The following is a 63,843-nucleotide window of genomic DNA, read 5'->3' on the forward strand; positions in this document are numbered from 1 at the left end:
CTTACTACCTGGTACAACGCCCCCTCATGGGAGAATCTTCCCTTTGTCCCAAACAGAAACCATGAATGCCTACATTAAGGAGGAGCTTGATAAGGGGTTCATTCGCCCATCCACATCACCTGCATCCGCCGGCTTCTTCTTCGTCAAGAAAGATGGTACTCTCCGCCCATGCATTGATTACCGAGGTTTGAATGACATCACTGTGAAATACAGATATCCTTTGCCTCTAGTCCCAGCTGCCCTGGAGCAATTACGCTCAGCCAAGTATTTCACCAAGCTTGATCTTTGCAGTGCTTACAACCTCATATGCATAAGGCAGGGCGACAAATGGAAGACCGGGCTCTCGACGACCACCGGGCACTACGAATACCGGGTGATGCCTGGCAAACAGTCCTTCTGTGTTTCAAGCATTCATCAACAAGGTATTACGGGACATATTGAATCAATAGGTCATTGTATATATTGACGACATTCTTGTATACTCAGAGACACTCGAAGATCACCATAACCACGTACGAGCTGTCCTTCAGAGGCTAATCAAAAACCAGCTGTACGCTAAGTTGTCTAAATGCGAATTTCACCAGACGTGCACTTCCTTCCTGGGGTACATAATTAGTGCAGATGGAGTCGTTATGGATGACAGCAAGGTAACTGCAGTGTTGAATTGGCCCAGACTCAGAACTGTAAAAGAGATGCACCGTTTCCTGGGATTTGCGAACTTTTACAGAAGATTCATACGTAACTTCAGTTCAGTAGCTGCACCACTCACCTCTCTGGTTAAGTCAAATAATCTGAAGCTCAAATGGAACCCAGATGCAGAACGAGCATTCACCCTCCTGAAAACCCGATTCTCCTCAGCACCAATTCTCTGTCACCCTGATCCTAAACTCCCCTTCACCCTGGAGATTGATGCTTCCAATACAGGCATTGGCGCTGTACTATTACAGAAGCAAGCCACAATGAACAAGCTCCATCCTTGTGCATTCTTTTCCAGAAAGTTAAACTCAGCTGAAAGAAATTACGACGTAGGCAACAGAGAACTTTTGGCCATGAAATCAGCGATGGAGGCACTGGCTAGAAGGAGCATTACACATTTTCTCTGTCATAAAAGACCATAAGAACCTCGAATATATCCGTTCAGCTAAGAGACTAAACCTCCGAAAAGCAAGATGGGCTCTATTCTTTACTCGCTTCCGTTTCACTGTGACATACATTCCCGGACCCAAGAACATCAAAGCAGACGCACTTTCCCGTCTATCTGAAGAGGATCCCAAAATCGAAGATGACCAACCTATTATACCCGACTCTATGATTCTGGCACCCATCTCTTGGGATATTGATGCTGAAATTGCCCAATCCGCAGCTGAACATCCCTCTCCTCCTACCTGTCCAGCTAATAAGTTATTTGTCCCATCACCACTCAGGAGCAGATTAATGGATGCGATCCATACCAACCCCACTTCCGGTCACTCAGTCATCGCAGGCACCCTTGATCTCATTCGTAACCACTACTGGTGGCCCAAAATAAGAAAGGACGTCATTAACCTTGTGAAGAACTGTGCTCCCTGTAACATGAACAAACACTCCCGTCACAGTCCAGTCGGCCTTCTACAGCCTCTTGAGGTTCCCCGTTGCCCCTGGTCACACATAGCCATCGATTTTATTACTGATCTTCCCCTATCTATGGGTCACACTACCATACTCACCGTCATAGACCGCTTCTCCAAGGCTTGCAGGCTGATCCCCATACCGAAACTTCCCACAGCACTGGAAACCACTGAGCTCTTATGCAACCAAGTTTTCCGATTCTATGGGCTACCAGAGAATATCGTGTCTGACAGAGGTCCCCAATTTACTTCAAGAGTATGGTCTGCTTTCTTCAAAAACCTCGAGATTAACATCAGTCTAACTTCTGGATATCATCCCCAGTCCAATGGCCAGGTGGAGCGGCTAAATCAGGAAATCGGACGATTCTTAAGAATCTACTGTCATCAGCATCAAACCAGTTGGAGTCGTTTTCTGATGTGGGCCGAATATGCCCAAAAGTCTCTTAGAAAAGCAGCTACTGGCCTAACACCGTTCCAAGTCATTCTAGGCTTTCAACTGCCCCTGTTCCCATGGTCTGGCGAACCATCCGAACTCCCTGCCATTGATCATTGGTTTCAACAGTGTGAGACAACCTGGAACGCAGCCCATACACATCTCTTCCATGCAGTCCGAAGATTTAAAGAACAGGCTGATCGTCACCGCCGTCCCAGTCCCACTTGCACTCCTGGTCAATGGGTTTGGCTTTCTACCAAGAACCTTCGCCTTAGACTCCCATGCAAGAAGCTCAGTCCCAGGTATGTTGGTCCTTTAACTATTGATCGACAAATTACACACGTTTCCTACAGACTTAACCTGCCAAATCACTATCGCATCTCTCCTACCTTCCATGCATCACTGCTCAAGCCAGCTACTGGACCAGCCGAGGTGGATAAGGAGGTGGCAGCCGGTGATCAGGGTCCCCCACCAATCATCATCGATGGAGAGGAGGCGTACCAGATCAATGAGATCCTGAGGTCCAGACGCCGGGGGGGACATCTACAATACCTGATCGACTGGGAGGGGTACGGCCCGGAAGAACAAACATGTATCAACCACAAGGACATTCTTGACCCAACTCTGCTAAGTGAGTTTCATCGTCTACACCCGGAAATGCCGGCCTCTCGTCCCTGTGGTAGACCCCGGCGTCGTGGCGCCCTTCACTTCAGGAGCCGTTCGCAGGAGGAGGGCTCTGTCACCGACTCCGTCCTAGTCATTCCCCTCGCTGGCCAGCAGAGGTCATCATCACCGGACTATTGACATTACGTCATCCACTTACACTGATTGCAGACACACCTGACACGCATCCAGCAATCACTTTCCACACACATATAAGCAGCACACACATACTGCTTCATTGCGAAGTCTTGTTTTGCCCCGGCTAACACTACTGAGCGTTCTCATCCTTGCCTGCCTTCCCGTTGTGATCCTGCTTCGTTTACTGATCCAGTCTTGCCTGCCGCCTGCCTTGTACTTCAGCCTGAATCCCGACTTTGATCCTAGCCGCCTGCCTTTGAACTCTAGCCTGCTTACCAACTCTGATACTAGCCGCCTGCCTTTGACCCATGCCTGCTTACTCATCCTGTGTTTACCTGCCGCCAGCCAAACGACTACATACTACTGTGTTTGATGTGAGTTTGCACACGCACAACATCTGTGTGCTACTGTTTATTAAACTGTGTTTAATAAAAATACTGCAAATGGATCCCTCTGTGTCAGCCACCTCTTTACACAATTATTACAGGAATAGATAAAAGTATAGCAAGATTGAAAATATTAATAATAATAGTAAATAAATAAATAAATAAAAAGAATAAAATAATAATAATAGTAAATAAATAAACTTTAAAAAATAATTAAAATAAATAATTATCTACAGTACATGATAATACAAATCAATATTCTGTTACATTTATAGTGGTCTTTTACATAAATATCAAACTAAACTATTTTGGTGATCACAGTTAAACCTGTTTGCACAGATTTATTTATATAAATCAGTTAAAGGAGAGAGTCTTCCTTCTTTCAAAATATATGATCATAGGTTGCCATGTCATAGGTTGCCATTTTTGGACAGATCCCTTCATTAAATACTTAATTTTCTCTAATTTCAAATATAAAATCAGATCACACATCCACATTGAAACTTTATGTGAAGCTGCTGATTTCCACTCAAGTAGAATTCTTCTCCTTGCTAACAAAGTAGCGAAGGCGAATACATTTTTTTCCTTGTTTGTCAACAATATATTGTGTTCTGGTACCCCAAAGATAGCTAACTCAACACTAGGTATTATCTCTAAATTAAAGGCGTCATTTAATGTTTTAAATATTTGTGTCCAATAGTCACTTAACTTTTAACAAGCCCAGAACATATGGAAAAAGTCTGCCTTTTTACTTCTAGATCGATCACACACTTCATCAATAGAAGGATATATTTTCTAGAGTATACATTTTGTGTAGTAGGATCGATGAATAATTCTAAATTGTTTGATATTGAGGCGAGCGCAGGAAGTGGAGCCATTTTCTCTACTCAGAGCCTCTTCCTATATTTCATCAGGAATTTCAGTTCCATGTGTACATAGTTTAGGTGATAAATTAAGAAAGAAAGAAAGAAAGAAAGAAAGAAAGAAAGAAAGAAAGAAAGAAAGAAAGAAAGAAAAAGAAAAGGGTTGACTGGGTGCCACAATATGACAAAAAAGTACACAATTGAATTGTAACTGATAAGCAACAAATTAATATGATCTGTTTATTTTTGATGATATACAAAACAAATATGAGTGTATTAATTTTCTTGTTTCTTATAATGTCCTTAAATCATTAATGTAACTTCCATTTTTAATAATGGAATTTTTTTGTATTTTATAATTCAATTTATTTCTACAATTTTGTGAATCCGATGTTTGATTGTTTTGTGAACATGGAAGACCCTATTTGTATGTAAATTTGGAAACTGCAATGAAAAAATAAATGAAAAAAGAAAAGAAAATTATCTAGTAAAATATTATTCACTGTCATCATGGCAAAGATAAAATAACTCAGTTATTAGCAATTTGTTATTAAAATAAAATTTTCTTAAATCCTCTCACTCATTTGCCCAATTTTTAATTGAAATTAATTCCTTACTTAAAGCTATATGTTTGTCTAACAACAAAATTGTCCAAGTTAATGGAAACTTATGAAAATATTATGCTTCCAGTAAGTTAGTCTTTTATGCTTTCTGTTTTTATATTTCATTTTGTACTTCCCTTTTCTTTATTTTGTTCTAATTTTTTCCTTTTTATTTCTTACTTATTGTTCTTTTTACAGGCGACGTGGTGATACTGTCCCCTCACAGCAAAAGATTGCTGGTTCGAGCCTTGGCTGGGTCAGTTGCCGTTTCTGTGTGGAGTTTGCATGTTCTCCTCACATTCGCGTGTGTTTTCTCCGGGTGCTCTGGTTTCTCCCAGAAGTTCAAAGACAGGTGGTACAGATGAATTGGGTGAGCCAGGGATGTCAAACTCAAATCCTGAAGGGCCGCAGCCCTTCACAGTTTAGCTCCAACCCTACTTAAACACACCTGAGCAAACTAATTGAGTCCTTCTGACTTGTTTGAAACCTACAGGTAAGTGTGTTGGAGCAGGGTTGGAACTAAACTGTGCAGGGCTGCGGCCCTCTGGGGTAAGCTATAGTCCATAGTGTATGTGTGTGAACGAGTGTGAATGGATGTTTCCCAGCGATGGAAGGGCATCCGCTGCGTAAAAAAAATGTGCTGGATATTGCTGAAGGTTGGCGTTTTGTTCTGCTGTGGTGACCCCGGATTAATAAAGGGACTAAGCCGAAAATAAAATGAATGAATGAAAGTTCTTTTTACTTTGTGACTGCATTTAGCCTGTATCTTGCAGATTACTTCCATATTGTAATTTTTTTTCGTTTCTAAATAAAAGTATATACATATACTAGTATATAATAGTAGCTATGCTGAATTGAGAATTATTAGCCCCCCTTTGAATTAGTTTTTCCTTTTTAAATATTTGTAAATAGTTATTATAAATGAGTCATTAAAACTATGTTTAGAAATGTGTTGAAAAAAAAATCTTCTCCGTTAAACAGAATTTGGGTGAAAATATATACAGGGGGGTTAATAATTCTGACTTCAACTGTATATTGATAGATAGATAGATAGATAGATAGATAGATAGATAGATAGATAGATAGATAGATAGATAGATAGATAGATAGATAGATAGATAGATAGATCTACATTTTAATTTTAGCTAACAACAACTTTAAAAGCTAAGGGGGGGGGGTACTACCCAATCCCAGGAATGATGCACATGTATTTTATTTACAAAGACAACGCAGAAAAGTTGCCGCGCACCAGAACAGAAGCAGCAGCCGAATACAGTCACGTGGGGGGCGTGTCTTCTCAAGTGCAGGGAAGCGGGCCCGTGTCACGTGACGGGGGAAATAGGGAGGCTCTTGTGTTTACATCAATGCATTCAACAGCGGCCGCTGCAGACCGTCTACTCATCAATGTTTTGCTTTCATTTCTTTGAAAACGAGTTCGCTAATCGGCACACACGGTAGTTCCGACCCCGTCCGAGCACAACACCGCTGCGTGAAATAGAAAGCGCGCGCCTGCTGCAGCTGTGGTCTGTTGTGTATTAAATTACTGGCGTCATGGACGAGCTCGCGGTGGAAGTGCGAGGAGCGAGTGGAGCTTTCTACAAGGTGGGCTTCACTTTTCATCATTTACAAGCCGTCCGTTTGTGTCTTGGTCACTGAATAAGGAAAATGGGGTTTGGAAATGCGCTTGAGCCCGTCGTGAACGCAGTTCACAATGTAGGATGGTGCAGTAGGCCTGATCTGCCTATAACACAAGGCCTCTTCGACGGTGTGTTTGAATGATCAGGCTTTAAATATTTATCGCAATAATCTGACATTATACATGTTGTTAATGGTTATCAGCAGTGTTGGCAGAAGGATCTGTCTGCGAGCTGGTTCAATTCTGGTTGAGTCTATCTGTGATTCAATGAATGCTCCGCTTTTGGGCGATAATTTATATTAATGTGTAACATCTGTATAGTTTTGATACATTTAAAGCATAACTTGTTGTCAGTATAAAAGTAAATGTTTATATAGTATAACATATACGTTTCCTATAATAGTATTGATCTCTTCAGTTTGAGTGCTGCGAAATATGTACGTTCATTTAAAAGTCCCTATATTGTTTACTATGTTACTTTGAATTTTTATCGAAACTAGCTTGCAGATTTGACTTGAAAACAACATTAACACTAATTCACTGTGAACAATTTTGTACTTTAATGGTCATTTGCTGCTAATATGATTTCCCTATTTAGAATTTGCAAAGAATACTTTTCTGAAATTTTATTATTAAGGAGAAAGTCTGATTATCCGAATATAAAACTAACTTTACCTCTATCAATTTAGGACTATGAACTGCTATTAAAAATTGTAGAACTGTTCGTAAATAATTTTTTATTCATGTTCAAAGACAACCAGAGGGGAAAAAAAACATTGAAATAAATAAGTATACAAAGTCTAAATTGCAAAATATACATATCTATACTTGTATGCATAGAATGCATTTTAAATTAGACACTACTTTTGAATTTAATGTTACTTTAAATGTTTCCAAAAAGAAAAAGTGCAAAATAAAATGTCAAAGTTGTACAGAAATGTTTCATCTTCATTTAGTATATCTGACATAATTATGTACCAATCAAACAACAAAACATTTCTGATTATTCTAGTTTATTATCAAGTGATGATGCCTTATAATATTTAAAATTATAATCCTCTTGCTGACAAATAGTTAACCTTGTGGCTTCAATGATAGTGGTGATGTATAAAATATTTTAACTTAAATATATGTCCACAAATGATTCTTGCTCTTAATGTGTCATTATTATTATTATTATTAATATTATTATTATATAAGCCTACCCAATTTACCTATATCGCATGTCTTTGGACTGTGGGGGAAACCGGAGCACCCAGAGGAAACCCACGCGAATGCTTGGAGAACATGCAAACTCCACACCAAAATGCCAACTGAGCCGAGATTCGAACCAGCGACCTTCTAGCTGTGAGGCGTCAGCACTACCTACTGCGCCACTGCGTCACCCTATTATTATTAGTAGAAGTAGTATTTATATTTACTATTATTGTCACATTTTAGTGAACAGATTCTGTACACCACAATGTAGTGAAAAATGGGGATGTATATTTTATCTATCTGATTAACTTATTTATTTGTTTGATTTTTGTTTGTTATTATTGAATAGTTTGTATTATTTTGATAACAGTTTTTTCTGGTCACATTCCACTCTGTTATTTTTAATCTTTATCTAGAAATTGACTTGTCTGTATTTATGTACCGCTAAAAAATATAATGCAACAGTCAACTGAATTATTGTTTAAGAATGAATGTTAGAGTTCTGTAGATATAAACAGTCAGCACTGAATCATATGCTCCCATGATGCCCAGTAAATGCTGTCCAGCTTTTGAGGTAATAATACTTTATTATTTTTTGCAGGCTTATATTAAGGATGTTCATGAGAGTACTGTCACAGTGGCTTTTGAGAACAAGTAAGTACTTCGCAAACTCTTAATTTATTTATTTTCCTTTGTATTGCGATATAAATTTTCATATTTAGAAATTCAGTATAAATTTAGATGCCTTAATTCTCTTCTTATTTCATCTCAATTGTTTATTCAATTAATGAGTCTAGATATTCTAATATAAAAAAATGAACAGTGAGCATCACTTTATAAATGTTGAATTAAATGAATGAAGAGCTACAGACTCATTATTATTATTATTATTACTATTATTGTTATTATTATTGTTACTATTATTGTTATTATTATTGTTATTATTATTAAGCTCTTTTTATTTTATGTACACATTAATGCATTAAAACAAAACTCACTTCAATTTCAGATGCATACAATGAGTAGTCTAAATGTGTAATATATAAGAATATTGCATAGCGGACGTTGAATTGACCATGTTTATTTATATATTTTACACTTGCTCAGCCCTAATATAAAGGTAAAATATATTCCCATATTTTATCACTATGCAGTTGGCAGCCAGAACGACAGATTTCTTTCCAGGATGTTCGGTTTCCACCTCCAACCGGTTTTCAGAAAGAAATAAATGAGAGCGATGAAGTGGAGGTATGTGATAGCTTCTTTAATCCTTTACCAAATGTTAAACAAATGCGCTGAAGTTTTAAACCTTTCTCTTCCGCAGGTGTACTCTAGGGCTAATGATAAGGAACCCTGTGGATGGTGGCTTGCCAAAGTTCGCATGGTGAAAGGAGAAGTAAGTGATTTAAACATTATTCACTTTAACAGAAGGACAAAATTGCATTATTACACTGGTAAAAAACAAAAAAACAAAAAAAAGGGTTTTACACAATTCATGAACACACAAATTATTAAGTTCTCTCTCTCTCTCTCTCTCTCTCTCTCTCTCTCTCTTTCTTCTCTTATTTTTGGCAAATTAAAGTGGATTGAACATGAAACAATTAAGTTGTCCCAAAACAAATCTCAAAAATTGTGTTGTTTAAGCTATTTTTAAATAATTAGTTTAAACAAGCAATTTTTTGAGTGTTCACTGTAAAAATGAAGGCTTCGACACTTATCAACATTTATTCATGTTTTGCCAATACAAATCGATTAAGGTAACTCTCTCTCTTTTTGGCAAATTTAAGTTGATTGAACATAAAAGAATTAAGTTGTCCCAAAACAAATCTCAATAATTATTATTTTTTTGTTTATTTAGCTTGTTTTAAATAAGTTTGAACAAGCCAGTTTTTTTTTCGTGTAGTAGATTAAAACATTAAACATTACATTGATTCAAATTTGTTTTATGCTTGCATGAAGTTGTATGTAAATTTATGTATTTGCTAATTATTTGTGTTCACTTTCCTGCTCTTTTAGTTTTACGTTATAGAATATGCAGCCTGTGATGCCACCCTAAATGAAATCGTCACATTAGAGAGGCTACGACCTGTGAACCCCAACAAAGCAGCAACAAAGAACACCTTTCTCAAAACCAGACTAGATGTTCCTGAAGACTTGAGACAGATGTAAGTTGGTAGCTTTTTCATTATTTTAGTGGGGATTCCTGCAGCATTGGACAATACATTGAGAAATCCAGTCATAAAAAAATCATTAACTAATGCAGGATGTCATGGAGTTTGGCCAATTTTGGATAAATAAATCAAAAGCAGAGTTTTAAACTTAATCAAACTACAAAGCAGAATAGTGTATGTGAATATTAAACTGCAATGACAAAATGTGAACTTCTCTCCAGAGCTGCTTTAAAAATCCTTTATGATAATTTTTATGGTTTAATCCAGGACCACAAAACCATAAAAGTCATAAATGTCTTTTTTTTTTTTAACTGTGATTTTATATATCTTCTTAAAGCCAAATAAGTAAACTTTTCATTGATGTGTAATTTTTTAGGTTAAGACAATATTTAGCCCAGATACAACTAATTGAAACCTGGAATCTGAGGGTTCAAAAATATCTAAATATTGAAAAAAAATGAGTTTAAACGATTGTTTAATTAATTGTTTTTAAATACCTGTTAATAGTTCAAAAGAAAAAAAAACTTTTTTCTTATTTATTTAATGTAGGAAATTTGAAAAAAAAAATCATTATTTGATTTTTTTACCTTAAATATTATATATTAAAAATATAACTTTTTAAAATATTTTATTAAGGTTTTGTACGATATTCTAAAAATGTGAAAATTGCGATATTTTATTTTTTCAATAAATATTACAATATGAATGCAGTTTTACAAAATGGTTTAAACAACTTTTTTTTTTTTTTTTTTTTTGAGTAGTCTAACAGTATTCTGGTATGTATTCTCTATTCTTAATCATTTATTAACCATACGAAAACAATTAAATACAATGAATCTTTGTTTTACCTTCAAACATGATACTTTTTTGTGCCCAGATGTTTAAAACTCTCTTTAAATGCTCAGTCACAGGCCTTAAAACACATGATTATTATAAACCTTCACTCTATTATGATTAAACTTAGCAGTGACTTTACAAATAAGATGTGTTCTGTAGCTCCTGGCAAACTATATTTCAGACTAAGCATTGCATATCTTGCGCTGTGATTATTGTGAATTCGCACATGGCGATATCAATGCTGAAACAATATATTGTACAGCCCTATTTTGCATGAAAAAAAATAAAGAATTTTGATCCATGCAATTTATTTTTGGCTATTGCTAAAAATATAACTTCAACTTAACATTGGTTTTCTGGTTCAGGGTCTCATATAGAGACTTTATATCATGTACACACAAACTTACAGTTACAAACAAATGTTAGGCTTAATCTACTTTTTATGGTGCTTTTGTTTTCATTGTAGTTGAAAACAATTTGAATGATGTAGGTCAAAAGGTAAAAATAGAACTCAAAAAAGATTGATATTACAAATGTTCAGTTCAATATAATAGGTAATTATTGATAATTAAATATTTATTTATGGGATAATTATTCAATGCTTCTTTCATTTTTAATGGTAACAGGAGTAACAGAATTTATTTTATTTCTATTTCTTTTTTTATTGTTTAACTACTAAAAACATTTTAATGGAGTCCACAAAAAAATAAAAATGCCAATGTAAAACAATATTTTGAAAAAGTTTTCTGAAAAATGTGCCTTTAGTAACTTATTCTTTTCCTGTTTGTTTGTTTCTTTAGGTGTGCAAAAGACTCAGCACATAAAGATTTTAAAAAAGCAATTGGAGCGTTTAATGTCACTTACGACTCTGAAGAAAAGCAGTTGGTTATTTTGGTAATTTGCAATGTTTTACAACACACTTTTGATGTGCTTTTTTATTTTCTCTCAGGTTTTTAAGTTTCATTGTCTCCTCTCTATTCTAGTCTGTTAATGAGGTTACAGCAAAGCGAATATCCATGTTGAGTGACATGCACTTTAGGAGTCTGCGCACAAAGCTGGCGCTGATACTGAGGAATGAGGAAGCAACCAGACAGCTGGAGGTACGGCTATGGATGTTTAGTGTCAAGTTAAATCCACTCCTTTACAACTGGTTAGCAAAAATCTAAAGCTAATACTCTAAAAACTGTTTTCATTGCTTTTTAAGGGGTCTTAGAAAGTCTAAAAAAGTAATTATTAAAATGTAAGTCATAGACAAAACGGTAAGAATCCTAAATTATTTAACAAAAATTTAACTGAAAAATCATATTTAACTTTGAATATATCTTTGTGGGAATTTGATTTATTTCTATTCTTTATATTTGTAATACCTCTAATACTCTTATAAATATGATTTAAGAGCAATTTAGATTTAAAATGTTTTAAATAAATTTAGAATGAAAAATGTAGTTTTTATTTCACTACAATTTGCTGTATTAAGACTACAAATGATGTTCAGTAGGTCTTTTATTTAATTAATAATGGTGTTCAAAAGGTCTTTAAAAGACTTCAGTATAACTTGATGAAACCTGCAGAAACCCAGTAGTTTAATGAAATATACAGTGGAAGTCAATATTATTAGCCTTGTGAATATTTGTTGTATACTTCTGTGAATATTTGTTTATTTTTTAAATATTTCACAAGTGATGCTTTACAGAGCAATAAAATTTTCGGGGTATTTCCAATAAAAACATTTTTGTTCTGGAGAAAATTTGTTTTATTTTTGCCTGGAATAAATACAGTTTTTATTTTCTTAAAACATTTTAATGTCAATATTCGTAGCCCTTATTATTATTAGTACAAAATGTTAAACAATGGCTTGTCTAGTTAACCCAATTAATGTAGCTGAGTCTTTAAATTACGCTTTAAGCTGAATACTTAATACTTTAATATCTTCAAAAATATCCTGTAAAGCACTGTCATTATGGCAAAGATGAAACAAATTGGTCATTATAAATCAGTTATTAAAACTATTGTTTTTAGAAATGTTAATCTTCTCTCCATTAAACAAAACTTGGGAAATAAATATTAAGAATAAAAATGTAACAGTTGGGCTAATAATTCTACGTTAAAAATTTATTTTATATATATATATATATATATATATATATATATATATATATATATATATATATATATATATATATATATATATATATATATATATATATAATTTTTTTTTTAATGTAAACTTATTCATTTCTGAAAAGAGTGATGGTGTAATATCATAAATTCAGTCATTAATTTTTTTACATTTAGTATGTCTTGCAGTGTGTCACTGGTGGTGGAGATGGTCTAAATTTAACAGGTGTAAAAGGGTATTACGTGCATATGCTCAGCTGTGATGGCCCATACTCCTGCTCCTGCATAATATGATACCCTGTTGATATACAGAGCTATATTTACAGATGCATCGACTCCATATAGGTATTGTTTGAGCCGTTTAAATATGTTTCTCTGTAACTCTGTGCTAACACTTTTTAATTGCAACTTGTTGTGGGGTTTAAAAAAAAAGAAAATTAATCAAATTATATAGAATACATACTTAAAAAAAAAAGCAGACTATGTGCTATACAGAAGTATGCTATATGATATGATATGATATGCTATGTTGTGAGCTCTATATGCAGCACAAGTTTCATAATAAAAACAACATTTTGTATGTTTATGTATTTCATAAATTAAGACAGCGGTTCCTAACATTGGGGCCCAGCCCACAAGGGGGCTTTAGCGTGCTCTGTGGGGGGTTGTGTCATAAAAAAAACAATAATAAATTAGTATTGGACAATTGAGGGAATGTTCATGTTGCCTTGGTTCATTTTATCCACCTAGCTGACCAAAAAATGGACAAATTTGTACAGAGTCTCACTGATTTGCCTTCAGTAGCTAATAGTAATGACCCAAGCATACTGGACCCAGGTGAGGAAGCTCCAAACATTTTGGGTCACAGCATTAGCAATACTGGAAACAGGAAATACCAAGATAATTACCCGAGCTTCGGTTTTATTCCATTTTCTCAGGCAAAGAGATATAAAAGAGTTGCTTTTATATTTTACATCAGGCTATTATTTGTGCCTAGCATATCTAGTTATAGCAATAAACATACTGTTTGCTTGAAAACAAACATTTTTGTCATACCTACTGCAAACTAATATGAGCGATAATATCATTAAATGTGAAGGTGGGCCTTACAATATTTTCTGGGGGAATAGTGGGTCTCAGGTTTGGGAACCACTGAATTAAGAGATGAGTGGTAGTGCTGTAATTAAGTTAAATCAAATGTTGTTTTACTGCTCCTATTTTAACATTACCATTGCATTATACCAGTATTTTTTTCCTAATTTGGGTAACACTTTATTTGTCATAATCACAGAATCATTATTAAATTATTGTCATTTTATGTTTGATGAAATTGTTGGAATGTACCACAATTTGAAACACCAAATACACCAATTAAAAAGTGTACTTTATTGTTGCAGGATTTTGAATAGCTTATTTAGTTACTAATTTTATAAAGCTATTCAGATCACTGTATGGAAATGTCAGCGATTTACATGATCCTTCAGATATAATTGTAAAATGCTAATTTACTACTTAAACATCTGTTATCATTATTATTATTATTATATATTTTTTATTATTACTATAATTGTTATTATTAACTTTATCGATTTTGTTTTAAAAATTTAAATCAACAGCCTTTATTGGGAATATAAATGTTTTTTATCACCACGTTTAATTGACTTAAAGCATATTTTATTAATATTAAATATATTTATTTTGAAACAATATTCAAAAATTTTTAATTAAATAATTATTACTGAATCAAGTAATTGGATTTATGATGCTAAAAAAATCTGCTTTGAAATCACCGGAATAGGTAAATTTCTGTTCAAGTTCTGTTTCATGTTTTATTCTAAAACAGTTTAATAATCAGTTCTAATAGTTAACTAATTTTAAAATAGTAAATAAGGATTTAAGCTATAATATTACATTAAATCATGTTGTTATGCTTCTAAAAGACCTGTTCTTTGAGTTAAAAATTATAATGATGGACATCATTCAGTTATCACCACATATTTTAAGCTCATAGTTAAAAATTTTTTGTTTGCGTTAATATGTTTAATATGTGTGTGGATGTTTCCCAGAGATGGGTTGCAGCTGGAAGGGCATCTGCTGTGTAAAAACTTGCTGGAAAAGTTGGCGGTTCGTTCCGCTGTGGTGACCCCAGATTAATAAAGGGACTAAGCCGACAAGAAAATGAATGAATGAATGAATTAATTAATTTGCAAATTAATGCAAATGATGCAGTGCTGGATTTTTTTACTAAAAATACTAAAAAGACTGTTTGTTTGCCTGGTGCTTCTTTACTCAAGGTATTTCATCTCACTTGTGTATCAGGCTGTGTAGCAATGTGGAGACTGATTTGTAGATATCCATATATGCAAAGTATTTCACATTATAGACTCTAGTTGATTCCATATCAAAGGGTTCATTTTTTTTGTTCATTTGGTATAAAAGACTAGGATAATATTCTCTATAACAATAAATTATTTTTTTCACATATTATTCATTATTGCAGCACCTTTGTTTTTAAGCAAAAAGTGCTCTGATTTAGCCGCATTTCCACTGTTGGGCCAGTGCGAGTCAGGGGTTTTATCGGGCCGGGCCAATCACCCGGGAGGTTGCGCAGTGAGGCCAAAATCATGTCGCGTTTCCACTGTCGGGCTAGTAGCTCGCAGCGCGTCATGCAAACCCCACCCCCAGAATGTCGCCCGAATTAAACGTCACACAACCAGCCCTCTTCAGCGGGAATTAGGCTGATAAAGCTCACCATCACACCATCACGAAACCAATCAAATGAAGACAACCAAAACAAACAAATGACATGTTACTGTACAGCAGTACAGTATATGTCTATACGCACATGCCTGTGTGTTCTCATTCATCATATTCATTTACTCGCCGACCAACTGTTGGCATCTTGCATCGAGTGGTCACGCCACTAACGGAGGGATGACCCAGCGCATCATCCATAATATAAAACCACAGAAATTCTCTTTTAATAACTCGGTATGAAATGTATTTTATAACATCCTCGTTTTGATAGATGCCGTCAAACATTCAGCCCAAATGCTCGGGATAGACCTGAAATGTATTTATTTTTTCCTAGGTTTATGACACCTAATGTAATTCCCCTTTATTTGTTGAGGTTGCATTATTTTGTGATTTTTAAGTAAAGGAAGGTGTTAAGTGTTTCAGCACATAAGAGCAAGTAATAAAATATAGCCTTTATTTTGTTGCGCTCAGCAGCTTTTCACTAATAAAGTTCTTCATGTATTTAAAATTTCATTTTTAAATTTCACCGCGTCATATAAAAACATAAACACTTGTCTGAGGACACATAACACATTTTGTATTTGCAATATTCCCCAATCCGTTTGTAAAGTGGCTCTGGAAAAAAGGTAGCCTAGTTTCTGCTTTCACTCACCCAAAAAATGCTGTTTGCAGGTTTTAAACAACATCATCGTATCTAAATACTTTATAATTAATATTTTAAACCTTCTCCAGTGTTAATTGTTTTTTGTGTATTATCTCCAAAATAATTAAAGAAAGAAGCCACTCACGGCATCAGGCTGTCAAGCAAGCGCTCTTTTGCTCGGTCTCACATTCACATACAGGCATTTAACGAGCATGTATCATGCACACGTATCTTTTAAACTTGACAAAACTGGCTGCTGTGTCTTTAATATGGTGTAAAGATTATGCGTTATTAAAACATCAAGGAGGACACAGCAAAGAATGTCACATAATTATTTTATGCAACATCCTTATTTATTATTTTTTTATTTGTTTGCCGCATGTACTCATGTGCGATTATAAAACTAGTGTAATGAAGGCAAGCTATCTTTACCAGACTCTGGCAAAGTCCGCCTCTCCTTTCACTCCGCCCCGAAGCCCCGGCTGGCCCTCTTTGGCCCAAGGTATTCGGCGGGCTCAAAAAGGCTGGCCGCTGGCCCCGAGTAAGCCCCGCTTTGGCCCGATTAGGCCCCGGAAGTGACAATGGAAATGCGACTGGCCTTGGCTTGCCCTGGCTCGCTTGCTTTAGGCGCGATAGTTTTAACGTGGCTAGTGTGTCTTACTTTCTGCTCTTAAATTTCTCTCTAATTAAAATACTCCTGTGATTATCTTTTCTTTGCATTTCCTACATCAATAGTATTGCTGAGCAAAGTTGAGTTTTTGGTCTTATTTATGGTCTGCTGAAAGTACTTTCTTAATTTTAATAAGTTGACTTTTAGAATTTAATGGATGAAATATGAGTAGAAGAACACCTTATTGTACCCAGATTTTAAAAACACCTCACTAATTGTTTTCAGTGTAACATGGGTTACTCTCATAATTCATGCAAAGCATCATGGGTTGTTATAAAATTTTAAAAGCAACTTCAAAAGCAGTTAAAACAAAGTAAAACATTATGCTCATATTTATTATTTCAAATCAATGCAGGTACTCAAGATAAACAATTTGCACACAAGACATTCATTTTCTAGATTGTGTTCTATAAAAGCCTACTGCAGCTGTCTCTATTAGATTGTGTAAATCCTTTTGAAAGAAGACCATAAGCATTTACAGCTTAGCAGATATCATAAAAGCACAAAAGACACACTTTATACACTAAAGAAAAAGAAAACCGTTGCAAACCTATTGTATGTATGACCTTCTCAAGCACAACAAATGTATATTGAAAACCAAAGCATACTCTATATAGATCTAAACCTAGAGATTAACAAAAGTTGAATATCAGAATATTAAAAACAGGTAAGATTCAAAATCTTGTTATATCTTCATCAGAGTTCTCGGCAGCTGGCCTCAAGGTTTCATGAACAGTTTGTGGTGCGGGACGATCTCATGGGATTGGCCATTGGCACCCATGGAGCAAACATCCAGCAAGCCAGAAAGATTTCTGGAGTTACAACCATTGATCTCGATGAAGAGACATGCACGTTTCACATCTATGGAGAGGTAAGCACTTTATCTGTGACTTTCTGCTTTACATAAATAGGACTGCAATCAGAATATGTAAGCCTGATTACGCACATCTGAGATTTTTGCGATCCTGTTTGAACTCCAGGACCAGGAGGCTGTACGGAAGGCCCGAAGCTACCTGGAATTTTCAGAAGATGTTATCAAAGTTCCTAGGAATTTAGTCGGTGAGGACAGATAAAATGAACAGCCTTCTCCTTCACATACTAGACCTGATGGTTAATAGGATTCGTTAAATTACTTTCTACAGGAAAAGTCATTGGCAAGAGTGGGAAGCTGATTCAAGAGGTTGTGGATAAATCGGGTGTTGTCAGAGTACGAGTGGAACCTGAAAATGACAAAAAGCCTTCTCCGTTAGAGGAGGTCAGTGAGTGGGTGGCTGAGTACAGAATTGCTGTATTTATGGATAGCAAAAGTGATGATGCTTAGAAAATGCATTAATTTATAGTAATTGGTGGGGACTGTGTTACAGCCAACTAATCAATTTTCTTAGCATTTTATTTTTGAGTATATTCCAATGGTGTCTACATGCAATTTAGGAAATAGGGAAGCAAAAATGAAGCTTTGTTTGTGTATGTAAAATGGTCTAATATACAATATCTCTTAACTGCAGGGTATGGTGCCATTTGTGTTTGTGGGAACAAAGGAGAGCATTTCTAATGCACGTATTCTGCTGGACTACCATCTGAACTATTTAAAGGTAAGAACCACTTTAGGTTGCCATGTTGAATGTTGTAAATATTAAAACTTTTTTCATTTCTAACTTCTATCATAAGAATGTTTTTGTCCCTTAAAAAAGGTTTATTTATTTATTTAAAAAAGCGTTCATTCTATTCTAATTTCTGATGTATAAATCGTACATTAAAAATCAATTGTGTTCCAAGGTCACAATATGAAAATTTTGTGTACAGACTACTTAGGTGATTATTTTTATTTTTTATTTTTTGAAGATGTTTTTTTTTTTTTTTTTTTTTTAGATGATTTATAAACAAAAAAAAAATAAATAAATAAATAAAAATAAATGAAAAAAAAGTCTATTGTACAATGCACTGATATTATGTAGTTTCAAAATACAATATATTAACAATTTAATATAGAAAAAGCCAGCGTGGGTGTCTAATATACAGCATATGGGCCCTTATATGCGTCATTACTCATATAGCAAGTTATATCTCTCCAGCCCTTCGTTTGGCATGCTTTTCATGGACAGGCCCCTATGACAAACTAATTGAATAGCCCTGAAATAGAGGATGAAACACACTTCCTTCTGTTTTGCCCCAAACACACCACGACTAGAGAAATATTCCCCCCCCCCCAATTTCAGCAGTGATCAATACATTTTTTGCTTTAAATGACTCAGAAAAACTTTACCATGTACTCGGACAGGAGGAATTGACATCTGGACTAGCTGCAAAATATGTATACACGCTACACACCATAAGAAATGGTTAATGTAAGTTCATGTATCTTATTTAAATAATTTAAACTTTTTATTTTTATTATTATTATTATTATTATTATTGTTATATTTATCAAATGTATTGTTTTTTGTCATTATATCTTATCTGTATTATTATTATAATAATAATAATAATTAGACAGAGCGCATATGAGCTAAATGACGTCAGTAAATAACCGGTTATGATTATTACTGAACCGATACCGAATTGTCCACGTCTACATCGTGGTGCATCGAAAAAACAATTAATTTTGACACGCCCTATATATATATATATATATATATATATATATATATATATATATATATATATATATATATATATATATATATATATATATATATATATATATATATTTGTGACCTATTTATATTTTCGAGCTGTAAAGATGAACTGTGCTGTGTTCACTGCCCTACAGTATGTGCTTCACGTCCATAAATGGTGAAGACTAGCTTTTTAGTAGCATAAAATGGCAAATTACTGTAGTAAAACCTGAATTAACCTGCATTTTAAAGTGTAATGACACCCCCCACTTTCGGTTAAGGTCTACCTCAGAATTTTTTCAAAAGATGCATCATAATGGGCGTGGAGCTCCGCGAGCAAAGGCCAGAAGTGGGTATGGAGAAGGAGGGGAGCGAACGACTGTTGTCAGCATTAGCCCTGTTGGTAATCTAGAGGATTTAGGCAAACACAGCAGCACGGCGATGTGTCTAAATGTGAACAAACTCCTGATAAAAGACAACGTTCTCCAATTCTCATACTGCGCTCCCAACAAAAAAATGCTTGCTGCACACAAACAGCTTTGCTGTATTAGCCCTGACAGGATCGCGGAGAAAAACATGCAACAAACCCCGTGGATCATGGAAACAAACACATACGACCCTTCATGAACGTCTAAATACTGTGTGTCGTGGGTCCGTGTCTCACAGCTTGGCACTGGCAGGTCTGCCTTGCCTTGAAAAGCACATGCAGTCATGAATAATTAAGAATCTACTGATCTAATATATATTTGCTTGTCATCGATGCAGTACATACTTCATAATTACGTTACATGTAAAATACTACTGTAAGTACTATAGTGTTTAAAAGCATACTATAGAATAGATAATTACTTGAATTAAACTGATTATATTGTTGCTGGTGTATGACAACTGTAGTTATAAACAAATTATTTAATAGGCTTCAGTTTTCTACACTATAATCACAATTCACCAGTTTAAACTACCGTTACAGCATTTATTACAGTTTGTCAGTTTACTATGCTACAGTATTCTGTAGCATTCATGAACAGAGTTGTACACATTATACTATGTGGTTCAAAAAAAATGTTTATTATAAAGTAATACAGTTAGTTTTTTTTCCCCCAATAGGATATCTCTCACACGTCCCACAATAACAGATGAAAGCATACAAAAGCGTAGACACATAGTCTACATTATTATTTATTTATTTTTAAGGGGTAAACAGTGCTCCACAATAACAACCATCTAGTTTTGTTGCAAGGGTTGCATTTCTTTTGTTGTTCTGTCGATGAACTTGCCATTAAACATTCACCGCTGTTGTGCATCTCAATGTTAATGCTACAATTGTTAATTCTGCCTAAACGCCAGTAAAGACTTTGAATATTGCAAAACAAGACCGATTTTTCTTTGCAACAATTACATGGCAGGGTTTGTTAATTATATTCTACTGGATCTGTATAAGCATGGTGGTGTTTGTTTCTGATTTTTATATAACACATTAACATATTTATACACATAGCTAGGCCTGTTTATAATCTTTATTATTGCTGTCAAATGAATTATCGCATTCAAAAAAGTTTGTACACATGGATGTATTGAAAAAATGTTTATTATATGCCAGCTTTTCTTCTGTTTTTCAGCCAGTTTCTTGAACTTCCGCCCCTTTATGAGTTAAAGCTTTTATAAGTCTATAAAAGCCATTTCTAATTTTGGCCAATTTAAACAGTTATAAACAACATAAAACAGAAATATTTTGATGTTCTGCCTCCCATCTGAATTTCGAGCGTCATCAATGATGTCATGTTAAAGCAACCTATAACAGCATAGTATTAAATTGCTTCACAGAATGCGCTGAAACACTTTTTTTTGCCAGCAGTGTTAATTTTGACAGCAAATTCTGATTTAGTCTTAGTGTTTGGAATAATACACCATTTAGTTTTAGTCCTATTTTAGTCATCTGAAATCTTTTAGTCTTAGTCTAGTTTAGTTGACTAAATATCATAAGAGTTTTAGTCTTAGTTTTGTTTTAGTAGACCAAATATTAGCAGATTTTTCTCCATAATTCACGTAATTGTAAGTATAATACAATATATGGAAGCATATATAGAATAAAGGCACATATCTAATTGTTGTAATAAAAACATTTTATTACATGTCAAAAACAAAAAAAATAACCATAAGACCTGCTCTCCCTGAACAATATACATGCTCCCTGAAAAAGATATGCATTGTCCCTGAATTATATGAAACGCATATGACATTCTTTCAAGATAAACTACAGCATTATTGAAATAGATAACCAATGAACTTCCTGTCTTCTACAGTCTTTGCAAAATCAAAAGCATAAAGAAATATAAAGTGCAATTCTCAAAAATTAAAATAACTGGTTGTAATGCCACTGCACAAGGTATCTAAATACAAAAAATAAAAATCACTACTGTAAATGTCCATGTACCTCAAGAGAAGTTAAATAACTTCTAAGACACAATGCCTTGCTACTCTGTAAAATCAACAAGATTTTGAACAGAACAAATTAGTGCAATTCTTAAATGTAGAACAAAAGATGTACTTTACTGCAATGCCACACAATGCCAAAAGAAATAGTCCTTAAAGTTCAAGTAAATAAAAACTCCTCTCTGCTCTCTCAGCAGTGAAAATACAGGTAAATCCCATTAAACAAACAAACAAACAAAAAAAAATGTATGTTAGCATCATTTTCTTCATTAGCGGTTACTGTCCTGTGTAAATTGTATACTACTACAGGAAATGTTGCAATAGTGAATACAATATTTCTATTTGTTTCTGTTCATCTTAAGGAAAGCACTTCGCTCCAATGTGACCCTTCCTCTGTTGCGCCGTCCTCTTGTGAGGTCACCTGTGATGCTAAATACCCTCTCTGCAAAAGCTTGAGAAGCGGGCATAGCTAACAAGTCTAATGCAAAAGGTTTTAAACTGTGGTAAACACTGTCACACTTTCCCAGCCAGAAGTCTGTTCCTGTGTCCTCAGTGATGGGATGGGAGAGTTTTTCCTTGTACTTGATAATCTGCTGCCTGATGCTGCTTGTGGAGGTTTTCTGTTTAGGCCTTATGGTGCGGCATTTTGAGAGAAACCTAAACACCGGCTGCTTTGAGGATGGCGCTGTTTCTGGTTCCTCAATAACCTCCTCTTCATCATTTTCAGACTGGCCCTCCTGTTTTGTGCATTTGACTACATAGTCTTCTGCCTGCTTTAGCAGTTCCTGGATATTTCAATTAGCCACATCAACATTAACAATGATTTCACAGACAGTTGGGTTAACAAAGCAGGCAGCTGCTGCAAGTGGTGAAAACTTTTCATCAGTTGTATCCAAGATGCCAGCAAAACGCTGGTTCAGATTTGATCTCATCTTATCTGCAAGAGTAGCGAGGTCTCTGTACCGAGTGTTCACTGCAAAGTCAGTTAGGTGGGTCAGCAGATCAAAGAGGGCAGGAACCACTAGACACATAGATGTGGTGTCACTCTGAAGAGTTTTAGTGTGTTCTGCAAAAGGCAGCAATAGGTTACGCAATGAGGAAAGCTTTTGCCACTCACTAGTAAGCAAACTGTCCCATCCCATGTCATTTGAGATTTGACAGACTGCATCTTTGACTTTGAGGAGTCGTGTGATCATGTTAAATGTGCTTGACCAGCGTGTGGGGCAGTCATTTACAACAATAACACCATATTGGTCCAATAACTTCTGTGTTGCAACAGAGGACTTGCGAAAGAGCTTCACCACAAACCTGGCTTTATCGAGAACTCTTTTGACAGTTGTTTCTTTTCGCAACATGTGGACCACCAGTTGTATGGTATGCACAACACATGGTGTCCAGTCCAATTCCATGTCGACATGAAGATACCTAACAATAAAAAAAAAAGAGAATCAAATAAGTCTAATCCTAATAAAGTGGCTGGTGTGCATATGTGTATACTGTATATATCTAGTGTGTGGCAGGGAGTAATAATTTATGTGATGATTGACTCTCAGGAAAAAGAATAAAGTAAATATGGCTTACCGCTGGTCATCGATTTCAGAGTCACTTTCGATCATGGACCCAGGGGAGTCGTCCTCAGAGCTGGTTTCTTCTGCTGTGGTGTTTTTAACGGCTGCCACCATGTTACTCCCATTGTCAGTTATTACCATCAGGATCTTCTCCTTTGGTATGGTCCACTCTTGCATGCATTTGTCCACACATGCCTTAATAGCCTCTGCAGTGTGTGGGTGACCTACTTGTTGAAGGGCCAACAATATGTGTTCAGGTTTACTTTTTTCAACACAAAAGTAGCATGCACTTAGAGCAAGGAATGAGGCTGTCAATCCTTTTTTTTGTCCACAAGTCAAGGCCAATGGATACTTTCTGGGCAGTAGCCAGACTCTCTCTGAACTTATGTCTTTCATGTTTATACTGTGTTTCAATTAAATTGCTAATTTTAGTTTTCTTTGGAACTGTTAGTCTCCCATCTACCATCCTCATCATTAGCACATTGTCCTCATACTCAATTGTTGTGAGTGGTAAACCTGTCCGTCCAATCCATCTAGCTATGGCCTGCTCCTTGGTCTGTTGTTCCTTTGATTCAGTCTTGTACTTTGAAGACCTTAGGAAATCTGAGATGGCCTGCTGCTGTGTTGTAATAGTAGCAACACTAGCTTTATTTCCACCTGGCCCACGGTCATCAGACATCTTCTGTATCTATGGGGATATATAAATGATATACAAAGTTGTGATATTTTCTTCTTTCTTGCCATATAACACACACACACACACACACACACACCTTTTGTTGAGTCATATATAACACCACAACATCTATTATAATAGTGCACATATTTATAATAATTAATTCAGCGAGACAATTCGTTTAATCAATACTATTCAAAGTTAATTTCCTTTGGCTTCAATTTTATTCCAAGTTTAGCAGAATCACGGTGGTTTATCTTAACCTTAACCTTAACGTTAGAGTTTATGCTTGCCTTGGTATGTATTTCTGGATGAGCTGTCTGTAAATGTCGCTTCAAGTTGGTGGTGTTTTTCCCAGCGATTTTTACTCCACATGGTTTACAGACACTCTTGTTGTCCTTGTTGTCATATGTTAAGTTTTACCAGATGTTAATTCTTCGTTTTCGTCCTAGACCAAGCTCTGACATTTCTGTCTGTCTGTTCATGAGACACTGCCCTCGGACCGAGTGAACAAAACTTTAGCGTGTTGCTAACAAGAAAAGTCAACTTAAATTAACTAAAGCTTTGTAATCAAGTATAATGTGTAACTAAATATAATGTATAACAAACGTTCTCATAACTTGAAAACCACGGCTTTTGAAAATGGCTTTGCCAAGGTCAACCTGCCCTCAAAAGATTCGCTCTGATTGGATTTCCCCACAAAAGGGTAGTTCTTATTGGATCTCTTCTCCATTCGTCCCGCCCCAACATTTTCCTCTCGTTTTTATTCGTTGACTAAAGTGTCAGTTAAATTTCGTCATCGTATCTGACTTTTTATTTAGTTTTCGTCTGTAAAAAATGTTCGTTGACGAATATTTTTCGTCATAGTCTTCGTCAACAAAATTAACACTGTTTGCCAGTCATGGTTTATATTTTCAATCTATATATTATTAAGAAAAGTTACAGAATAACACAAAGCTGTTTTTTAGCATATAATTTATGTTTGTTCAGTGTTTTACTTTGGTTAGTACCACATTTTCTTCAGAAAATGTAAATGTAGAGATATGTTCCAATTTTATGTTTACAACATGGGTCTCAAACTTAATTCCTGAAGGGCTGCAGCTCTGCACAGTTTTGCTCTAACCCTATTAAACACAGCTGATCCAAATAATCAAGGTGTTTAAGTTGTATCAGCTGTGTTTGATCAGGGTTGAAGCAAACCTGTGCAGAGCTGCAGCCCTCCAGGAATTGAGTTTGAGACCAATGGTTTACAGGGTTTTGTTAATGCTCCTTACAAAGCAGAAATTGTTAATTATACAATAATTATACAAGTTCATATTTCCTTGTATTGTTCAGGAGGTAGATCAGCTACGAATGGAGAGACTGCAGATCGATGAGCAGCTTAGACAGATCGGTGGAGGACCCAGAGCTTTGCCGGGACGACCCGAGAAAGAAAAGTCTTTCATGGCTGATAATGGAATGGGACCCTCGCGAGGTGGAGGCAAACCTTTTGGTCGAGGAGGACGAGGAAGACGAGGCCCAACGCTGGCTTCAGGTAGAAATGGCCTCAAATTAATATTATAGCTTTTTTTATTATTTAATTGTTTATTTTGCTAGGACAGTGTACATTAATTAACATCAATAAACCAGAATTAAAAATGCCAAAATGCCACTTTATATCTGTTGTCCCTGGAAAGATGGTAAAATTGTATCCCTAAAAACAATATGAAAATTATACAATTAACAAGCAATTAAGGAGCAATAAAATGGATATAGTTTTACAAATTATGATAAATGTCAATTGTATATAGAGACAAAACAAACTAAAATACCAACAATATGTAAAGGAGACAAGAATTGTACACATACATAAACATACAATTCATCAAGATGGCAGACACAAGTTTAACCCGCAATGCGATACAGTCCTGATATTTTGCCCCTGAAAATACTTTTATTACTTGGTTCTCTGGATAACATGATTCTGTTTAGACCATTACAACATTCTGAGGTTAGGTTGTTAAGAACATCTCTGATAACAGCTAAGTAAACTAAAAACACAAGACTCTAATCATGCTTTGAGGGTGCTATAAATTATCTTGATAGTTAATGAAAATATACACTCACTGTATATATACAGATATGCATTCATGAATGTATGTATGTATGTACAGCTTAGGTTTTATTCTGAAAAAGAAAATGCTCAATAAACATTTTTCCTTGCACATTCATGCGTAAAAACAGTTTAGAGTTTATTTAATAATATTATGGCATAATAATATCAATTAATACAAGTCAGTAAACCGTTTTTCTGGTCTTATTATTATTATTTTTATCGTCAGGGTGTCCACGGGGTCTTAAAAAGTATGAAAGTTAATAAATCAATTATGAGAAAATTAAAGCCCTAAAAAGGTATTAAAAAGTCTAAATTACGTTTTAATAATTAAAATTTTTGTTCAAGCGTTGTCCGTAGTGTTTGACTCCAAAAACCCACAAATATATTTATTTTCCTTCTAATGTTAACAATGGCGTGCTTGATCCACGCGATTGGTTTGGGCCGGGGCGCTTCTGGCCAAGCTCCTCCGTCTGGGTGATGTCACGTAATTTGCATTAAAACGAGAGATGGTGATGTGACGCTCTCTACATGTAGCAAAACCATAGAGTGAAACAGACGGCAAAATGAGAAAATGTTAGTTTGTGTACTTCTAAATAGAAAAAGATGAGTTTAAACAGTGGCTGAAGCCTGTCGCTGGAAAATAACCGCATAATTTATTCTTTCAAGGTTTGTTTTTCTTGAGCTTATTTGACTTTGTTGCATAATTGTGCACCATTGATTTATGTAACTACAACTGTTTATTAACAACTTTTTATTAAGTTAAAAGTTTAGATTGAAACTTGATTAGAAAAAATAAGACTTTCTTCATAAGAAAAAATATTATCAGACATACTGTGATAAATTCCTTGCTCTGTCAATTACAGAAATAAAGAAATAAAATTCACAGGACTGCTAATAATTTTTACCAAGCACTAATATTGATACTTCGTGCCACACTATCAATTTTCTGTATAAATGTATTGTCCTATCCCTAATGATACATTTTAATCAGTTCTATTTTATTTATTTTTGTCTCAGGCACCAACTCCGAGGCATCTAATGCATCTGAGACTGAATCAGACCACAGAGATGAGCTCAGTGACTGGTCTCTAGCCCCCACAGATGAGGAGTCTATGGGTTATCCCAAAAGGGCCCCTGATGGACGCAAAAGGGGTGGGGGGCCCCGTGGTCGTGGGGGTAGAGGAAGAGGAGGATACAAAAGTAAGTTTCTAAAGCTGTTACCTCTATAAAGGCAATTTACAATGTTTCTCACCATATTTACATGTGTGTGTGTGTAATGGAATTATTAGCCCTTTTATTTGAAATTTTTTTTTTTATATTTTATATAAAATTTTAAGGTCAATATTATTAGCCCCCTTAGGTTTTTTTTTCTCGATTGGCTACAAAACAATGTTATCCTATTTGATAATTGCCTAATTAGCCTAACTTTATTACTGAATACTAGTATCTTCCTAAATAACTAATATAGTATTATCTACTGTAATTTATGGCAAAGACAAAATAAATGAGTTATTAGAAATTAGTTATATACACTTATGTTTAAAATGTGTAACAAATAATAAATATTGTCATGTAATGAATATCTCTGTTAAAAACATACTTGTATATAATTAAATATTTGAAAAAAAGATTTAAAAATGAACAGGAGGGCTAATCTTTTTATTATTGATTTATTTATTTATTTATTTTTCAACTGTATATGTTTGTTAATGTCAAGAGTTCTACATAAATTAGCCTGTTTTCTTAATAGTATTTGTTTTTCTCTCTTATTAGCTGAGGACATGCACTGGAATGATTCCCGCTCCCGTAGTTCCAGAGACTCCAAGCTACGACCCCAGGAAGAGTCACTGCAGGTCTCACAAAATCTTTACTATTCTATTTGTATATTTTGTGAATGAATAAAAATATGTATTTTTAAATATACCTTAGTAGTCAATAGCTGTCGTCTAAATGTAGTCAAAGTACAGGACATGTAATTTTTTAGACTGATAGTTTAAAAATGCATAATTTATTTATCTGTATAAATTAAATTCTACTCTTCCTGTCACTATATGGAAACGTTGCAGGACATTAAATAATTCTCAGAATAATAGTCTAAATAATAAATAATCATGCAAAATAATCATAACAAATATATTTTTTTAATCATTTAGAACAGCTATGTTGTTGCATACAACAAATCAAAAGTTTACAGGTAATTTCAAGTGTATCAAATATTCAGAAATTGAAAGCGAACCAGAAAAATGTTAAATAAAATGTTTGTGTTGTATAGTTTGTACAAAAACATGACAAACAAAAAAAATTTCTTTAATTTTCTTTATATTTTCTTTTTTATTAAGGGGTGATTTTCTTTTTTCAAATAATCTTGCTTATTATTGTCATACTTAAAAAAGTGCCAACATAGTTAAAATTAAGGCCGTTTTGTCTGTAAAAAAAGCTCTGCAGAACTTTTTTTTTAAGTATTATTTATTTATTTTTGCTTAAATTTGACCTCAATGGACTGAACAGCAGAAATGAACCAGGAAATATTTAGGAAATACCATTATTATTGCCCCTTAATAAATTATTATATTTTTGATTGGCTGTTGTTCAGTGACTTATCTAATAAACTTGCCGAGTTCTTATTAAGCTAGTTAAGCCTTTACATTGCACTTTAAGGTGAATACTAGTGTCTTGCAAAATAATTGTATAATATGATGTACTGTCACCTCGACAAAGGACAAAATAAATGAGTTAATATCAGGCACCAAAAAGTCAATGTTGTAATTGCAACCTAATGCCTGATTCACACAGACCTTCTGCATCAATGCTTGACGGAGGGTGTGTTGGAATTTGAAACTGATGCGATCATCATGAAACTAGCATCAGCCAATGAAATTAGTTCGCAATCGGCTATTGTTTGACCTGAAGAATTTGCATAAACCAATTTGAATGGCTGATGCTTTCATTTGCGCTTAAAGTTAAGAAATTCTCAACTTCCTTCTCTTTCCCGTTCCAAAATCAGTTCGGCAATGCTTGACGTCAAGCTGGATGATATGTAATATTTATTGACTACTATTTGACAACACTATTGTCAGTAACAAAAAAAAAATTGTTATGAAGGCTATAGTTTTGATAAAATGTGTTCCTTTTTATTAAAATTGGTTTCTTTTTTTAAAATATCAGCTTTGATTATCATAATTTGTTTTGTTTACAGAGTTTGAAGTTTACTGTATCATTATTATTCACACCTTAAAGATGTTGATCTTTAACACTTATGTTTATTTTAATATAAAGATATCAGATATTTTGTTTAAACACTTGTTTTTGACTATCAAATCTATTTGCCTTAGTAATGTTGGTAAATTAAAGTAGTTAACAAGAAATTATAATATTCCTAAATGTATTATTAAAAGATATTCAATAATTATCGATATCGAATGATATGAAACATGATATCATGATATTTGTTTTTTTGCAAAATCGGCCAGTCCTAGCTTTACCTCACTAATTCAAAGTGAATGGAAAGCATTGACGCCCCATGTGAATGGGGCATAACTGTTATAACATACTTTTAAAATGCTCTGTTTTTAATGTTATCAGACAATGATTTTTAGGTGTTTAAATGAATGTTGTTTTTATATTAGAATTGTTTTTAAATGTGAACCCTGCGAAAGTACCGTTTACTTAAAGAGCCCATATTATACATGAAATAGGGTCATATCTTGGTTGTAAGGGTCTCCAACAACAGTCTAATATGCATGCAAGGTCAAAAAACACTTTCATGGTCTTATAATATGCATTTATTTTTATCTAATTATCCCAGCGACTCCCGTATGAATCGTCCAGTGATTCATTTGTTCCCAAACCCCTCCTTAGCGCGAAGCTAATCTGCGCTGATTGGACCGATGACAGTCTGTCGCGATTGGTCGACTGCCTTCAGTCAGAGAGCGAAATGGCCAATAGCCAATCAGCAATATAAAAGTAATCACAGTTCATACACGCTCGATAGTGTAGGCGTGGATTTTAGCTGCCACACACACACAAAAACACACACACACACCTCCGGACGACAACGCTCCTGCTTCCGCCCGCACCCGCCAGGTTTTAGCCTAAGAACCCGCTCCGTTTTCTGCCCGCCGCGCCCGATCCCGCTAGAGCGGGGGACCAAAAATCACCCAGCTATACAGTCCAGACAGCCAAGCTGTCTGTATAAACACAGCACCAAGCACAAAAAGCTCGTTTGCAGTCTCTCTCTCTCTCTCTCTCTCTCTCTCTCTCTCTCTCTCTCTCTCTCTCTCTCTCTCTCTCTCTCTCTCTCTCTCTCTCTCTCTCTCTCTCTCTCTCTCTCTCTCTCTCTCTCTCTCTCTCTCTCTCATACGCGCGCGTGCGCACTAACAAGCACGAAGCAGACACATCTTTCTCATTCGCATAGCAATATCCGTGATATTGCTAGACAGCCCGCTCCCGTCCCAAATTAAACCCGTTACCGACCGCTCCCCGCGATTTATTCGGAAATTTATTCCCATTAGCTGGATACTTCACTTCACTTAGAGCTGTGTTACACACTACATGGAGGGGAATTTTCAAAAACCCATAATATGGGCTCTTTAATCTTAAAAACCTCTTTTAGATTTTCATCATATTTTATGTATTATTTATTGTAAAGTTTACTTAATGTTATAAACTTTTTTATTATAGAAAAGTGTTTTTTCTTAAATGTTTGTTAATTTCATTGGGTTTTTTTCTGCCATTAAATAGCCCGAGAAGCTGAAATGGCTATAAAATTAAAAGTTCCCTCATATCAATTATTTGTTAACTATTATGTTTAAAGATGTTTGAAACTTGAAACACTTTTCTTCTGCGTAGTCCCTGATTTATTAGTGTAAAACATATGCCAGGGTAGTTGGCGATTCATTCTGCTGTGGCGACCCCTGAATAAAACCTCTCTTTGTTAAATAGCATTTCAAGAGTTCACACTTAGATACTGTTTGACAACTTGTTAGCAAGTTAGCAGGTTTGGCATGCTGTCCCGGGAGAGAACCCTGAGCTCGGAGATGGTTGAGCCCAGGGTTCCCGCCAGGTCCATAAAGCATGTGAGGGGAGTACGAGGTCAGGTGTTCTCGAGAGCTCCCCTCGGCAAAAGAGGAAAGGAGGAGAAGGGGTGGATGGGGGGTTTCTTCGGAAAACGAAGATAAGGGTGTACATTTTAGCTAGGTTATTTATAGTGGGTTTGGATCGTTCCGATTGGCTAGCTAATGAGCTTAGATGAGTGGCCGGCTGCAGTCAATCATATCACGTGCTCCTCTCGAAATTAGTTTATGAAACTTCATTTCAAGAGTTCACACTTAGATACTGTTTGACAACTTGTTAGCAAGTTAGCAGGTTTGGCATGCTGTCCCGGGAGAGAACCCTGAGCTCGGAGATAGTTGAGCCCAGGGTTCCCGCCAGGTCCATAAAGCATGTGAGGGGAGTACGAGGTCAGGTGTTCTCGAGAGCTCCCCAAATGCATGAGACTCGGGACAGCAGCCGTGTATTCGAAGAAACTCCCCGAAAGGCTTGAAATGCTATATCCGGCTGCTGGATATAGTGGTTGAAAGTGAAGGGGCTCCGATGGGAGCCAAGGGGGATACGGGCTCTTACGGGAGCCCGTGCCGAGTTGGCGTGGGCTATAAATACTCCAGCTGGATTAGAAACTAAGGGAAACCCCAGCGGGGGTCAGAGCTGTGGGATGGACGGGGATCCAGTTGGAGTCAAATGATGAGGAGTGAAAAGTGAGGACTCCAGCTGGATGAGGGGGTTACTAGGGCTGTGGGGGGGTCAGGGGCTCCTAAGGAGTAATTGCTCGAGGAACACTACTTGCGGAGATAGAGCTGTGAGGTGACAGCACTATATATAAATATATATGTATATGCGATATATAGATATATATATATATAATGGGGAAAACTAAGGCCTTGGGGGGGCGATTTTACTTGACTCCAGTGGGAGTCTAGCTCTTTTGGGCTCTCCAGCGGGAGATAGAGCTGCAAGTGCCATCTCCAGCTAGGGACGGGAACGATGGAGGGCGGGTGGAGGCCCCAGCTGAAGGGTGAGTGGCGGTTGGGCGATGACCCCTGCGGGGGTCGAATGCTCGGGAGCAACTCTTGCTTAAGTTAGAGCTTGAGGGTGACAGCACTATATATAAATATATATGTATATGTGATATATAGATATATATATATATATAATGGGGAAAAACTAAGGCCTTGGGGGGGCGATTTTACTTGACTCCAGCGGGAGTCTAGCTCTTTTGGGCTCTCCAGCGGGAGATAGAGCTGCAAGTGCCATCTCCAGCTAGGGACGGGAACGATGGAGGGCGGGTGGAGGCCCCAGCTGAAGGGTGAGTGGCGTTTGGGCGATGACCCCTGCGGGGGTCGAATGCTCGTGAGCAACTCTTGCGAGTGTTAGAGCTTGAAGGTGACAGCACTATATATAAGTATATATTTATATGCGTGGGTGCATATTGATATATAGATATATAAATAAATTTAAAAAATAAAAGATAAATGTGAAAAATTAATAAGAAATAAAGAAAAATAAGGTCTAGGGCCGGGGAGGGTCAGTGACTCGTGCTCGTGTCACAGCTCAGGGTTGGGTGAGCTAATTTTGGCCAACTCCAGTAGGAGTCGGGAGAGATGATGGGGAGATGGAGACTTCTACTGGAGGGTGACGGGCGGAATAGGTGCTCTGGGAGTGTTCCAGCGGGAACTGAGCATGAGGGTGGCGGCACTATATATAAATTTATATTTATATGCGTGGGTGCATATGAATATACATTTATATAAAACAAATCGAACAGAGAAAATAAATAAAATAAGACTATATTATATAGCATTATAAGAAATGATATATAATATATAAAAGCTAGGGCTGGGGCAAGACTAATATGATTCCTGCCGGAATCAAAGCTCTGTGTAACGTTGTACGGGTTCAGAGCCAAGGGGCGGGGTCCTACAGAAGTCCTAGAATGGGGTGGGGGCAGTGGAGACTTCTGTGGCAGCGGCCTGGGGGGGCGGAGTGGCAGAAGGGGGCTTGGGCAGGAGGAACGTCTGCTGTAGTAAGGTGAGTGTCTAGGTAGAGAAGCTGAGTGCAACTCAAGCTGGAAGAAGGGAAACCGTTAGGAGGCTGGGTCGTGCCTGCTCCTTTACATAATTGGGTAGCTCTTCCGCCCCTGGGGAGCTGGCATGGCTGGGTCTTGACTTGTCCCTGGATTATGCCTGTGCCCTTGGCCGCTGGGATTGGCATTTCTGCTAGTGAGGGTCCTCTGGGCTTCCTTAAGATGGCTGTGGCTCAGCCTAATGTACGATTTAAAGGCGTCGGAAGACCATCTTCCAAGTGTTTGTATGTGTTGTTGCGTTAACCCTTTGTGTGCAGCTGTAGTGGCGGCTCCGATTCTGAATGAATGGCTGGAGTATGATTCTGATGGGAAGCCTGAATGATGTAGGGTAGCTTTGAGGTGTTTTTGGAACCAAAAGCGTGTCACTGGGTTGTGTGTGTCGTCTATGAACAGGGGGGCTAAGGGACTGTTGCTTAGTGATTTCCTATAGTGTATATAAGCTAGGAGTGTTTGGAAGGGGCTTGTGGAGGAGGGAATGTTAAATATGTAGATGCAATGTCCTTTTCTTGATTGATCTGTTTTGCTTTGTTTGATGAGGAAAGAAATTGTCTCCTCATCAATCAGGGTCAGATCAGCTATAGTGGGGTGAATAGAAGGATCAAATTTTGATGTTACTGTAAATTCAGAACATCTGAGAAATCCGAAAAAGGCAAGAATAAACATTGCATCTAGTGTGCGGTCTGTTTGAAAAGATGTGTAGCCTTTCCTGAGCGTGGAAATGCATTTGGAGAGTATGTTATGTGTGATGGGCAATCTGGCATCTGGGGTGGGGGGGCGTGCTTTCTGTATGCCTTTAATAAGAAGGCTGACTTGAGAGTTGGCAATGGATTCAGAAATGGAGCCGTACATGAGTTTGTGAAAAAACTGAATACCACTTAAATAGCTCTTAATGGAGTTTGCCTGCATGTTTTTATGAAAATGAAGGTATGTAATAAATGAGCTTATTGTAAGTAGGGAGAAATCTGGGAATATGGTGTTGTATGTGAAATGAAAGTGTTTGAATGTTTTCCATGCAGTGAGATATGCTTGTAAGGTCCTTGGAGCCACAGCCTGCAGAATGAGGGATATGGATGTTTGGTGCAGCTCATGCATTGGATGATTTATTGGAATATCATCTCTGAATAAGGAGGGATGGGAGTCGGGTGCTGCTCTGCCTCCGGCGCTAGTTGTCTGAATCTCTGGAAAAGAAAGCGAGAAAGAGCGTCAGCAATTTGGTTATGAAAACCGGGCACATGTATAGCAGTTATGATAAATTGTTTTTTGGATGCGGTCCAAATAAGGCGACGGAGAAGCGGCATTAAAGCGGGAGAGTGAGAGCGCCCTCTGTTAATGCAGTGCACAACGGCTTCGTTGTCACAGTGAATGAGAATGCTAGAGGCAGACCATTCGTCTCCCCATAATAAGGCAGCGGCTACTATGGGGTATAATTCGAATAAAGCAGACGAATATTGAGGTAGAGGAGTTTCCAGCATTTGAGAGGGCCAATCAGAGGCGAACCAGCGGCCTTGGTAGAAACCACCGAATCCTACCGAGGGAGCTGCGTCCGTGTATAGCTGGATGTCTACGGGGGATGCAATTAGATCGCTATACAGGAATGAGCAGCCGTTCCAGCACTTAAGGAAGGAAATCCACAGGCTGAGTTCATTGCGGCAGGGGTCGGATAACGTTATGTTAGCTTCTAAGCTGTGGACGGAAGCTGCAAGTTGTAGGAGGTGAGTGATAAACGGGCGTCCCTGAGGAATGATACGCATGGCGAAATTAAGATGTCCTAATATTGATAGCAGTTCGCGTTTAGAACATTCATGTTTCTCCAAAAATATGGAAGATAGAGAAATGATTCGATCAATTTTCTCTTTGGGCAGCGAAGCTTCAAATTTTTGGGAGTCCAAATTAATGCCTAGAAATTCTAAGCGAGTGCTGGGTCCAGCGGTTTTTTCTTCTGCAAGGGGGATACCCAGCCTAGCGAAAACTGCTTTAGTAGTCGCTAGGTGTTGAGCAGGTGGGGTATGGGGGGAGAGATGATGAGGAAATCATCAAGGAGGTGGACTACGTGCGGGATTCCGTAATTATTAGCGAGGATCCAACATATAGCTTCTGAAAGCATGTTGAAAATTTTGGGGCTGCTTCTGCAGCCGAACGTAAGACGGACTGCGAAATAAAATTGGGATTTCCAATTGATGCCAAAGAGGTGCCAGAAATCAGGGTGTAACGGCATAATTTTAAAAGCTGACGTAATGTCAACTTTAGCGAGCCAAGCGTTACGGCCGACGAGTTTAATTAGAGAAATTGCTTGGTCTATGTCATGGTAGTTCAATGAGAATTCATCGGGTGAAATTAAACTATTAATGCTTGAAAAGGCAGAATTATGAGGAGAAGACAGGTCGATTATTAGTCGTTTTTTCCCAGAAAATTTTCTGGTTGCTACGCCGATTGGACTAATCCGATAGGTGCTAAACGGGGGGGCAAGAAAGGGACCGATCATAAATTTATTATCGATCTCTTTCTTGATTAGATGATCCACCACATCTGGTTCGGCGTTAGCGGATTGGAGATTAGGACATGCGAGGTTATAGGAAGGAAGGGTCGAAACACCAGGGTGGAATCCATTAGATAGACCTGAAATGAGAAATTCAGAAAAATTAGGATCAGGGTGCAAGCATAATTCAGAATACAGATTAGAAATATCAACAGGAGTCGACAAGTAATTTCTATGTTTTTTATTTGCTTTTAGTACTTGGCAGACGACATGAGCGTGTGCGCCGCCGCAGTAGCTACAAGTGTGCAGGAATTTGCACGGGTGGCGAAAGCATCTAGCGATATTAAAGCTTTGACAGATTTGAGAAGGAGGGTTTTGAGAGGAGGGAGGAGGAAGTAGAGAGGGGATAGTGGAAGTAGAAGGGCGAGGTACGTAGCTGGTGGATTTTGGGGTTTGTAGTTCTTTATCGGCGGAGGGAATTACGAAGGGACAGGAAGTGGTCGGGTGAAGGTTAGAGCGGCAGACCGCGCAGGATAGATTGCGACATCCTAAGAATACTCTGTTGTGGAGATCAGTGTCCAAAGCCCCCCAATAAGTACACTGATTCCACTGAGTGACGCGAATTGCGCATTTAGCTGAGAATAATTTATGATATGTGTAGAAATGTGTTCCCCCATAGGAGAGCAGATGGTTTCTGTGTATCGTGCGAAGGCTACGTGAAATTCGGCAATGGAGAGTGTGCGAGTTTGTGAACTGACTGGTGGTTTAAGGGTAATAGTGAATTCGCCGCAATCCACCTGTCGCTCTGCCGAGGGAGGTGCTATGGGTGAAAGGAGTGTTGAAAGGTCTGTGTCGGCACCTGATAGGATGAGGTTTCTGATGGCATTGGAGATCGGGGGTGGTTCCAGGACTGGAGCATTTGCGGAATGGGAAGGGGTGTGGCGGTGCTTAGAGTGAAGGGGGGCCGTGCGGAAGAGATGTTAGTACGAAGAGTAGACTGTTGGGGAGGGTTAGTAATGACAGTGGGTGCTTGGTGGAGGGATGTAGAGGGGAAAAAGGAGGTAGTAGAAGAGGGGAAATTAGTAGGAAGAGGAACGGCGTTATGGATCGTAGGAAAAGTTTGAGTGGGAAAAAACTGAGTTGAAGAATGGGGAAGGTTAGAAGGGAGAATAGAATGAGGAGGGTTGAGAGAGGGAGAGATGTCTGGAAGAGCAGGAATGGAGTTTCCGCTGGAAAGTGGAGCTGGAGGCCAGAGAAGGGGAGTGGGAAGTCCTGGAGTGGCGTGATTTTCCTGTGTATTGTCTGTGTTTTGAAAGGTAATGGTAACGGGTGCAGACTGTCCAGTAGCTTGAGGTAGCTTTTTATTTGTTTTCCTGGTTGCTTTCTTGGGTGGTCCAGGGTGGTTAGTTGCTTGCTGTGCAGAAGTCGGTTGAGGATAGGGGGTGTGCCGGGATCGAGTTGGTCTGCTGTCCTGAGGGGGAGGAGTTGGTGAAGGGATGGTTTCGTAGAGTTTCAACAGTTCAGCTTTGTTGCAGCGGTTGGGGATGGATATACCGGCGTTTGTAATGGTCTGACGGAGTTCGGCGACTGTCATTTTATTTGAGATGAGGGATGAGGATCTTGCAGATGCGTATGATGAAGATGGAGAAGGTAAGTTGCGGTTTGGGGTTATGGGGGATGGAGACTGTGTACGGCGATGGGTCCTTGAAACTGTAGAGCGGATGGGTCTTCTGCCTCTTACGGGAGCTTCGGTGTTTGTTTGGTTTCCGGTTGGGGCTTGTTGTCCTTTTGCTGGTGTTCCTAGGGGAGCGGGTGTATTGTCTCTTTCCATGATGTTGTTGTTTAGTTGATGATGGCGTGTCCGTTGAATTTTTGAGTTTTGTTGTTGCTGTCGTTGTTGATTTGTAGTAGGTTGAAGTTAATGTCGCAGGCGATGGTATGGTAGATGAAGATTTGAGGATTTGAAGAGGAGCTGTGTCCGTCCTTCTGTGCTTCTTCGGAAAACGAAGATAGGGGTGTACATTTTAGCTAGGTTATTTATAGTGGGTTTGGATCGTTCCGATTGGCTAGCTAATGAGCTTAGATGAGTGGCCGGCTGCAGTCAATCATATCACGTGCTCCTCTCGAAATTAGTTTATGAAACTTCATTTAGGCAAAATTTGAAAAAGAATCAATTTCACAGGAGAGATGGAAAGTTTGGGTAACATTTTATTTTGATGGTCCATTTGAGTATTAGACTGTCTGCTTAATATCTGTTGTTACTGCTGCTAAACAGACATTTATCTGACTATAAGAAACTTTGCAAGTATATGTCAACTTACACTAACCCTAATCCAAACCTACCATTCTACTTATAATCTATTGAGAATGTGTAGGCATGTAGATGCAATGCAACTTAAATTCAACAAACAGACCATTAAAATAAAGTTTGACCAAATTTTGCCTTCTACTGTGTATAACCCATGTGATCTGATGGATTTGCAGATCCGCATCGACAGCAATAACGAGAGGAGCATCCACACCAGCCGAAGCTCTCAAGCTATGGCAGGAGACAGCGGAGGGAACCGGCAGAGACCCATAAAGGAACGCGTGATGAAGAAAGAAAAGCAGGACGGCTCCGACAGCCAGGCCGTAGTGAACGGCGTTTCGTAGAGAATAACAAGCCCCCCTTCCCCTCATTCTCCCACTCAGCTCCACCAATCCAGATGCTTCTTCATTAGAGACACATTAGGCCAAAGAGAACCAGGTCAGTAGGGCTGTCGCAAGACATGACATAAAGCACACTTTGTAATTGTTAGCGGGGTTAAAAGACGAGGTCTCTTGGTGTACGGTGTGTTGAATTTGGTAGTCTTCACGGATTAGAGAGACCGGTCTCTAAATCTCAACTGAAGCTACAGGTTTTCTAATTGACTTTCTAAATAACTACCTAAAGAAGCTGTGGATAAAATGTCTCTCATAAATGGAATAAAAACAAAAAAAAGAGCTTTTCCAAGAAATTGGTTTTTAAAGTTTGTTTTCCACAATGTCCAAAAAAAAGGGAAAGAAACGCATTGGAGGATGAACTCAAGCTCTCGACGCCCAAGTTTATGCCACATCTCATGGCATACATTGTTTTTACACGCTTTGGTGTCCATGGTTTCTCGAGCCCATTCTGATGTGAGATCTTAACCACATCATTAGCAAAAAAATACAAAAAAAATACAAAAAAAATTTAAAAAACGAAGAGAAAAAAAAAGTAAAAAATAAAAAAAATGCTCCTGTCTGGATCTGTGCCTTTAACTAGTGTGGATAGTATCATAATTTGGATGTTTAAATCAGGGAAGAAGGCGTGAACAACACCTGTCACCTGAGCAGAGTTTGTTGCAATCTCAGCCGACAACTTTAAAAACAAACAAAAAAAGGTGTTTCTTTTTTTTTCTCTGTGCTGCATGTATTTCACAAACATTTTGTATGTCTGAAAAGCAGGATTGGAAATCTATTTTGCCATAGCTGAGTTGTGAGTAGTAAAGGTATTAGCCTAACTAAACTAGTCAACTGTGGAAGTCATTGATTGTAACTAACCACCCGAGTTGAATATCAATGCTAATTCAACAATGAAAGCATTAATGAAGATTAATTTGATGTAAAGCATATCTTTGCATTTTAGAACAATTGTTTTTTGTTTTCAATAGAGGTAGCAAAGCAGTTTCCTTTAAACAAAATGTCTTTTGTTTTTTACTTGTTTTACCTCCATCATGATATAAAGGTGAATTTGCTCAGATGTTTTCTCACAAACAGGGTGGAAATGCTCTATTTTGTTTCATTTTTTTTTTTTGTTCATGCTGGCCACAGTAAACTGCCATCTTTCCTGCTGTATTTTTCAGCATCAGGTGTGAAGCACTTATATCAGATTATATCTGTAACATTGTCTTTGTCCTAACAATGGCTCATCATAGACTGAAAATGTTGAACTGTGGGATTGCATACTGTATATTATTACATCATCCGTTAAGAGATTGTTGCTGTTCTTTTTAGATTGAACTTTAAATGTGCACTTATCATGTTTGTGTTACTCTGCAAGTACTTTATAATCTATAAACCTATAATAAACTAGAATGTGATAAGACTTCTTCAGCAGGTGAATCACATGTATGCTGTCAACATAACTAAACTGAAGTTTAGATCTCTTCGCTAATTTTGAGTCTACTGTACTTTTGCAGCTTCGAGAGGGACGAGATTTGGGGGAAACACAACGTTAACTTTGATATGAGGAGAACAAAATGTCTATCTTATCCGATTAGTGCTTGTGCATTAAACTTTAGTTTACAATTTTGAGAAGACGCAAAGCTGTTCTAAACCCACGATTCTTTTGAAACCTACTGTGACGGTAAACATGGTAGTTTTTTTGACTGTACAGCAAGAAAGCCAGTCAGTTGTATCCTCTTTGCTCCTTTTTCTTAACAACTCTTTTTCATTTTATGCTCGCTAGTCAAATATCCAGCTCTACCTGTAAAGCTTACACCAGTTTCAAAGTGATTTTGCCTTGATCAGTGTCCTGTGAAAACCAAACGGAAGGGGTTACGTTTCACGCGAAATGCAAAAAAAACCTGTGACTGGCAGAGGATTTGCAGCTCTGTGGGATGGGAATGATAAACCACTCGAACGGGGCGTCCTGGCTGCATCCGGCCCCCTTTTAAAATTTAGCCTTTATTTGGAAGTAAGGTGTTAAAATGGTTTACTCTCAGTATTTTTAAAAAAACTTGCACATCTACGGTGTGCAGTAAACTGGCAAGATGGCAGAGTTCACCAGTCTGTTAAAAAAAAAAAAAAAAAAAAAACTTTGAAGTGTTGCCAAACAGACTGTTTTCTAGTTATTTATTTTTTGGAATGTATATGAAAAATGACAAATTGTAAAACCATCTCTTGCACACATCGTTAGGCTATTGTGATTTGAATAAAGAGCTGAAAAGGAATAAAAACAAACAAAAAACATGAAATACTGTAGATACTGAACCGAGGTAGACTGACCTTGTATGTTACTGCACTTTGGGTAATAATTTCTTTGTACATAATAGCAGAACAGACTGGGTTTTATGTTGACATTGTTTGGTTATAGTGCAATATATTTTGTATGCAAGCAGTTTCAATAAATAAAGGTTGATCTTCCTCTGCAATCTAAAGTGTTTTTATTCCTTCCGGGGATTGGACGTTTTACATTCCATATGTCGTCATAAAACTGGCCGTCATTAAACGTGACAGAATATCTTGATTAGGCGGCAGATTCCTCAACGCGTTAAATGTTATTGTTGCTCGTTGTGTGGTATGGTTAATGTTTTCTTTTTCACCGCTTGGTGGAGCTGTGACACAGACCAACTCCCGCACCACAATGACAGCAGGACTGTTTTTTCTTACTAATGAGTGCTGGCTGAACATCAGCATTTTAATAGGGTGAAAGCAGGTGAGTTGGGACACTTTCTGACATTGAGTTGTTTTACCTGAATATATATAGCAGCTGCACATTCTGCTGTGTTCTGCTGTGAAAAACAGTTCACTTGTTTTATTTCAGAAGGAAAGGAATTATTAATAATAATAATAATAATAATAAAATAATCTGCTAATGGGGTAAGCAAAATAATCTTATCTCAAAGGGAAAAAACAAGATTATTTTGCTTACCCCATTAGCAGCTTGTTTTGAGGGAAAAAAAAACTCACTTAATATTTAGTGTTAGGATAATTACAAAATTTTCTTATTTGAATTGTTTTTTATTTTGTTCTGTGAAATACCTTATACTTTTAAACATAAGAGTTTTTTAAAATCCCTACTCAAATTATGATTTTTATTAATTATGATTTTTTTGTTGTTGTTGTTGTTGTTGTTTGTTTTGTATAATTAATGTAGCCTTCATTTTTGGATTGATGCAGTCAAAGTTACTGTTTGACAGTTAAGTCTGAATGTCGGATAATTAAAGGGGTAGTTCACCCAAAGCTGAAAACTCTGTCAGCATATACTCATCCTCCGCTTGTATCAAACCTGTTTGACTTCCTTTCTTTGATGAACACATAAGGATATTCTGAAGAAAGCAGGAAGCTCACTTTATTTTGATGGTCCGTTTGTTGAATTAAGGTACATTCCATCTACATGCCAAGTTGCCAACTAATGCTCATTAGATTATAAATAGGCTGTTGGGTTAGGATTAGGGTTGGGATTAGGCAGGGTTAGTGTAAATTGACGTACTAGCTAAGTTTCCTATTGTCAGTTAGGCCGTACTCACACTAGGTACAGTTGCCTCGAACCGGGCCAAGGCATGCTTGTCCCCCCTCCCGTCTCCCTCGACGGCCCGCGCTCACACTATATTGGGCCTTGGCATGCTTACGTCATCGCTGCTGCTCTGTTCAGTCAGAAGCTCTCTCTATGGCAAGCCTTTTTAGCATTTAAATCTTTGTTCTGACTCCATAAATATATTTAGAGATATCTCTAATTATATTTTGACTAGTCATAATTATAATTCCACTACTCAGAATGACAATTAGAGATATCTGCATTTGCAATTGTACTAGTACGAAATCAGATTGGAGATATCTGCAAATATATTATGACTAGTCATATTCCTCCATTGACTTCCATTGAAAAATATTTGCAGATATCTCTAAATGAGTTTTGATTAGTCACAATTGTAATTAGAGATATCTCTGAGTTTTTACTAGTCATAATACATTTGGAGATATCTTTAATTCGTCATATTTAGAGATATTTACAAATAAATTTGAAGATATCTCTAATTAATTTACTAATAGTCGAATTACAGTTGTAGATATCTTGAATTGGATTTTTGACTAGTCAAAATTCATTTGGAGATATATCTAATTACAATTGTGACTAGTCAAAACTCGTTTAGAGATATCTGCAAATATTTTTCAATGGAGGAATATGACTAGTCAGTCATAATATATTTGCAGATATCTCCAATCTGACTAGTCGAATTATAATTATGACTAGTCAAAATATAATTAGAGATATCTCTAAATATATTTATGGATAGTCAGAACATGGTTTAAATGCTAAAACGGCTTGCCATACGCTCTCATCCAGCAGCACAGTGGAGATTTCTCTAGTTTTATCCTTTCAGTCGTTTGTTTTGCATTGACATGTAGTCAAATATTTCGCCAAACAGTCCTTAGGGATGCGGTGACACGCAGTCAGATATGTCACCGGACAGATCCGCCACTTTTGGCACTCATAAACAATCATAAAGCCCTCGTGCTGCAGGAATAAGGAGGTCTGCTGAAGGCGCGCAGCTGACGTGCAGTGAGGAGTTTGCGTCTTTAATAAACTACGGCAGTTTGCGATCACTGAACAGTAAGAATGATTAATAAATCCATATGAAACAACCCCTTAAAAGTCACGTATCGCTTTTAGTTTCGGGCTTTGTCGCGTTTTGCACTCACACACAAGCATACAGCGCCAAAGCCCAAGTGATCTGCGCTCAGGCACACCTCTTGCAACCGGACCAGGGCCGGCCAAGTGAACCGTGCTTGAGCCCGATTCAGCGCACTCGCACTTCTCAAACGATCCGGGAAACGGGCCTGGGCACGGTACGGATGGCATAGTGTGAGTAGGCCCTTAAATATCTATTGATGAAGCAGTATCAACAGCTTTTAAGCAGACAGTCTACTAATACTCAAACGAACCATCAAAGGTGTTACCAGAAGGAAACCTGTAACCATTGACTTCCAAAGTAGTTGTATTTCTTAATATGCAAGTCAATGATTACAGGTTTCAGGTTTTTTCAGAATATCTTGCTTTGTACTTTTCATTCATACTGTTTCATTGGATTTGCACAAGAGCTGACAGAAATTTAGCTGATCTTCCTTCTTTTTTTTTTTTTGCAGGAGGAAAGGGCCAATTATTTCCGACCGCAAACAAAGTCTGTTTTTACACTGAAATTCATGCCATCATGCACCTGACGGATCCACCAGACTGACCTAGTTTCCTCTACACTAACAACCACACTGAAGCATAAACAGTGACCAGGGGCCTCGCGTATCAACGTCCCGTACACACCAAAACTTTGCGTATGCCAGATTTCACACTCACGTTTGGATTTACTAATGATGAAATTAACGTGAGAATGTGCGTTGGTCTGCGCCAACTTCATGTCTGGCGTACGTGTTTTGTGTGTGTTTGTTTTATTTCCATTGGCGACTCCTAGAGGCAATTATGTTAAATTGTACACTATATCGCACTAACACATGTACCAATATACCAATTATGTGATTTAGAACAGCATTTGCAAATGTATACAACCCTTAGTCTATGGCAGGCATGACCAACCGTGTTCCTGGAGATCGACCTGCAGATTTCAGTTGCCACCTATATCAGACACACCTGCCTGTAATTATCAAGTGCTGTTCAGGTCCTAATTAATTGGTTCAGGTGTGTTTGATCAGGGTTGGAGCTGTTTTTTTTTTACTGTCTGGAGCCAGCACCTAAGCTTCTCACTCATCATAGCAGACATGCTGCTGATAATGTGATAATAAAAGTGATTTGGTTTGATCAACTTTGTAGGAAGGTCGATCTCCAGGAACAGGGTTGAGCACCACTGCTCTATGGCAATGGCAGTGTTGGCCTTATTAGAGGACATTGTCAATGGTTGAATCTGAAGGGAACGCATTCTTTAAGGATCACGGGAATTTTCTGGCCCACAAAGATGACTGGCTTATTAGCCGTTTCGGATTTCCAAGAGGTATTCTCTTGAAGCTCTGTGCTGAGTTTTGTCCAAATTTGCAAAGACAGACCGTAAGGAGGCTCTAAGGTGACAGGGTGCGAGAGGAGTGCTTGGTGAGTGATGTATTTAAAGATATTATTCCAACTAAGTTTTTTTATTTTTTATTTTGAGTATAATAATTTAACTGCATCAGGAGACCACGATTTATCCTTTAAAGACATGGCTGTTAACCCCTCTCAACAACCCACAAACTGACCAAGAGCAGAGATACAATGATGCCCATTTTCGCACTCCGTCAGTTGTAGAGAGGGCGATTGGGCAGCTGAAATGCTGGTGGCGCTGACTTGTTAAGAGCCAAGGGGTGCTGCTATACCACTCTAACAAAGTGTTCCTTTAATACATCTTTGTCTCCCACAGACACAGATACTACTCCAGACAGTAAAGTGTCGCCCACAATTAAGGCAACTCTATCCTCAAAGGGTGTTAGTTCCCCTGTTCCCCCGCCTGTTCGGTCTACACTTTGACAGTGCGCTGCTGTTCTCCTAACCTGTACATCGGACCATTTGTTTATTTTTAATTTGTTCACAGTGCAATGTTCAGACCCCACTGCGTTAACCGCGTCAGTTAAACTGTCCCTCTCTATTTTTTTTCTTTTGTTATTAATTCCGGAGGACAAACTTGCAAATAACCGTTTTTCTCCAGTCTACCACTGATAGCACCTCCAATTCACATTCTGTGAAGTTTCTCTTCTTGCTTGCTTTTGCCATTTTTTTTATTATTATTATTATTATTATTTTTTTTTTTTTTTGGTTTTGCCAAAGTGGAGTCATTACCATATTTATATGGGGGAGGAGGCATAAAGGTTTTTTTTATATATATTTTAGTATGAATTTAACGCAAGTCTTTGTACATGAGGCCCCTGGGGTGTATCTCTGTTTTTTTTTTTTTTTTTTCTCTATCTCTCTGGCACGCATTTTATTTGTCATGACATTTATTTTTGCAATATTCCCAAAGCATTTTAACTATGCATAACATATGTAATATGTTGACATTATCAAAGTAATAAACTAAAAACAATGATGAGAAATGAATGACAGAAAAAAGAAACAAAAAAGACAGTAACCAGAATGTTAATGGTTATGCAGCAAAACTATTTAAATAATTTTAAAAAGGGCAAATTAGTTCAGTGGAATAATCCTTTATGATGTGGACAGTGTACACATATTTTAAGGTTGGTTTAGCTGTGATGTCAATGATCTTTCATGGTATGACTTCCACAGTATTGTCAAATCACTGTCCAATGAATAACCAGGAGTGAATGAATACATAAAGACAAAGAATAATAGATCTAAAAAATAATGAAGTAAACGGGTATGTTTATGCTTAAAACAAAATAATACTAGAAAAATAAAGACTGTACACAAACTTTATGGTGGCTTGAGAAAGCTTCGTCTGAAAGTTTGGAGTTTTAAAGATTAAATAATGGATGTAGTTTTTAAGATGCTTGATAGTTGGCAGAGACAGAGCACTACATATATGTTAGCATGTTTCTAGTATAAATTGGGATGTTTCTTGCTAGGCAGTTAATAGGGGTTCTGTATGGTTGCTAAGGTGTTGCTAAGTGGTTGCTAGGGTGTTCTGATTGGTTGGTGGGCTTTTGCTAAGGCATTGCTAGGCAGTTGCTAGGATTTTCTGAGTGGTTGCTAAGCCATTGCTAGATTAAGTAATAATTACATATTAGAGTATATCTTATATAATAAGAAAATAATAGATTTGTAATATAATGAAGTAAACAGTTACATGTATATGCTTAACACAAATTATTACAATTCATAATAAAATAATATTAAATAATACATACATATTTGGAAAAATGTTTTGATTTGTATTGTATATAAAAGTTACATTTTAATAATAAATATTTAATATAAATATTAAATATAAATAATAATTCTGCAAAAGCATAACTAATGTTTTAATACATACATTAAATCATAATACTAATGTCTCTCTCTCTCTCTCTCTCTCTCTCTCGCTCGCTCTCATCTAAGCTAGTTCATATTAAGCAGCACTCAAAAACCTGTTTCCCCTTCTGTCTCTCTTTCTCTTTTCTCTGTGCGGTCATTAATAAATGCATGGGAAATTAATGACAACACTTAAAATCATGCCTGCAGTACTGTTTAATTAGTATGTAATGACAGGAGCTGTACATCTATCACAGCTTTGCCCCAGTCAAATGCTTTATTTAAAAAAAAAAAAAAAAGAAAGTGTACTCCAATAATCCAGCATGTTAACAAACAGCATGGTGCAGTGTGTATATTAGGAATGATATGGGATGTTTTGCAGTATGTCATCTTTGTTTGTTTCTTAATAAACAAATCTACACTCAATCAGGTTTACAAATCTATCACTGTACTCTAATAATAAAAGTCTAATAAATAAAACCCACTATGTTTTATAAGAATAATACAGGGAACTTTAAAGAGGTGTTCATAAAAAAAATATAAATAATACAGCATATTTATTTAGTGTACATGCAGTAAGAAAGGGACTTGTTTCTGTATTCATTTTCTGAGCAAAACAAAACGCCTGAAATTAATGAATCTTTTTTTATTATTTATTTATTTAAAAGAAGACACAGAGAATGTAATGTTATTAAAAAGTGGGGGTTACAGCTGAATGAGGTTTTAGGCTGAGCTGCGAAAAGGGGTGGGAATAAACAAAATTATGCATTAAAAAAAGCGAGCGATTGCTCCATGTTTTAAATTTCTGCCCAGAGAGGTCATGTTTTGATCCTTGGTTGGTCTCACGCAGTCAAGTGATGCGATTTTCGCAGGTCAGAGTTCACCAAGCTTGAACTTTGCACCGCAGCAAACTGCGAAACTTAACGCATGACCCTGCGTTTCCGGTCTGACGCATTCGCGTGCGTATGAATGGAAGTCTATAGGAGGAAAAGGCCAGTGTGACCGCAGCTTTACAGTGATTTTACTGTCCAGCATATTTTTACGCAGTGGATGCCCTTCCAGCCGCAACCCCTCTCTGGGAAACTGATTGACTAATATGTACTAATCTGTTGTTCGATTAAACAGCTACTTGGTTATCCCATAGCAGGCCCGTAGCCAGCCTGTTATAGGGGTCTTTTTCTCAAAATGTGGACTTTTTTTTGCAGTTATTCAACTCATTTACAATGTTTGAGATTTAAATACTGTATCTTAGTGACATTTAAAGCACTATTTTTGCTGGATTAGCCTGTTTGGTTGTCATCATAATGACACATTTAATGTACCAAATATTTCCTAAATAATTAGAATAAAGTAAAATAAACAAATACTTACTTTTAAAACACACATTTATTAGATCATAAATCATTAGAAAAAGCAGGAATCTGTTGAAGTTTTAAATTAAAACTGTAGCCTATTGTAGCTTTAGCCTACAAACCGGCCAGAACATTTAACTGTCCTCAATCAGAATTTAGCTACTTGTGTAATAAAACATTAAAACATAATAAAAATAAATGAGCTTCACAATTTTTCTAGCCTCTCTTGTAAAAAAAGTATATTTGATTGAAAATTCATGGATAACAAAAATAGCCAAATTAGTTTTCAAATTAATTTTAATATAGGATTCTGCTTGGTCCTAAAGCCTTTTTCAATGGATTACACTATTTATGATGGCACAGCAGTCAAAAGATAAATGAGCTTTTGTATGGGATGAATTCTGGACATTTGTGATTAAGGGGTGGGTTTTTCCAACCACCCGAACCCCCCTGGCTATGGGACTGCATAGTTACCATGAATAAGATTCAAAATGGGATAATTTTGACACTTGCCTCTACTTTTTCAGGTTGAAGCTGGAATTCATGTACATGCAGCAATGTCTCGTTTCTCTACCCAGTATCCCTCAATAGCGCTGCCGTTGTCATTGGGTTCTAACCAGGTAACACACATGCTGCTTGTCGTTGACATCTTGGAGTAAAATCAGACTTTGAGAAACAGAACAGAACAGAAGTTTAAACAGAACTTGAGGCCGGGTGACCTAATCGGATAAACTCACTACACAGACAGCATGACCGTCCTTCTCGGAACCGTAGATGGCGGTAACTCACACGTCTCCCTCGTCAGCCATCATTCAACACAGGCGCATGGCCTTGTGCGCCCTAAACGAAAGTGGGAGACGCGTCTCTATAGCAACCTCTTGCGACACAACCTTTCCAATTTGGCGCCTAGCAATATTTGCAAACAAAACAAATGAATCATTTTTATTATCATTTGACAGTAACGGAGGAATGCTGCGAAATGTGGCGAAGAGTACTGATTTTTCTTTAATTTACTTGAGTAAGAGTAACAGTACACATATTTAAATGTACTCAAAGTACACGTTACCCAATAATTTTACTCGAGTAAATGTAACTAATTAAATGTAGCTTGTTACTACCCACCTCTGTTAAAATGAATTGTGGAGGTAATAAGTTGAAATGGAACTCAAGCCCCGCCCATTTGTTGAACGCACAGACTCGGGAAAAGTGAAACCCCCGGCCACATACACTGTAGCAGATCCCAGTTGAATAATGTCACATAGATGCTCTGCTCCGAAGTGTGGGGGAAAGTTAGAGTTATTTTCTTTACCCAAAGATCAGGCTATGAAGAGTCGGTGGTTAAAGTTCATTTTTGCAAAAATACCTCAGCATTATAGCCCCAGTCTTGTGCTGAGTTACTGTCATTCTTCTGACGAGTGCTTCAGCAATCTACATGCTTACTACAGGGCATTCGTTGGCCATTTGTTAAAGGAAGGATCAGAAAAGACTATTGATGAACTTTACAATACACAATTCAAGGATCAGTTCCTTCCTCCATTTTACAAGTGTGAGCAACTTAAGTGTGATTGAAATGGTTGCCTTTTTGTTTTCTCTAGCTTGTAAATTATGTATTTAATTGTGTTTTATTACTTGTAACCGCTGCACGCTGCTTGTACTGTATCTGTTTTTTATAATTATATAACTCTTTATAATTATATTCACTAAAGCCATGTTGAAAAACATGTCACATGCCACTTTGTATACAGGTTTAAATTCCTTTGTGAGCTCGCGATCCACTGCTGTTTGTCGTTGCCATGGCCACCATCAGTTGTTACTACACATGTGCAGGAGTCAGGTTTCAAAATAGTTTAGCTTTTGCCACTGTGTGAATTATTCCTGAATGTGTGTCATAGTTATGAATAGCTTAATTACCTGCATTGCTTTAATGCACTCCTGCATTGGGCTCACACATACACTTTGCACTCTGACTACTTCCACAATGTTGCTTAGCCGTGGTGTGCATTTCTCTCGGTTTCACACTAAACACAGTCGACCAATCGCAGTAGACCAGGGGTCATCGGACCAGTCAGGTCAGCAGGTTTTTGGGAGCAAATTAATTGCTGAACAAATCATATGGGAGTCATTAGGATAATTAGGCAAAAATAAATGCATATTATAAAACGTTGAAAGTGTTTTTTGACCTTGCATGCATATCAGACTGTTGTTGAAGAACCCAAAACCAAAATATGACCTTTTTTAATGCATAATAGGGGCTTTTTAATGTGTATCCTGTCACTTATGCTGTGCAAAAACCGCACCAAGTTAAATACATGCAATGTGTGTGTAAAGTTCTTACTGTAGTATTACTCACAAATGTTACGTGAGATCTGGTTCCTTGTCTGTCATTGTGCTGTTTATCTGATGCAGCCGAGGCGGAGATTGAGTCACACTCTGACAGGCACGTGGAATTAGATCTATTTTATCAAAATATAAGGGTGATAAAATGCTTCCGTCTTTTGTGTCTCCATATTGTGTCTGTAAAGTTTCAGCTCAAAACACCCACCAAATTATTTGTTATACTTTTTAGAATGTTAGGATTTTTTCTTTAAACACCTTGTAGCTTTTTTTGTGCCCTGTGTCTTTAATGCTGGTTATCCCTGCCCACTGTCCCTACATGCCTGTCAGAGTGTGCCTCTGTCTCCACCTCGGCAAACATGAAGAAAGCAGATCTCATGTAACGTTTGTGAGAAATACTACATTAAGAACTTTACCAATGATTATTTGATGTATTCGTTGTGGAGTTAATTCAAGCCTTTCTGCGATGAATCACACACAATGTTGTTAAAAATTTCATACACCCTTACCACAGACACACACACACACACACACAATGCACAAGTTTAACTTTGCACTGTATTTGCACAGCAAATGGGACTAACTACACATTAATATCCACTGCTGTATAAATATCCTTTAATATACAAAATAAACCAGATTTAGCATCCACAGACCAGGATTGAATTGTCTTTTATAATTGTACTAACACGCGGTTGTTGTGATAAAGTAAGGCTGAAATAATCGTTTTAAGAACTTTTTCAATTTGTAAAACTCATTCTTGATCACATTTGATGTTGATTAATGATCACAGCAAGCTCAATAGGGGCCTCATGTATTAACGCTTTGTACGCACAAAAACTTTGCATATGTCAGATTTCAGCTGTATGGGACGAGATCATCCGCATGTCTAGCAGGGATATAGGGTTTCTATACCATGCAGTTGATCAGCCAAACATTAAAGCTCAATTTGCAGCGATTGCCGGTTTCCCAATGTATTCGGAGCGATCGACTGCATGCACATTGCTACAAAGGCGCCATCTGAAGACGAATATGCATATGTGAATCGGAAACGTTTCCATTCAATGAATGTGCAAATAATATGTGATGCCCAAATGCGCTTGACATAATACATAGATTTATAAATGATTCCTACTTTTCTTCCTCGAGATGAGTAGGCAAAATCTGATGTGTAGTGGGCGAAAAAACGAGTTTGTCAGACGCTGGATTTGAACCGAGTTCATGATCGAATGTTTCAAAACATGTTTCCATGCGCTTTGAGCTATGCCACTTACGTTAATGTTTGCCGCTCTCTTTAGTTGTGTTGTCTCTGTCAATCAAACAGTGATGGGTGAGAATCACTCAACTAGCTCATTCCAATGAGGTGGAGGAGGTTTGCAAATCGAGCGATCATGTGGCCAATGCCATCCTAAACCAATCAAGTGTTTTCAGAGAGAGTGCTGAAAGACTTAAGCCTGTTTCACACTGCAAGCGTGAGCAGAGTGTTTTTTTTTTTTTGGTCCATGTTAACAGATTAGAGCTTTCATACTGCACGGAGAAGCAGTGCGTCATTTAAGTAGTGCGACAGTTTCGCCGCTGTGTCTATTTTTGCCGGTGCAATGATATTGACAATGACCAAAAACGCATTGAATGAGCAATTTTCCCTAATAACTGCATCGATAATATCTACAGATTTGTATATATTCATTCAAACGAACTTAAATGATTAAAATGACAACAAATATTTAGTTGGGTCTGAACTACAACACTTTAAAATTTAAAACAATTTTAAACAAGCCTTAAACTAGTGGGGTTTTGAAATCAATAAATGCAAATAATGGTGATAACCGTGAAACCGTGATTTTTTTCTTAGACTATAATCATACAGCCAAAATTTATAATCGTTGCATCCCTATTAGTCACAAATATTGTTTAACAAACGTGAAACTTTTTTAATCGGGTCGATATGAGTGTATGTAAATCCATAAACAAACTGTTGTGATACAATTCATATGCAGCGATAAAACAACAGCAATGATGTTGTTATTTTGGCTCAGTTTTAACTTACTTCTATACGTGGAAACGCTAGGCTACTTGCGGAACCCCTGTTCTCTGAGAACAGAGCGAGGTATCTCACTATGGGAAACGCCTCAGGCGTGACAGACTGTGGAAGCACCAATTACACCACGTCCGTCTGAGGATGAACAAATCACAGCTTGCGATTAGGAGCCCACCCTCTCCTTTATAATCCACTGGGATTCCCCGAATCGGCATTCGAAGCACGCTCTTCTCGAGTGTAATGCGTGAAGGGAAGTCTGGTGAGATACCTCGCTCTGTTTTCAGAGAACCGGGGTTATGCAAGTAACCTAGCGTTCTCTTTCAAACATTCGCTCTGTATCTCACTATGGGAAGGATATATACCACTCCCGTAACACATGCTTTCCGAAGCCCCCGGACAGAATCGGTAGAAAGACAACCTTTCAAGCTTATAAGGGACACACATTAAGAACCGTGTGAGCCAATGAAGGCGCGGTGACGTCAAGGCGGTAAAACCTGATAAATGTATGCGGGGAAGACCAACTTGACGCTTTACAAATATCTCTTACCGAAATCCCTCTGAACAAAGCCCATGAGGTAGCGATACCTCTTGAAGAATGAGCTCTTAAACCCTCTGGGGAACGAAGACCCCTAGATGTATAGGCCAGTTCGATCGCCTCCACTATCCAGTGCGAGAGCCGTTGAGATGAAACAGCCTCACCATTACGGCGAGTGGCCCATGACACAAATAACTGATCGCTTCTCCTAAACGATCGCGTCCTGTTCACGTAGAGGCGTAATGCCCGTACGGGACACAAAGTGTGTAACTTTCTTTCCTCCGCTGACAAATGCGGAGGGGGGTGAAAGGCATGCAACTCAATAGCAGAACAGTTATAAGCAGAATCACTGACCTTGGGAACGAATGCCGGGTTTGGTAGCAGTGTAACCCTGTCCTCATCCCGGCTAAAATCCATGCACGCTTGATGCACCGACAAAGCATGCAGCTCGCTCACTCGCTTAGCTGAGACTAGAGCGAGTAGTAAGGCCGTCTTCAGTGATATGAGCTTAATAGGAATATCCTCCAGAGGTTCGAATGGGGCTCGAGTTAAAGCGTCCAGAACGAGAGACAGATCCCATGACGGGACCAGCCATTTCACCGCTGGTCTCACGCGCTTCACTCCTTTCATAAAACGGCATATAAGGGGGTGCCGTCCCACTGAAACCCCTTCGAACCCTACATGGCAAGTGGAAATAGCGGCCAGGTAAACTTTAATGGTAGAGAACGCTCTCCCATTATCCAGTAAGCTTTGTAAAAAGCAGAGAATATCCCTCACCGAGCACTGGAAGGGGATAAGCCCTTCACTAGTGCACCAGTACTCAAACACACGCCATTTCAGGTCGTACAGTGAGCGTGTTGAAGGAGCCCTAGCGCTCTGGATAGTGCTTATGACCTCCCGTGGAAACCCGAGAGCATTTAGATTTAACCCTTCACGGGCCAGACCCAAAGGTTGATTTGTTCTGGGTGAGGGTGAAATATCTGTGCCCCCGCTTGTGACAGCAGGTCCCATCGCAGTGGGAGCGGCCAGGGCTCTCCTTGCAGAAGTTCGGCGATCTCTGCCAACCACAGCCTGCCCGGCCAACGGGGGGCTATTAGAAGGAGAGACAACCCGCTTTCTCTTACTCTGTCCAGGGTGGGAGAAATTAGACTTAACGGTGGAAATGCATACAGCAGCACGTTTGGCCACGGGTGCGCCAGCGCATCCACACCCAACGGCGCATCCTCATCCTCGAGAGAGAAATACAGCGGACATTTTTCGTTTGCCCGCGAGGCGAAGAGATCTACGGCAGCCTTGCCGTATATCTCCCAAATTTGATTCACCACCTGCGGGTGGAGAACCCATTCTCCGTACGTCGGGTTGCCCCTCGACAGAAGATCCGCCCCCACATTTCTGACTCCCGGGACGTGCGTCGCGCGCAGTGAGCGGCGCTCCAGACAATCAGCTTGCGCGCTAGATTGTGCAGCTGCAATGATCGCGTTCCCCCTTGGCGGTTGATGTACGCCACCACTGTTGTGTTGTCCGTCCTGACTAAAACATGAAAACCCTTCAAGAATGGAAGAAAATGTTTTAAAGCCAGAAAAACTGCCATCAGCTCCAGCATGTTTATGTGAAGCTCGCGCAGTCGGTGTGTCCAACGACCGTTTACCGATCTGCCCTGAAATACGGCTCCCCATCCCGCTAGGGATGCGTCCGTAGTGACGACTTTTCTCAGAGACACACTCCCCAGTGGAGCCCCTGATCGGAATATGCAGGGGTTTTTCCAGTGGTGCAGAGCCATCACACACTCCGTGGATAGCCGTACCCTGCACGCGAGGTGCCTGCGCGGGCACAGGCGCTTTGCGGGAATCCAACGCTGAAAATCTCTCATCTTTAATAACCCCAGTGGGATCACAGACAGAGATGAAGCCATCATGCCCATCAGACGGAGACAGGTTCTGAACGAGACAAGGTTTTCTTTGCGAAAATGGGTCAGGCATAGACCGAACGCCGTAATCCTTCTCTCCGAAAGCATGGCGCGGTAAGTTACCGAGTCTAGGCGCAGGCCCAGATACTCTATCTCCTGGGACGGAATCAGCTGGCTTTTGGCGTTGTTGATTCTGAATCCCAGCCTTGTGAGATGAGACGAAAGAGTCTCTGCATCCCGCGTGTACGAGCGCATATCAGATAATCGTCCAGATAAGCGGATATGCGCAGACCCTTGTGTCTCAGTGGAGACAGCGCTGCTTCCATGCATCTGCTGAACACCCGCAGAGCTAGACTGAGCCAGAATGGAAGAGTAACAAATTCGAACACTTCGTTTTGAAAGGAAAACCTGAGATATTTCCTGTGTGCTGGATAGATGCTTATATGAAAGTAAGCATCCTTGAGATCGATCGAGGCGAACCAATCGCCCCCGCCGATCGAACGAGTGAGAGCTCCTACTGTGAGCATCTTGAATTTGTACTTCCCTAAGTGCTTGTTTAAAGCACGCAGGTCCAGTATTGGGCGCAGACTCCCATCTTTCTTTGGGATTAGAAAGTAACGTGAGTAAAAACCTGTCTGAGTTTCCTCCACTGGAACTCGTCTTATAGCTCCCTTCTCCATGAGGGAGGATATCTCTGCCTTCAGCACCTGAGCTGAATCCTCGTTCGCCACAGATGCTATAACCCCGTTGAAAGGAGGGGGTTTTCCAGCAAATTGAAGCCTGTAACCCTTGGTTACAGTTGCGAGGACCCACGGGTGCGGAGAACACTCTATCCAGGCCTCCGGGTGAAGAGACAGAGGCTGCTGCCGAACCGGCCCCACTGGTGGAGCGCTGGCGCCCTCTTGTGGCCAGAGAGAAATTTGGTCAGGATCTGTTTGGCTCAGAGACTGGCCCGTCTCTCGGCTTTGAGCTTTCGCTTTTCTCTGTGTTTTTATTTTGTTTTTGGCTTTCTGCGCCCTTGGCATTGAGACTGGATGCGACAGGGGATTTTTTATTTGCCATGAACACAGGGAATGAAGTGCTTTGTGACAACGCACTTGCGAACGTGTGCCTGGACTCGGCAGACCGCATGGTGGCTTGAATGCTCAGCACCTGAACCAAAACCCTAGGTGCTGCCCGTCTCTCCTCTCCAAACGTAGCGTCCTAGGAGTCCCTCTTCTTTTTGGCGGAGGGGTTAGCGGATCTGGACTTTGCAGCCGGAGCAGCGGGGGGTGGGGGGGGGGGGGGGGTGGGGGGGCAGCCGTCTGCTCTGTGCTCGTCCTTCTTTTTAAGGTCGCATCTCTGCCTCATCGACGCGACCGACTGACCGAATAACCCACTCGAGTCTACGGGAGCGTCGAGATAATCCAATTTTTCCCTGTCCCCGATACTCGAGAGATTCAGCCACAGTGATCTCTCGCCCGCAACGGCGAGAGCCATGGTACAGCCGGAGCTTTGCACCGCCCCGCGTGAGGCGCGCAGATTGAGGTCTGTAATGTTGCAGATCTCTTCCCAGACTGCCGGGTTTGGATTGCCAGCGTCCAGCTGCTTGCCAAGCTCCTCTAATAATTCGGCTTGATAGGCCGTCAGCAATGAAGTGACGTTCAAAGCCCTCACTGTTAACGCCGAAGATTTATATATCTTCTGGTACATGGAAGCAGTGAAGCGTTCCATTTTACCAGGGAGGGACGGTGTGGCCGATGAAACAGCAGCCCGCCTGTTTGGATGCAGGTGAAGAGCCACCGTCTGCTCGACCACTGGAGGGTTAGAGAGCCCTAGCCCCTCCATCTCGCTCACGTCGAGTGACGAGTAACCCTTGACGGGCACACGGTTGGTAAAGGGTTTATTCCATGACCGCTTCATCTCCGTGATACAATCTGGGAGAGCGGGAAGAGTTGTTTTGCTGGGGGAGCGCGGGGAGCGAGCCTTTTCCCATCATACACATCCCGTTTAACTCCTGGATGACCAGGAATCACAGGCCACGCCACGCCGAGCTTGGCGGCAGCACGTTTGCAAACCTCTGTGAGGTCGCAATCCACCACGGTCGACGCCATCTCACCGCTTTGCGCGCTAGTCGGCCTGGATGCGTGGGAAGAAGGGCGGATGACATCCTCCTCCTCATCGTCCGGCTCATCTCGGAGGAGACGGGCTAGTGTCTCATCATCCTCCTCCTCATCCCCTTCCATCTCATCCCCGCCCGCCAGTAGCTGCTGGTCGAACAGCTGCTCATACTCGGGGGATTCTACCTCCATGATGTCCCCCCACGAAGCAAGATCCCGCGGGGGAGAGGATTTGGCGTCATTAGCTGACGACGGAGCGGCAGAGAGAACCGGATCGTCCTTGGAAGATCCCGCCACTCGAAGCCTTCTCTCCAAAATCCTCATCGGCATTGCCTGGCAGTGCACGCAGCTTTCGGTGTTCGCCAACGAGGCCTGGGCATGCTTCACACCCATACATGCGATGCACATCGGTTGTGAATCCCGGCCCGAGATCATAAATCCGCACGCTGACGGACAGGAGCGCGAAGAGGTCTCCTTCCCCTTCTCCAGCGTGACTTTAGACATGGTGAGTCAAAATCAGAGTTAGCTCGCCTTAACGCGTTAGCTATATCAGTTGCTGCTAGTAAAAGCAGTAAAAAATACTCTGTGACGAGCAAAGAACCCACGACAGATTCAGATGACTGAGCTGCATTCGGCAACGTTAGCCTTCAAGGTACGTTTGTGAACAGAGCAGCGCAGCCTGGGTGCTTAAGGAAAGTCTTCACGAGGAAGAGTGCTAGAATGCCGATTCGGGGAATCACAGCGGATTATAAAGGAGAGGGTGGGCTCCTAATGGCGAGCTGTGATTTGTCCGTCCTCAGACGGACGTGGTGTAATTGGTGCTTCCACAGTCTGTCACGCCTGAGGCGTTTCCCATAGTGAGATACCGAGCGAATGTTTGAAAGAGAACTAGCTACATGTCCTACATCTCACTTTCTTTTTGTAGGCAAATTTTCTGTTACTTTTTTGTCTGTCTTTAGCCTGCATGTGAATGCCTAATTAGAATGTGTGTAACTCTTTAAAAGAGAATTTAATTGCCCACTCTCTAAAAAGTTAAATAAATAATTATTAAAATTAACATTTATATGTGCGATTTAATATTAGGAAAACAAAAAATTAATCCTCAGTAATCTGTAAATGATCTTACAAAATATTCCAAGATCTAATTACATTTAATTTTCAGCAAACTTCATCTTAATCTATACGTTTTTGCTGTTATTATTAAATTCTAAATCAAATAATTTATGTACTTGCTGGGAAATTACATGTTTTGTGATGTTCACTTTACATATGATTTAATCAATAGTTTTTTGTGGTTTTATATATATATATATATATATATATATATATATATATATATATATATATATAATTTTATTTTTTTGTAAATAATTACAATAGAAAACAAATCATAGAAAAGCTAAAGTGAGTGAGCAGTTATAATCTTTCATTACTGTGTTGCTCTTCCCTAAAGTATGTGTTTTTATGTGCGTTTTGTTTTTATTAAATTAATCTAAATTCATTTGCAATTGGGTTTTTGTATATCTGAAATAGTATGGTGAGTGTATCAATTCTTTGTATATTTAAACTCACTTTCTGATACATTAACTTAGCTTTTATATTTAGTTTAAAAAATGAACAAGGTATATTTATGAATAGGACATTTAATAATCTGGGAAAAGCGCATGGCAACATGAAAATTGACACGATCATGAACCTGGTTTGACTCCAGCATCTTTGAGCTTATTCTTGTTTTTTTCCCTATTGCTTATCAGATTTTGCCCACTCTTCAACACGAGAAAGACAAGTAGAAATCATTAATAAGTGTGTGTATTATGTTAAGCGCATTTGAGCATCACATATTATTTGCACATTTATTGAATGGAAACGTTTCCGATTAACATAGCCTATGCAAACTCATCTTCAGATCTTTATAGCAATGTGCGTGGAGTAGTAGATCGCTCAGATTACATTGGAAAACCGGCGATCGCTGCAAGTTGCGCATTAATGTTTGGCTGGTCAACTGTATGGTATGAAAGCCTTATATACCTGCTAGACATGCGGATGATTCCATCCCTTACAGCTGCTATTACACGGCTCAAAGATACTTTGTAGTGTGCAATTTAACACACTTGCCTCTAGGAGTAGCGATTGGAAATACATCAAACATACACAAGAAATGCAGATACGCCAGGCATGAAGTTTGCGTGGACCAACGCACATTCTCATGTTCATTTCATCGTTAGTAAATTCAAACGTGAGCGTGAACCTGGCATATGCAAAGTTTTTGTTCGTACACAGCATTAATACATGAGGCCCCAGATCTTTTAATCACGGTTGCTTTGCCCACGTCCTGTTTTGTTGATATGGTTGTACACCTTACTACGGAGACATGTTAAAATGCGGCTGTCAATCAACTCTGTGGGCGGGGAAACCGCACTCCTACATCAAGTTGCGGTCGGCCTCGAAATGGGAAGGATTATGATTTTTGTTTGTTATTTGTTTTGTAATACTAAAACATATTAATAATATTTTAACAAGTTGATGTACCAAAATTCTTTAACATTTTGTGTATTGTAAATCTGTGACTCTGAATGACAATGGAGCTTTTTATTAATAGTTTGAAATGCTATTTAATTTTTTTTTTGGTCTTTATTTACATGCATAAAACAACTATTTACAATAGCAATTATTACTGTTTCATTCCAGGAAGATTTTTTTTTATTATTTCTATACTGTTAAAAAAAAAAAAAAAAAAAAAATTAAAAGTTTTCTGTATTTTTCGTGATTCTTTTTTATTTTTTTTTATTTCTGCTTTTGAATTGCGTTATGGGATTTCAGATCTTCCAACAGACAGAGATAAAACTACCGTTATGCAATTCACACACAAAAAAGCAGCATTTCTTCTTTTAATCATCCCAGACATGTCTTATTTGACAGAATTAAAACAGAGCAGTTGTGTAACTGTAACTGATAAAAGGTCTGTTCTGTTCTCAGTGGTTTTATAGGATCTTTATATGAACAGTGCGTAAAGACTAGGAGCAAACACTTTGTGCTTCAGATGCTCATATTGAATCATCCACTGCTCGCTCTCTCTCATTCTCCCTCTCTCTGGGTCCCCCATGGCTCATTTCAGTGTGGCCTGTGGCGTCTGAGTGTGTGGGACTCATGTCTGTGCTAGACAGGGATTCAGGGGCCATACACTGAGCTGTCAAACCAGCATCATCAGTCTGTCTGGAACATCACAGCCAGTTGATATGAAGCATTTCAATCACGGAGAACAAATCAAGTGTTTTCTTTCATCACACAATCTAACTATATTGTGCTAGGTAGGTACACTGTAAAACATTTTCTTAACCAAATTTATTCAAAATCGGAAAAAAATATACATACAATTTGTTATAGTTTTCAGCCGAAATGAACAAATAAAAACAAGGAAAAATAAAACTGCTATTTTCTTTTTTTTTTATTATTATTCATATTTTTTTCCCCTTAATGAAAAATTTAATAAATGGTCAGATAATCAATAATATGTTATCTTAAAACACATTTACATCATTTGTAAACTAATCAATTTTTTAATCATACTCTGCTGTAACATTCTTTATTATTTTTTATTTATTTATGTATTTATTCAGGTTTAGAGTAAGGTACAGTGTATATGGTTTGTTACCTTTGTACAATGGACCCTTTTCACAAGACTGTCATGACTCGTTTTACAGTCATCATAATCTTAAATCCTTGAAAGCTTTTAATATTTAGATTTTTAAAAAATCGTATGAGCATTTATATGAATTTATGTATGCAGTATGTCATTTTTGCGTCAAATTACAAAAACACTAGTTACCGGTTGTGTGAGGTGTTTCTAATGCAGCGTCTATGAGGCTGAGAGTAAATTTGATGTTATTCTTTCCTCTGGCTGCTGTTTTCAGTCTCACACAATTGTTTATTTTTTTTTTTTCTAAAAGTCTTTATAACATCATTATAGAGTTTTTCTTTTATTATTTGAGCAATCAGGGTTGTAAAAAACAAATCATTTGTTGTATTTTCCCATTCATTGCGCTCTAAGTTTACCTAGCTAAGACGACTTCCGCTGCTGAGAAACCCGGAAATGTGAAAAGGGTCTATTGTGAAAAGTACAACTGTGAGCATAAACTATGTGATTCTGAGAAAAGTTAACATTTTTAGATGCTAATTTTATTTTAATTTTTATCTCTATTGTCTGTAATACATATGATAAAATTATCATGCATGTTTTCAAATTTTAAAATTTCAGAATATCCCAGAAATGGTTTTCCATGTTAGCAACTACACTACCTGAAGTGGCCTAGATGAAAGGCAAAGGCCTCTACTGTAGATTATCTGCCAAAATATGTGGAATAATGTTCATATCTGGTGAATAGGCTGGCCAATCCTGGAGAAACTTGAAATTTTTTGCTCCGGGAACTTTGATGTGGAGGCTGAAGTATGAGAGAGCACTATCCTGCTAAGGAATTTGCCCTCTCCTGTGGTTTGTAAAGTAATGAGCAGCACACATGTCTTGATACTTCAGGCTGTTGATGTTGCCATCCACTCTGCAGATCTCTCATAGGCCCCCATACTGAATGTAACCCAAAATAATGATTTTTCCTTCACCAAACTTGACTGATTTCTGTGAGAATTATGGTTTCATATGAATTCCAACAGGTCTTTTGCAATATTTGTGATGATTGGGATGCAATTCAACAGATGATTTATTGAATACATCTACCTTTTGCCACTTTTACATACGATCAACTAGAAGATATTTTTTGTTGCTTTTACATCTGGGATCGACAACAAGACTTTTGTCAGGTAGTGTACGTGCAATAATTGAAACGTTTTTATCTATCTATCTATCTATCTATCTATCTATCTATCTATCTATCTATCTATCTATCTATCTATCTATCTATCTATCTATCTATCTATCTATCTATCTATCTATCTATGCTCTAAATAGCTTTAAAACAGTTTGATTTTTTTCAGGAACTGTCTTTTACAGTTTGCTTTACTGCTTATCAAATACAGTGTATTCTTTAAAGTTTAGTTACTGTAAATATAATTTGGCAAGAAATAAAGGAAGGAAGGAGGGAAGGAGGGAGGGAAAAAAAGGGAAAAATAGTTATCATTAGTTACCAATAATCTGAATTTGATTGATGTAGATTTACTTACTCTCAGTTAAATAGATCAGCTCTATAAATGTACTTTTCAACCACTCTGCACTGTAAAATATTTCATAAGATCAAGGTTGTCATGTAGAAAAATAATCTGAACCACATTTCTTTTCATAGACTGCTACACTAAACTAGCTCTTTTTACCCAATTAATACAATTTACTGTTGCCTTCAGAACTATTAACCGAATAATGTAACATGATTGACCTCGGTGCGTCTGTCAATACAGCGCATCTGCGATGAAAACATTATTTATACGTCTTTCGGAAATGGTAATTAATTTGACAATGGAATGCAACGCTGAGCCCCTGGTTAACCTGGAATAAATCACCAGATAAAAAAAGATTGGGAAGGGCCCATTAAATCTACTGCATGCTATTAATTAGCAGAAGTCAAATGGTGTTACCTACCCATGTGTCCTTATACGTTTTCAGATAATACATGACATGCTGGAGCCGGTCATTATTTTCAATGAGTGCTTATTCAGACTTATGGCACGGGACAAATTTGTGGTCAAAGAACACGGAGACTAACCTCTGTTAGTTCACTTAATTGAAAAGTGAAATTAAATTATTGATTTTGTTTTTTTTCTCCAGACAAATGGAGGGCCATGCTGACGTCTATAGAGAGGGAGAGAGAGAAAGCGAGTCCAAAGACGTGGAGCAAAAGCAAAGTGCTCCCGTGAGCAAATCGGCCCCTCACCAGAGTAGTCAAATTCAATTTGCACTAGAGCCGTTTTAATGGCCGTGTCAGATGCTTGTCTCCTAATGCATTTTGATGAGTATGAAGTCTTGTGCTCGTAATGAAGCGGCGCGTCGCTGCGTCTGAGGGATCTGATAGCTTATCTCTCTGAAGGAGAAACAATAACGCTGCTTAAAACTCCTTGTCTTCATATAGACGCTCAAGTGGAGTACATTTTAGTTGTTTATGTATTGTTCTCAATCATACTACATGTCCTACTATGTGGAGTGTCTGTGTTGTGTTTTGGGGAATGCTGTGAAAAATATTAGTAATTACTAATTGTAGTATGAAATGGTAATATATTAAATATAGTGCATCCTGAAAGTATTCTTAGCGTTTAACTTTTTCCACATTTTTTTTCAATGTTACAGTCTTATACCAAAATGGATTAAATTAATTTAATTCCACACACAATACCCCATAATAAATGTAAAAAAAAAAAATGTAAAAATTTGTTGCAAATTTATAAAAAAAAAGAAAAAAGAAAAATCCCATGTACATGCGTATTCACAGCCTTTGTCAATACTTTGTTGATGCACCTTTGGCAGCAATTACAGCCTCAAGTCTTTTTGAATATGATGCCACAAGCTTGGCAAACCTGGAATTTTTGCCCATTCCTCTTTGCAGTACTTCTCAAGCTCCATCAGGTTGGATGGGAAGTGACGGTGTACAGCAATTTTCAGACCTCTCCAGAGACGTTCAATAGGATATAAGTCTGGGCTCTGACTGGGCCACTCAAGGACATTCACAGAGTCACTCTTTATTTTTGGTGGTGTGCTTTAGGTCTTTGTCCTGCTGGAAGATAAACCGTCGCCCCAGTCTGAGGTCAAGAGCACTCTAAAGCAGGTTTTCATTCAGGATGTCTCTGTACATTGCTGCATCTTTTCATCTGTCCTGACTAGTCTACTAGTTCCTGCTGCTGAAAAACATCCCCACAGCATAATGCTGCCACCACCATGCTTCACTGTAGGAATCGTATTAACCTGGTGATGAGAGGTGCCTGGTTTTCTCCAAACATAACGCCTGGCATTCACTCCAAAGAATTCAATTTTAGTCTCATCAGGCCAGAGAATTTAGTTTCTTATGGTCTAACATTTCTTCAGATGCCTTTTGGCAAATTCCAGGTGGGGAATGGCTTCCGTCGGGCCACTCTACTATACAGGCCTGATTGGTGGATTGCTGCACAGATGGTTGTCGTTCTGTATGGTTCTCCTCTCAGAAGAATGCTGGAGCTCAGACAGAGTGACCATCGGGTTTGTGGTCACCTCCCTGA

The 63,843-nt window shown here is 38.2% G+C and overlaps 1 protein-coding gene across 2 annotated transcripts; it reads left to right on the forward strand.

The window, feature by feature from the left end:
• The first annotated feature begins 6,020 nt into the window (after positions 1 to 6,020).
• On the forward strand, positions 6,021 to 40,875 carry fmr1 (fragile X messenger ribonucleoprotein 1). 2 transcript variants are annotated; one of them, XR_015506605.1, is made up of 15 exons: positions 6,021 to 6,294; positions 8,127 to 8,179; positions 8,680 to 8,773; positions 8,850 to 8,921; positions 9,542 to 9,690; positions 11,334 to 11,427; positions 11,517 to 11,633; positions 17,422 to 17,592; positions 17,702 to 17,780; positions 17,864 to 17,976; positions 18,227 to 18,313; positions 25,349 to 25,547; positions 27,126 to 27,308; positions 27,882 to 31,059; positions 37,875 to 40,875. XR_015506605.1 is itself a non-coding variant. In NM_152963.1 (15 exon segments), coding segments are annotated over 15 exon segments (1,710 nt in total). In that variant the 5' UTR covers positions 6,149 to 6,243; the 3' UTR covers positions 38,375 to 38,873.
• Positions 40,876 to 63,843: the final 22,968 nt, after the last annotated feature.

Source organism: Danio rerio, chromosome 14 (genome assembly GCF_052040795.2).
Source record: "Danio rerio strain M-AB ecotype USA chromosome 14, GRCz13ab, whole genome shotgun sequence".
In the NCBI taxonomy this organism is placed as follows: Eukaryota; Metazoa; Chordata; class Actinopteri; order Cypriniformes; family Danionidae; genus Danio; species Danio rerio.